The sequence below is a fragment of the Mizuhopecten yessoensis genome, unplaced genomic scaffold, assembly GCF_002113885.1.
Source record: "Mizuhopecten yessoensis strain PY_sf001 unplaced genomic scaffold, ASM211388v2 scaffold11145, whole genome shotgun sequence".
NCBI lineage: Eukaryota > Metazoa > Mollusca > Bivalvia > Pectinida > Pectinidae > Mizuhopecten > Mizuhopecten yessoensis.
In genome coordinates, this window is record NW_018408902.1 from 2,057,574 (window position 1) to 2,129,662 (window position 72,089).

General features: G+C 36.3%; 5 protein-coding genes across 7 annotated transcripts in view; 4 read left to right on the top strand and 1 right to left on the bottom strand.

Moving 5' to 3' along the window:
- Positions 1-7,008: 7,008 nt before the first annotated feature.
- On the top strand, positions 7,009-18,446 carry LOC110466753 (hemagglutinin/amebocyte aggregation factor-like). Of its 2 annotated transcripts, XM_021523478.1 has the most exons (5): positions 7,009-7,291; positions 15,892-16,096; positions 17,354-17,485; positions 17,748-17,874; positions 18,324-18,446. In XM_021523478.1, exons 1-5 carry the CDS (start codon positions 7,268-7,270, stop codon positions 18,382-18,384), a joined length of 549 nt encoding a protein of 182 aa, XP_021379153.1. In that variant the 5' UTR covers positions 7,009-7,267; the 3' UTR covers positions 18,385-18,446. The 2 variants fall into 2 exon arrangements, with proteins under 2 accessions (XP_021379153.1, XP_021379154.1); XM_021523479.1 differs by lacking the exon at positions 17,354-17,485 and having other exon boundaries at positions 7,010-7,291.
- Positions 18,447-27,425: 8,979 nt separating this feature from the next.
- Positions 27,426-33,443, top strand: LOC110466844 (coactosin-like protein). The gene is made up of 4 exons (XM_021523629.1): positions 27,426-27,592; positions 28,165-28,247; positions 31,658-31,815; positions 32,157-33,443. The coding sequence occupies exons 1-4, from the start codon at positions 27,528-27,530 to the stop codon at positions 32,262-32,264; spliced, it is 414 nt and encodes a 137-aa protein (XP_021379304.1). The 5' UTR covers positions 27,426-27,527; the 3' UTR covers positions 32,265-33,443.
- Positions 33,444-35,904: 2,461 nt separating this feature from the next.
- Positions 35,905-42,329, top strand: LOC110466783 (TAR DNA-binding protein 43-like). 2 transcript variants are annotated; one of them, XM_021523539.1, is made up of 4 exons: positions 35,905-36,328; positions 36,714-36,883; positions 38,367-38,516; positions 40,466-42,329. In XM_021523539.1, exons 1-4 carry the CDS (start codon positions 35,941-35,943, stop codon positions 41,240-41,242), a joined length of 1,485 nt encoding a protein of 494 aa, XP_021379214.1. In that variant the 5' UTR covers positions 35,905-35,940; the 3' UTR covers positions 41,243-42,329. The 2 variants fall into 2 exon arrangements, with proteins under 2 accessions (XP_021379214.1, XP_021379215.1); XM_021523540.1 differs by having other exon boundaries at positions 38,367-38,504.
- Positions 42,330-61,596: 19,267 nt separating this feature from the next.
- LOC110466864 (dehydrogenase/reductase SDR family member 1-like) lies at positions 61,597-70,336 on the bottom strand. Its single transcript, XM_021523661.1, has 9 exons — positions 70,316-70,336; positions 70,049-70,182; positions 68,694-68,758; positions 66,613-66,756; positions 66,384-66,463; positions 65,265-65,397; positions 64,668-64,799; positions 63,301-63,377; positions 61,597-61,670 (listed from the first exon to the last, which is right to left on the bottom strand). Exons 2-8 carry the CDS (start codon positions 70,167-70,169, stop codon positions 63,336-63,338), a joined length of 717 nt encoding a protein of 238 aa, XP_021379336.1. The 5' UTR covers positions 70,170-70,182; positions 70,316-70,336; the 3' UTR covers positions 61,597-61,670; positions 63,301-63,335.
- Positions 70,337-71,889: 1,553 nt separating this feature from the next.
- Positions 71,890-72,089, top strand: part of LOC110466870 (kelch-like protein 24) — a 9,023-nt gene continuing 8,823 nt past the window's right edge. The window contains exon 1 of the mRNA XM_021523673.1: positions 71,890-71,919. The gene's annotated coding sequence lies outside the window, so the exon portion shown is untranslated. The remainder of the gene's footprint in view (positions 71,920-72,089) is intronic.

Below are 72,089 nucleotides of genomic sequence, written 5' to 3' on the forward strand. Positions count from 1 at the left end.
ATTCCCAACTAGGAATTCAATCATTTTCACGATTTGATTACACAAGATATCTTATATATATTTGATGAAACATCTCATATCTCACATATTTTTGTTTATAAATATCCCGTATAGTAGAATATTATTTTTAAAATGTTAATTGTTGAAACTAGAACTGTAAGCTTAAGGCTAATTAATACATCCGTTCCCAAGACTAAAGGCTAACTAAGGCAAACTATTGCAAACAATTCTATACTTATGATGCTTTGTTAATATTTCTTATTTCGAGCCTCCATAGGTTAAAGATTAATTTCAACATGAAACGTGCGAAGAGTGTGTTCATATTTCGTAATCACATCCCTTATCTCAATATAAACAATCCAGAAGAACAGCAATCCTAGATCGGCGCCATATTGACAATTATGAAATTTAACCACCTTTTTTTCCCAAATTTTTGGTAATAATTAAGAATATTGCGAAATTTTGAAAGAGTAATGAGCGTACTTTCATACAAATGGTTGCGTCGACCTACAGTTTAGTCCTGGCTGTTCATGTCCTGGAAACAATCGGGAACCGTCGGCACTTTTCGTAGACGAGAAAATACCACTCATCACATCTCGGCAGTTTCTGTACCTACATCATATTGATGAAGGGTACCGGAATCAGCCGAGGTCAGACGAATGGAGAACATACTCGTTTACTAAAAGTGCCGACGATTCCCGATTGATCCTCAAAAATGTGAGTTATATATCATAAAATTGTGATTTGTCGTTGCATACTGTGCGTCGTTTAGAAAACTGTATTTTAAACCAAAGGGGTGACAACTCTTCCAGTTTTCACGGTAATTTGCCAACATTGTGCTCCGAGTTTTACAATATTGGATATGTAGTGCTAATAAATACTAACGACTTCCGATGCTGTGGTTGTTGGATCATGCTGGTATATATTAATTAGTAAAAACAGTTAAATAGTTCAAGAAATTAAAGGTACAGTGTCAAAGGAAATATTTGTAAAAATCGCGGCAGGTATAAATGATATTTTATATTAATCCTTTACTGTCTCTTCTCTCCCTCAGAATATGACGTTATTACCAAATCGTTGACTTTTAAACTTGCGGTTAAATATATATGTTTGAATGCTTTGGAACAATGATTGGGTGACAATAATGCAACATGTAAGGAAATTGAACGGAATATTCTGAACGACCAAATTAATGCCATGAGCAAACATATTTGAAGAATAAATTCAAGTTTGCAGTATCCGTTCCCTCGTGGTTGTCGGACTCTTAGTAAGTCATTTTCATAAAAGGATTTGATGTTCAACAGCTTTGCTGCATTTTCTTGTTAGCTTTGCCTACAGTTCGGTTTATTTCTGGGCCACCTGTACCGTTTGAACCGGGATACGCGGATGCGACTCTAGTGTCGTACTCCTATATCTTCGGAAATTTAAAATCCTTCACCATGCATGCACAATGTTCTATATACACACTGTACACTGTACAAATATGAGTGCAATACAGTTTCACTGTAGTTCAGGTATGTACGTACATATTGACAGTTCTGTGGTCATTTGATTACCCCTTCAGGAGCATTCACAAAGTTAAAGTTATCAGTTCATCAGCATAATGTTCCATTGATAAGACTTATAAAGCTCTGTGGTATTTACTTTAATAAAAGCACGTCATATTTTGTATGTGTGTAAAAAATAAACCGTTGTTTTTGTGAAGTGACTTGAATTATTAGTCGATAGCACTTAACAAATATAAAAGAGCTGTAGGTACTGTATACAATATTGTTATAGAGTAAAATATAAAATAAGGGTTTGGAGTTTAGAATAGATAATCTTTCTAGGTGGGTCTTAAAAATGTTCACCCTACAATATCTCTCAGTTAGTTGGAAGTAACACTCATTGAGAACTGTCATCTCAGCAACTTTAGGGTGGGTGCAGTCAATTATATCGAGACTTATATCAGGGTTATCAGCTATTCGTTTGATAATATCCGGTTTTGATCTAATACACACTCAGCCAGGCAGTCTTGTCGGGTTTCGAGTGCTGTCCCTCAGAGTTTGCAGGTTGGGTCCATTTCATACTGGTTGAACTTGGAACTATTGCTCTGGAATGTATACGTTCCTGTTAGTGCTCTTGCCGTCACTTCAGCTCGGTGAATATCATTTATGTTGTCGGAGAGGTTACTATATACATGGTGAACTTGTCCTACTTTCGGTGCTGCTGCGTTGACATACTTCAGCGATGGTTTAGTTACTATATCCTTACACAAATCCTCTTCTATACTGCTCGCTATAGCGTTGTAAACAAGTTCTTGTCGGAGTTTCCTTTAGTAAGTCATAGGCAGTTGGGAGACTGTATGAGTATAAATTCCTCCTTACACACACCCTGTAACCGGTGTACGGCTGGAATCGATTTTCACCGATGACAGTACTGATTTTTGCCGACAAATTCCGGATTGTAGCCGCTAGGTGTACATATTGGTTATAGATAAAATACCGCTTTCCCAGGATAAATCATAGCCGGTTGTAAAATAAACCATCCTAGTATCATATTATGGGTATTATAGTAAATATAAACTCGGTCAGAAGTGGGAGAATTCATGTAAGAGTGTAGGTCAAGGGTAACCACAGGGATCCAGTGTAAAAATAGATGGCAGAGATGAAACCTGAATTACATCCGAGTGAGTGAAAATTACTGTTTAGGGCAATTTCTTGTTATTGGATCATCTAAAATGCAAACAAATGTTGTTTTTTTTTCTTTTTTTCATAGACAAAAAAGTATACATTTTGTCGTAATACATAGTATTACAGTTACATGTGTACATAAACATAAACACATGCACTCATACTTATCATACATACATACATACATACATACATACATACATACATAACATCGTGAATACATATTTACAACATGCATACATACATACATACATACATACATACATACATACATACATACATACATACATACANATACATAGTTTACATGCATACGCACATACACATCTCAACATGCATGCACAAACAGATGTACGCACATATATATATACATACCCACACACACATGTGCATATGCACACACATACACACACATGCAGATGCGCTTGTATGCTGTAAGCATATTAGTCATTAAAGGTATACACTATACAATTTGACATTGAGATGTAATATTCTTATACAGTAAATAATTTTGCATTGTAAGATGTTTTACTTGTACAGTATATTATTTGGCATTGTGATATGTTATAGGTATAAAATAAACAATTTGGCCTGGTGATATGTTATAGTTATAAATTATACAATTTTGAATTGTGAGATGTTATACTTATACAGTAAATTTGTCATTTTGATACATGATACTTGAACAGTACACAATTTGGCTTTGTGATGTATATGTTATAGTTATCTAGTATACAATTTGGCATTGTAATACATTATAGGTACATGTATACAGTATAAAAACTGGAATTGTGATATATCATAGTTACAGTTCACAATTTGGAATTGTCATATGTTATACTTGTACAAGTTTACAATTTGACTTATAAACAGAGGAAAACATGCACACGTTTGTACACTGCTACACATACACATGTTTATAAACATATACTCGGTATCATATTAGGGGTATTACAGTAAATATAAACTCGGTCAGAAGTGGGAGAATTCATGTAAGAGTGTAGGTCAAGGGTAACCACAGGGATCCAGTGTAAAAATAGATGGCAGAGATGAAACCTGAATTACATCCGAGTGAGTGAAAATTACTGTTTAGGACAATTTCTTGTTATTGGATAATCTAAAATGCAAACAAATGTTAACATATATTATAAAACATCACTTCAGAAATCTATTTAGCATGGTTAAATGGCTTTAAAAATAATGATTGATCATGCATGCTTAGAATGTACGGAATGGCAGAGTGCAATACCGTGATTGGTAACGATCAGAAAACATAGGTGTACAGATTTTATGCCGATTTTTCACTCAACAGCTCGTTCCATGTTGTTTTTTCTATTTTGTTCAGGGAAATGTCATCATATAAGTGTGTGGATATTGTTTGGTAAAGAAGTATAAGTGAACCATTTGCTTGCATAGAGAAAAACTATTAATATACATTACACATCGAGCGGTAGGCATGCGTTAAGTGTATTTTGTGTTACATTGGCAATATTGATACATTTGATTGTTGAAACGATTTACATCAAAATATATGAGAATAAAATATTATGTATTATCAAAACCAGCGGTGTAAATATTTGATAGTCGATCTCCAGATAAATAACTTACCACAAGTACATGAGTACTTTTCATTTTTCTCATGCTTTCCAGACACATGTTATTTAAAGGTCTTCTTTAATGTTAAGGTATTGTCACAAATTTACTCTCACAATCGCTCATGTGGCGATTTAAGTTGGATTTATATGCGAAACCCTTACCACATTTTTGGCACATACATGACCTGATAGCACTGTGGGCGTTCATACGTCCAATGTAATGTGACATGTCTGTAAAGTTACATTTACAAATTTTGCAGTCATATTTGTCTTTCTTCAAGTCATGTACCCCTTTCTTATTAGAAAGGATACCTGTCCTGGACTTGTATTCCTGTCCACAAATTTCACAGAAAAATACTTTACAATGACTTTCTTTGTAGTTAATTAGCGTATCTTTTGATTCCATCTCCTAACCATATATTGTGCATATATGGGATGCCAAGGTTTTATGTTTTGTGTGAACATGTCTCCTAAAATTTGATTTGATTGGAGAACTGTAGCCACATGTATTACAGGTAAACAAGGTTCACCTTATGACCACCTGTGGCGCCTTCAGAGGGGATGATCCTATCTCAGACGGTTCCATAGTTGATAAACCATCGTCATATGGCAGCACGATTGTTTCCATGTTAATCTGGAAAAACAGCAATAGCTTAGGTTAGATTAAATAAATCAATACCTGTCTATGATAGAAAAAAGTATGTAAAGTAATAAGTAATATGAATATGCTCACAATGTAGGGAGGGGCGTATAAGCTGGTAACCGAGGATGAAATGTAGGTATTATGCATAAAAATGTATTTGTATTGACTAGCTGATGTATGTATTGAATAGTTTACTTTAAAAAATACGATTTAAACCGTTATTATTTTGAGAAGATGTATGGATATTGATAGAGGTTCAAATATATTACCGGTATTGTATGTATATGTATTACACATATCTTCATGGTAAATATTAAAATGCTGTATTAAAAAGTTTCAATGGTCATGACTACTAAAGGCATAACTCACAATATTTCCAAATGACTGCATATAGACTTTATTTACAAAGACAGGGTTAAAACTGCTACTGAACAACATTTACATTATAGGTGCTAGTCCGAACTTGATCGGGAAAATCGGTGCCAACCCGTATGGTCTTGCTGCAAAATGTTTTCTTTATTACTCCTTTATTGTTTTAAGACAGATTGTCATTTTTAAGCTCAAAGGTGATAAATGGTTTTAAGTTTCAAAGAAGAGTCTGGTCTCTGGTCAGTTCTCTATGATGCAAGACATCACAAACTAATCATCAGGGTTGGCTTACTTCACACTCATTCCAGGGGCTAACTGCACCTCCTTTGATGTACCAGACCAGCATTTATTGGGGGAAATCTGTACCCTATCTATGGAAAATCTGTACACCTATCGGCAAAAAACTGTAATTTTCAGCCGTATACGGGATGGTTGAATTTATATCTTGTATTGCCAGCTGTCTTATAGCTATCTCCCACTCAATGCAGCCCTCTCTCTGATCATGTTGCTTTGTAATTCTAATTTAGAATTAGGAGATAGTACGTTGCTTTGAGTGGCTATACCGGCGATTAGAAAATGAAATTTGGTTTGAACTCGAGACCAAAGTTTATACGACACATTTGGATTGACATTGACCAATTTCTAACATTTCCATGTCAGTATGCATACAAATCTGTGCTAATCGACAAAATCGGTGATTATTTGTATAGATTTGTGAAGAGTTTTGTGCAAATTCATACGACAAATGTGAAATGTTTCATTTTATTTCGGATCTAACTAGATGCCTTCATACGAATGGAACGAACGTTTCAGTAATAAATGGAGGTAAGAACAAGGAATGTTTACTTTTTAATTCATTCAACAAATGCATTTCATCGGTCGTTTCTGTTCTGTTGCCTGCTAGCCTTATCAGCGGAATTTCGCTAAAATGCGAGCTTGACGCCATATTATTTTGGTTAGAAACGGGGCGTGACTAAAGTGCGATGGGCGGAGCTTAACACGAATGATCATGATTCTATCGCAGATTACAATATGGTCCGTATCCGATTAAAACACGCGTTGCAAACGAATCGTGTTAGTTCGAGGAGTGGTATTCCCAGAAGAGCTAAGGTGATGGCATCTTCTTGGAAGACTTCCCTTCTGAGAAGTGTAATAGAATATATCACTCCTGTGTGATGTAGGCAGAGTTTTTTTTAGGTTTAGCACGAGGCTTTGTCTGTCTACATCACACAGAAGTGATTGATTATTTTTCTCCCACATTTTCATACCGTAAAAAATACCTTTACTGCGAAGTTGTATTTTTGACCCCAATTCACCGAACTATCATCAATTAAATTCATCAACAATTCTTCCCTTTTCACCATTTTTTCTAGGGCAACACAATCGCTTATTTTGAACTGTCGGAATGCTGAGCTTGCCGTGTTTTGTTTACATGTGTAAAACGTGATGATGTAATCGGTTTTGCTAAAAGTACACAGGGTCACAGGTCATGTTGAAAGAAGTGCGTTGTCTGTGACGTAATAGCGCGTGTCTTGATCGAGGTAGATCAAGACAGGTTATCTTTTCCCTACCAAAAACGGGAATGTACCTGTGAAGTGTGGGATAATGGCGCATGTTGTCAGCGACGATGACAAAAAGGAAGGTGCTTCTACGGTATGTATAGCAGTAATTATGCAAAAACAATCAAAATAAATGGACTTTAAAAGTGAATTACAGCGTCACAAGGAACGTCTTTCTCCAGACGTGTTTGGCCTTACATTTCTTCTCATACAGTATCTTGTATGGCCAGTTGTCTTATAGCTATCTCCCGCTCAATGCAGCACTCTCTCTTGTGATGATGATGCTGTGTATTACTGCTCCGAGGAGTGGTATATATCCCAGAAGAGCAAAGGTTGTGGCATGTTCCGGAAAGACTTCCCTTCTGAGAAGAGTGCAAATTGAGTTGGCCGCTGGACTTACATTATAACTGGCCGGGAGAACCAACTGAAATGGGTGCGTTCAGCAATAGAAAGGTAATTAATTCTCTATCAAATGTCATTTATTTATAACATATTGATGTATGTAAATACCCTATATTAATGTGCAAGTCTTTATATCCATACTTCAGACATTTTCTTTTTTCATTAGGAAAACAACTATTCAAATATTTGAAGGCAGGTGCAATTTAATTGAAGATATATGTTCAATTCAATTGAAGATATGTTCAATTCAATTGGAGATAGGTACAATTCAATTGAAGATAGGTACAATTCATTTAAAGATAGGTCCAAATATGACGAAGAAAAGGCGGGAAAATATAATATATGTTAACATTTGTTGGCATTTTAGATTATCCAATAACAACAAATTGCCCTAAAACAGTAATTTTCACTCACTCGGATGTTATTCAGTTTTAATCTCTGCCATCTATTTTTACACTGGACCCATGTGGTTACCATTGACCTAAACTCTTACATGTATTCTCCCACTTCTGACCGAGATTATCTTTACTATAATACCCATAATATGATACTAGGATGGTTTATTTTATATAAGTCTAGTTTTTGTAAGACAGCTCCTAGGCCTAATGTTGCCTTATGCTAACACTAGTTGTATAGCAGCACCAAGTCTGGGCCGGTAGTGAGGTAGAAAGCCGCCAACATTAACACCAGCTCCTAACTATTCTATGAATTTGGCTTGTATATATAATTTCAATGTCCTTCTAAATGTCTTAATAAAGAGACCCTAGTTCTAACGGCCGAAAATTTGGAATAAAGCTTACACTATCCTCTGTGTCGGCGTTTCCGCGCCCACTCTTTTTCGAAAAACTCAGAGGGATCTTTTTCTTCCGAGATTGGACAGTTCTAACACGGGCCAACATTTATAGTCCCATCCGACGGACTGTATGTTATTGGTTAGAGTCATGCATGTGCTGTTTTTGTTGTCCGGTCAATGTAATCCGCTCTTCATCATTCGTCACTGAAAATACAGCTGACTGTACTTTTACCAATGTCATCTTTCTTAAAAACCTCGTCTTGTCTTTCACTAATATCTGTTCATCGTTCCGACATTTATTATTTTTAGTGTATAGTGTGATTTTTANGGGGGGGGGGGGGGGGGGGGGGGGGGGGGGGGGGGGTTAGTGTTATAGTTTGGTTATAACATAGATGGGAGCTGGAGGGGTTGGAGATTTTACTTTGATGTGTATGTGCTCATGTCTAAATGCATTGTGTATATATTATGTTTTATTAGTTATAACATCGCTGTGTTATTTGTTTTATAAAATTGGTTTGAGTATTTTGATTTATTGTATATTATTAAGATTTTCCCTATTAACTGTGTTAGATAAACATATATTGATTATTAGTTCAAGATTCGCTTATCCCGTTATTCCTACCTAACTTAACCCTTTATAAATATATTTGTGTTTTAATTCTCAACTATACTTTGAGGTTTAATCATTTGTTTTTAATAGTTATTGAATTTTTTATTCAAATATTGGAACTACCCCATGTTTTGTGACAAATAATTATATCTCGTTGTATCAACCTAGATTTAATTATTCCTAAAATTCCTTACCTATCGTACTATAAGTCCAGAAGCACAACTGGCCTTCTCCTCATACCCGCGTCAACTTAACTTAAGTCACGCCGATGGGACAAGAGGACTTATTTGTATGTGTATCTTAAACAGTTCATGGAAGCAATATTATATTTGAGGAAAAGGAAAGGGAGAAACCCTTTATTTCCTTAGAAACGACTTGGGATCGCTGTGGGATAGGAGACAGTTCTTGGAACGGAACTCCCCGCCTGAGGTCGGAACAAAGACGTTGCAGCACTCCCTCGTCTATCTAGAGAGTTAAACCCTATATAAATATATTTGTGTTTTAATTCCAAGCTATACTTTGAAGTTTAATTATTTTGTTTTTAATAGTTATTGAATTTTTGATCTACCCCATGTTTTGTGACAAACAATTAAATCTAAATCTAAATCTAATTTAATTATTCCTAAAATTCCTTACCTTTCGTACTATAAGTCCAACTGGACTTATAGTACGATAGGTAAGGAATTGTACATGTATATTTTGACTTTATTTTAATTTCAGCTTTTTGAGCTCAGCTTGAGGCGTTGAGCTGAGTTTTTAGTTTGTGATACGAAATACGGACGCTGAGTTCTTGAGTTCTTGAGTTCGGACTCAAATCTCAGCTTAAGTACGTTTGTGATACCGAAGCCAAAAGCACAACTTGCCTTCTCATCATACCCGCGTCAACTTAAGTCATGCCGATGGGACAAGAGGACTTATCTATCAGTGTAGAGCCCGTGTATCTCCTTTTATACCCCAGCCTCCTGGCCCTATGTAACATGTACCGGATACCCATTCTGATTTGATTAATTTATGAAGTATGCGCAGTGAGCTCGGAACCTCTTCTGGTATCTCCCCAAAATCCCGTCGTCTCAAAAAGTTCATCAATGTAAACAAATAGACTGCACCAGCGATAGCCGCTACATACGCCAATAGATTAGCCGTCCCGTACCTTTAGTTACAAAAGGATGACAATAAAGGGATACTAGTACACATGGAAAACAGTGAAATAAACACTTAGACTAGCTACCTGAGTTCCAACATAAGTGACTATCAGAGTTTTCTGGGCAGTAAGGGTGGGGGGGGGGATATAATATGATTCCTATGCGCTTGAATAATATATACACATGCAGAGTACTTATCCCTTACTACAGTGTCGCATTATTCTTATATTTGATAATAATAGATAAACTCATAATGTAAGTAATACAATCCGTCTTCTAGCCAAGTACATTGAGCTCAACCCTGGCCCCATGCAAAATATGGAAATCACTCATCTCAATTTTAGGTCTGAAAGGAACAACCGTGATATAGTTGATACTGAGCTGCATCTTAATGACATTATTTGCTTGACAGAAACTCATTTAACACCAGATATTCTCAATAATGATATCATGCTAGACCCGTTTCCAAATGAAGCATATAGACAAGATAGACAAAATAGGACGGGTGGTGTTTTGATTTATTATAGAAATACTGTTCAGATTAAAAGAAGTTGAGACCTGGAGCATGATGATGTTGAACTCGTTTGGATACAAGTACATACTGGTATTCATAGAATTTTATTAGGATGTGTATATAGACCGGAAACTAATGTGGAATACTGGACACAACTTGATATTTATATAATTATTGGATAAAGCTGTTGATACTTCACTGGACTTAATCTTAACAGACGACATAAATATGGACATGTTAAATCTTCGTCCCAACTAAGATCTCAGTAGAATTCTTACTCACTAGTCTAATAAATAAACCGACAAGTATCTCTCCTGATAGTTCAACCTCTATAGATATTGTCTTTACTAATGATACTAGAATCATTCAGAATACATGTACAAGTCCTCAGTTCTGTAGTTCACCCTCCTATACATAGTACAGTCTCCTACTTTGTCTTTAAGCATAGGTGTTATAAAAAGACGATATTAATGTATGATAATGTTGATTTTGACAAACGTAATAGACCACTAATATATATTGGCTGGATGATATACTCACAAAATAGTACCCCATAAGAATTTAACCAGATACTTACCGATAATATTAATCAACAAATAAGCAATTTTATTCCGTCAAAAGTAGGTACGATACATCCAGATCATAAACTATGGGTAAATAATGAAATTCGATTAAATCTAAGACAAAAAATAGGATCCATAGAAAAGCGAAATAAACTAATAGTCAATACCACTGGAAGTATAGAAATAAAGAAATAATAGAAATGATACTATTGAAATCATAGAAAAAATGAGAAAGGATTATCTTAAAAAACTACAGAGATCTCTGAGTGATAAATCCTTACCCCCATCTAAGTGGTGGAAAATAGCAAAGTCTTACCAAATTTTAATAACCATTTCTCCTCTCGATCATAATGGTATATCTCTCCAACATCCTATGGATAAAGCTAATAACTAAATGATTACTTTACCTCAATAGCAACATCCTCTTCTAATCTTGACCCACTGCCACCTACTATAAATAATAATCATTTTCAATTATAAAATATTAATATATATCTGAACAAGATGTAATCGACCAACTTAAACTACTAACTGATAAGAAACCAACAGGGCCTAATGATACTCTCATAAAACATTTGATTTCGTTTAATACATACAAATAAATTCCCTGAATTTTGAAAAAAAGTTATTAAAAAACTAACACCCCCAATATTATATCCACTAACATTACTATTTTAAAAAAAAAACGATGGAACTTGGATATATCTCTGCATTATGGAAACTTGCAAATGTAAACGGAATATATAAGGGTAAGGGGTTCCAAAATAATGTCAGTAATTATAGGTCAATCTCAATTACATCCTATTTCCGTAAAGTTACTGAAAAAAATATCTTCAAGTACCTTATAACTACTTTGTAGCAGCTGAAACTATTACTGAGCACCAGTCAGACATCCTGCCTGGTGACTGTGAATCAGTATTATCTATATATCACACTATTATGAATAGTTTAGATAAAGGTTAAGAGGTAAGATTTGTCTTCTGTGATGTTAGTAAAGCTTTTGATAAGGGTTGACATGACGGTTTAATATATAAATTTATGTAATTGAAGGGATAATACTGGCATATTTTAAAGGGGCATCACGGTGAAGTAACTTTATTTTTTGTCTTTTTTTCAAATACTACATAAACATATCAAGTGAGACTCCTTATGGAAAATAACGATCGGATTTGGCTGAAATAGATTCATAAAAATGATTAAATCTAAGAAAATCATCGGTATTTCTACCTGTCTGACCAACGTTTTGTTCAGGGATTTCCCTCTACTAGCGCATGCGCATAGCACACCATTTCTTTGTAAACAAAATGACTGGCCGTGTGAAGTAAGCGAAAGAAAAGTGTTGTACCGTGTCAGCTACGAAACGAAAAGTTGCCAAATGGTCAAAAGATAGCGCAAGGAGTACGTTACGGAATCATTATTGCAGGTGGGCAGTATTCAAAGGAGAAAATAACTGCCGTAGCAGTTAGTACGGTGCATGTATTCTTCCGGATAGCCGGTTAAGCTGAAATGGAATCGACAGAAATGCTAGCGCTGTTTATGTTATGAATAAATATCTAAAACTATTAAGCTCGCTAGTATCTTTGTCTGAGTTTGAACACAGATGAACTTAGTTTAATATGTTAATGGGCATGTATTGGAGAGAGTTTACTTTGTGTTTCTATAATTATACAGTGGTTTATGCGAAAGGAAGGGATAAGTGACTGGTTAGTTTGATTTTTCCATGAGGCCCTCCAAGGGATAACTGTTGTGATGGCCCACGGCGTATTTTCTGGGTCACCGAGATACGTGTTATCGAAGTCCGTGGATTTACATAATTTATAATATTACCGGGTTCAATAAAATGGTATGATTTAATTATATTGCTGAATTAAACGATTATTTTTGTTTTTACATGCAAGATTTAAATTAGTGCTAATATGAATACCCGGCCTCCTCTGCCCCGGCAACATATAAAAAAAATCAGAAAGGTTTGTCCCTTGGTGTAGGGAAGGTGTTTAGACACGTACCATCTGTACCGGCCACATTCCGGTACTAAATTCAATATATATTTAAATATATCTACTTTATGTTTATGCCTATTATCATTGTTGACATTTAATTGTAAATGTATGACGGGAGAAGGCTGTAAAAACTTGTGCCCCATCCCTTGTTTAATTTTATTGGCAACACATTTATGTTTAAAGCTAAATAAATCTAAATTCTGAATATTGGCAAGTGTGCAATTAACTTCTAATGATGAATAATTACTGTTCAATAAGTTTGAATACGGACTTAGAAATCATATAACTTGGTTTCATAGTGCGGTAAGAAGTTGCAGTTGCCTGACGGCCCCTCTCTGGGGGCCTCTTTGGAAATCGTTTCATCTCGCTCGCACCACTTGTGTTTACTGCCTAGTCAGGTGACGTTATCGGCGCTATTTTTAGCAGGGCTTTCCCGAACAATTCAAGTGGTCAAACTGGACATTTGGAACGGACTATGAATATGGGGATAGCGTGGTAACATAAGTGGAAGTGCATACAATACATACATTCATTAAAAAACACGCCTTTTCACGTGATGTCCCTTTAAGAACTACCTTGTCCGAGAGAAAACAACGGGTAATTACAGAAGGACACCAATCAACTTTTAAATGTATCAGTGCATGAGTCCCTCAGAGGTCTGTCCTTGGTCCATTTCTTTTCCTTCTCTATATTGATGACATCAATAATAAAGTTACTAGTCAATAAATTGTTTTGCAGATGAAACCTCCCTCAATATTATTGTTGATGATAAGCATATTCAGGCAGCACACAATATCACTACTGACTTGCAGAATATATGTTCTTGTGCTTAATCTTAGGATATAAATTGTAATGCATCCATAACTACAAGTATGAATTTTCACATGGAGAAAAGAAACTAACCACCCTCCAATCTTCTTCTCTAATCAACCACTAACTGACAGTACTTACCATAAACATTTAGGTCTTACATTTAACGAAGATGGTAAACGGGATCAACATATCCAAAATATTTATGATACAGAATCTAAAGAATTAAGATATTAAAAAGCCTTAAAACCTCATTTGATAGAAGCACACTTAACACTATGTACATATCTTATATTAGACCAATTTTAGAATATGCAAATGCTTCTAGAGTAGTGACAGAGTTTCGTAGAGGTACATCACATCATTTATACAAAGAATTAGGTTCGGGGAAAAAATTAATTAATTTTAATGTATAAAGTATTACATAATACATCACCAAAATACCTAAATGATATAGACGAACCTCTTTTTTTATGATTTAACAAATGTGAGATATCAGCTGAGATTAAATAGAGATTTTAACCCCAAAAAATGTAGAACGGAGAGTTACTTTAATAGTTACTTTCTCTCATCTTTTCAATTTTATCATCAGTTAGACCAAAATATTTTAAATGCTCGATCTCTTTCCCAATTTAAGAAGCTAATTAACAAACTAGTAACGTACCAGCTAATGATACTCAGTCAGTGGTAAAAATAACTGTTTAAAGAAAAATCAAAATGATTCTGTCAAATTAGAAATAATGCAAGCAGCTTAAATTTTGATCTCCGTATTGTAGAATCTGCTGTATCTGAATGTGGTTATATACAAGAAACAAGTCATCATTACTTCTTTGTGTGTGCAAGATACAACACTCTCAGACAATTATTCTCAGCTTCCCTACTCAATGATAATCACTCGTACTGTACTCTACATATACTATACTTCATGGCTGTAAGTAATGTGACAATGAATCTAATAAGAATATCCTAGAAAGTGTTTCAACCTCTATCGCAAACTCAAAAAGGTTTATGTAAATAGAATTACTTATTGATAAACTATAATGTACTAATATTGTAAACATGGATATTCAAGTTGAAAGAACTTCTGACATATAAATGCTTATTTATCTATTACTGGCTGTTATCAATACCATTAAACATTTACAATTGAACACAATTGTGATAAGTAATTGATAAAAAATGTTGTATAATTACATGTTTACCATATTATAATTTGAATGATAATATGCCCATCAAGATTGGCATAGCTTATTCATAATGTCCAATTTATATAAGCTTAATATTTAACTAACTCCGGGTCACTTTGTGTGGATCTCGAATTCCCAGCGAGGATCTAGTGAAGGACAATGGCTAATATTCACTCATTACTCTGGCAAGGGATATCATTTTCGGAGTTTGATGGAACAGAATAAGCCGAAACATACAAATGTACCTTCTGATAGAGGGCGTTGAAGTCGGGTATCGCATGTGCTGGGTGTGTGGTATGTGACTGTCGGATCATTCAGCGATAGTCGCACCGACAGTACACATGGTTTCTGTTATTAAATAAGAAATGTACACCTTATTGTATATTAAAGAACTTTAGAATTTCGTAATGATTTGATGGAATGGTTTGACGTGCATTCATAACGAAGGATCGGAAATGTTAGGAATGTGAGCAAGTTTGATCTGTAAAAACTGCCGGCGAGTATGTTCTTCATACAATAAATTGCAAATTGAATTGTTATTTTGGTATTGTTTTGGTTTCTGTCAGAGAGTGTGGTAGGGAAGATTTCTATAAACAATTTGAGTTATCTCCCTTATACCATTGACTTGCAAATTGATATTTAGTATATAAAATCAAATTTTGTTCATTTCAACATAAATCATAATATATATATATACACTTTCATACAATTGAGAGGACTGATATAGTGCTGTTCGATCCTATTTATATACCATCATGAATAAAATTTGTTGCATTGAAATGAACCTTGAGCCTGGTGAGATAGGTAGCATACTTGACATAAAATTCAGAAAGATGTGATTCATGATTTCTCCTGTAAATCGTTGATATTGAGTGAGACTTAAATTATGACATAATTATTATATTGATCAATCAAATATGTTTACACTGTTTTTAGATGAACCACGAATATCGATAAAGAACCTTTCAATTTGTCGTTTTTGAAATATTTTTCTCTGTCAGGATTTTAATTTTCTAATTGACTGTTATTCAGATGATGGTGTGTATTCTGCTTGCTGGTCTTTCCGTGACGACAGCATTCGTCGTCAATGACTACGACGGCCCAATGAACTTTTCCTGTCAAGGAGATACTACTTTACGCCATCTGTCTAGTAGCCATACCAACTACTACGAAGACAGAGTGTGGTCGGTTGGCTGCTATCCCGCAGTAGCCAGGTTAGAGAACTGCCAGTGGACAGGTGCAAACATATAGGTTTTGCAATGTCTTTCCACAAATATATGTATTGATAACGTAGTTTATATGCAGGTTTGTTGTTCAGGATGAATCCATATCCATGTGTATCAGAGACATGCCCTTTATGTTAAGGATCAGGCCTACTTTACACTGCTACCTTATGCTGCTATTTAAGCACATATTAAAAGGAAGTTGAGATATCGTGTTGGAAAAACAACCAATGGATTCTTTGCCGGAGTTAATTTTTGCATTCATGAACAAATGTATTTTCGAGGATGAATTCTTTCTTATCTTGGATTCAGTCATATCGCTTTAAAACACGAAAAAACAACTTAACTATAATGATAATCGTCCTATCGAAATTATCAATCCCTGGTTTATTTCACGAACATTCCTTAAAAATCAACAAGATAATACCGAAGTGTCAACAAAACAAACATTCCAACACAAAATCGATAAATCTAGAACAAAATATGAACAAAGTGAAATATTTACATGGAGACCATTAGAATAAGGAGAATATGACCAGGTGTTCCGGAAGAGTAAGCGTCCTCTGCTTCATCGACAACATCTGCCGTGTAAATAGTTTGTATATGTCAAATCCAACTAATGCAACATCCTCTTTGCAAGAACCAGGGAAGTGATAACGAATCAACAAGACAAACTAATGAGCAGAATAAAAAAAAAATCGACCTTTATATCACACAAAATATAGCATATTACCTAATGAGATTGTGATGGCGACCATGAGACCTGTCCATAATCTTCACCGATCTGCATCTTTCGAAACACTGTGTTGTAAGTTTGTCCGTCAACAGTCAACACCTAAACAATGGAATTAGTACCGAAAGATCGAGGAAAGCAGCTAAAGTAGAAAAGTCTGTAGAAGTCTTTGATTTCAAGCTTAGAAGGGTATATAAAGTCAACGTGGTCAATGAATTTCTTGTTATTTAAAGACAGTACATCGTTGATATATCTGAATGTGAAATCGTAGGACATTCCTGATAGACTCTTCAACTTAACAGTTTTATTCCATTTTATCGCTTTGCTGAAGGTTTTCGCCTTTAATCCAACGATGCTTTCCAGTGGAACAATATAAGATAAAGAACTTCCTGAAGTCAAAGTTCGTACAACTAGGACCAGTTCCTAAGCCATTTTCATGTACTTACAATATGATCAGCACTGAAGACTTTTGTCATGCAATGATGTCCTTCATTGACTGTAGTTTTAACATTTCGGTTTAATATCATATATCTTGCAGGGTATGTTAACGATTTCGACCAAACGTTTGACTTTGAATGCCCTGGGGATGGGTTCATCAATGGCATAAGAAGTTTCCATAACAATTATTACGAGGATAGAAAGTGGGCCTTTAAGTGTTGTGAAATGCAAGGTAAATATTGACTGATATTATATACAAATGATTTTGACTCATCCTATCAACCGATTGCAACATATAGACAATATTTCTTCCCTCTTATATCTATTGATTGACTAATGGTACAAGCATTGGGAGAAAACATTTCCTTCCGTATATTCATATATTCAAATAGAAATGTAATTGTCGAAGTGGTTGGTATAAACCGACAACTTCGAAAATCATGGTTGTAACAGAATGATAATACTATTAATTTAATGTGGTATTGATTTGTTAGATCGCGTTAGACGCAATTGTCGAAACACTGGATTTGTGAACAGCTATGGCGGTGACCTGAGTTACACAACAGCACACGCTTACCAGAACTTCCACGGCTGGACCAGTATCCATAACAACTACTATGAGTATGTAAAACACTGTTCTAGATATACAATATACATTAAACAAATACGTCATTTCATGCTTGTGATTAAGAAGAATAGTTTCATACCGTTCTTCCTATTAAAAAGGCTGTGAGACAATAAAAAATGAAAAACATGACCCAAATGCTCATGGACTTTTTTAATGATATTTTACATTGTTTGTAAATTTCAAAAAGACAACTTTGCGGAAAAAAATGCATTATTGTTTATATTGGAATAATGTTCATAATCGGATAAATTAACTTCATCCAAGGCATTTAAATGGCAATTTCGTACGAGAGCAGATCTTAAGAACAGTGGCAGCAAAATGTCTGTTATAACTGTTATATGCACAAAACTTCGATGGCTTTTTTATATGTCAAAATTCCAGTATATGATCTAGAATAAATACCACATCTTAATTACTTATGTAACAATCTTCTCTTTTTCAGGGATCGAATATTTGATTTCCAAGTGTGCGATTATGTAGAGCGAGATGCCAGCGGGTTCTAACATATTCATATTACACGGCAATGATTTGTCAGAACTTTGAAAATATAAAAGGATATATCTAATGGATTTGGTTGGGTTATCATTTTAATAAATCTGTATTGAACAGTTTGTATCTTACTGGCCATGCAGATACTTACATGATTTAGAGTCACTGACAATTTTTTGAATACTGAATAAATATAGTCGGTAATATATCCAAACCTTCGACTTGAACCAAGAGGTTTAGAAACTGTTTTGCCGCAAACATTGTTCACAAGGTTACAAAGGACCTAAAGATGTAATACATCCCACCAAATAAACATGAACATTATATTATCTGATTATTCAACTGATTTCTATCTAAGCCAATTTTCATGTTCATAAGATGCTTCACAGCAGTCGAGATTTAGCACGAAAATCATGAAATTCAGAGTGAGCCTTGAATATTGAATTGACTGTAAAACAAAATGCCGTTTATGGGGGAGGGGGTAACTATCAAGAAAAAGAAAGACCGTGATTGGAAAATTGACACCGTGCGATTATTATACAGAAGTAAGTCGTCCCTTCCTTTTTGTCATCATGTAAGTGAACTAGAGTGAGGTGAGCAGCTGATGTAGACGAGTCTGTAAAGTCATTGACTGCAAGTTCAGGAAAGGTTGTATATGTATCAATTTATCTTAAACTATATTTAAGAATTTGGCAAAGTTTTTGATATCAGTCCAGTTAAACTTGTGATACTTTCAACCTCATTTGAGGACAAAACGAACTCTGTCGGGAGTAGGGCAGATTCAATGTCCATTTGAATACCAACAGTCTGCTGAAAAGACCAGATTTCAATCATTTTCACGGTTTCATCATATAAGGTATCTGATTTATATTAGATGAAATATCTCATATCTCACGTATTTGTTTTTATAAATATCCCGTATACTTAAATATTATTCTATAAATGTTAATAGTTAAAACTAGAAGTGTAAGTTAACTTATACTAATACTAACTAATACCGCCGCTCCAACATAATCTAGAACTGTAAGCAAAAACCTAACTTATACCGCCGCTCTCTAATAAACTAGAAATGTAAGCGCAAGGCTAGCTAAGGCAATATATTGCAAAACAATCCATAGCCCCCCACCACTAATGATTTACCTTGCTGTACACCTGTTTTAATTTATAGGTTACAGTGACATGGTAATGGTGATATATAATTGTATAATTGTTATGTTAACTTTGACGAAAGTGGAAAGGGTACAACAGTTACCCCTCCTTTTTGGACATTCCATGCCTAATTGAAATTCATAATATTTTACAAACAAATTGTTTAACCCAAATAAATAAGTATTTTCGTAAGAAGTCACATCTTATCCCAGACATTATTTCAAATCTTAAACTTAAATTCTAAGGTTATAAAAAGCATCCAAATTTTTGGAATAAAATTCTTAGGGAAACAACTTGTTCAAAAATAAACAAGAAACTGCCAATGGCGATATGGCCGGATCGCTACAGTACATTTTCATGTAAAGCATCACATGTGATAAGCATCCTTTAAGATACATAAGCCATATGCTGGTTTAGTTGATGTACAACAATTAGTTACTTAGCAACTGACCTTAACCAAATTTCTAAACTTAGTCACTGGAGCAGAAAATGTACGTCAGAACCAGCATCCGAAAAATCGCATGTGATAAGCAACCTTAGATACATGTCATGCAAGTTTAGTTGATGTAGGACAAGCAGTTACTTAGTAAGTGACCTAAACCAATCTTCTTAACCATAGTGCAGATGGGGCCTGACCTCATCCAAACTTCTTAACCTGGTCACTGTGGCCGAAAATGTAGGTCAGAACCAGCATCTGGAACATCGCATGTGATAAGCATCCTAAGATGCATAAGCCATGCAAGTTTAGTTGATAATTAATAACTTGCAAACAGAGCTTAACCATTCTTCTTAACCTTACTGCAGACAGACAGACGGACAGACGGACGGACGGACGGGGATCGCCAATCTACAAGCCCTGATTGCGTTGCAATTCGGCCAATAAAACCCCCAAATCCGCACAACCTAAACCTGATTCCTATGAAAACAGGACAGTAATAATTAAACTTTCAATTAAACTTTAAACAAGATTCATTTGATTGTCAACAGTAAATATGTTTAAAACAACATCATAATTTAAATCTATATACAACACAAAAATGTAGACATATTTCCACAATTTATAATATTTCTTTTAAAATCTTGACAAGAGACTCATTGGGCCTTTAAAGTCCATTTGATTGAAACCTATCTATAATTTACCTTTGGACAGTTGAATAAATATATAGTTTTTGTTAAATAAAGCTGAATCCACTTCCCTGAGAAAAACATCCTACCAAGTTTGGTTATAACTGATCAATTTGCAGAATAAAACAAAAATGTGAAAAGCTGATGACAAACAGATAGGATAGATTTGTATGGGAAAACTCCATCTTGGACCTTTGATCAAAATGGACAAAATAATACACACTTTTTATATCTTAATATATTCAAGTTAAACCTGGATAAGTTTGCTCCTTTATCATAAAATATAGTTAACAACAAGTAACTTAAATAATTCATAAATCACAAACAAATAATTTTAAAACTTTGTATACATATTTATATATTCACACCATTCCGAAAGGTCTCCAAAAATTGAACAAACTAAAATTTTATGTAATATGTACATCAAAAGGTAAACCAGTTTAATGTTGTGAACACATACTTTATTCATTAATAACACAAAATAGTTTTATGAAAAAAATATCAATCTGTTAGAAAGGGTTATATACATTTATTCAGTTTATCATAATTCTATATATATGGAAAACAAAATCAATATCTCATTCAAGTATCAATTAGAAACATTTGTAAAATGTAAATAGTTAACAACATTTTTGTAATAAAACTAAAGATCACTTTTATAATTTTGGAAGCTAATTTTTTTATCATCACAATCTACATCTACTTACTAAACTAATTCAAAAAATATTTCAAGATAAAAAAAATACTGAAATGATTGTTTTCTTATATACAAAAGGAAACAAAATGTACATGTAACCTGAGGATAACTAAAACATATATATTTTCACATCTGAAATAATAGTAATTTACAAGACAAGCACACACTTTATAAAAGTGTGTATATTACAACAATCTAATCCATTGCAATCTTGTATAAAAAGTATTGTTAAAAATCTGGCAGCTAAACAAACAGAAGCGATGTTATTAGATATGTATAAAAAATACTGGTATTTAGCACACAACTTTGAGATTGATATTCAGAGTTATTACAGTTGATTAGGGAAACGCCAACCTAATTTACTTAATAGATACATCTATGGAAACATCCAATTAAACTACAACATTGTTATTCAAAAGCCTGAAAAATACTTTTCATTCAACTTAAACTGAACATTGATTTGGTTCAGCTAATAAAACCAGAAAATGGACCTCATTTACTGAAAGGTATTCAGTGAAAAAACTGTAGCAGTCACTGAGACCACAGATACGAAAGCCTATCATGATTCACTGACATATTTATTGATCAATTAGTGTCAACTATTCAATACCAGATACAAGTTCAAGTTTTTGTTAACAGCTCATCAGTTGTGCATAGCATATATACAATGTAACATAAAACACAAACAAGTAAAAAAAACTAGAAGTTTAAGAAATAAAGGACATATACATATATTACTGACTAACTCTTCAACACATTTTGCCGTTTTCTATTGCCAAATTAGCTATTTCCTTTTTTATCTTGTTTCCTGTTGAAAACAACTTAATCAATTTATGCATACTAATGTGTCGGATAAAGGAAAGATTGCTCAAGGACCTGCGTAAATCGGCAAAAATGGACATTTTAAAACAGAATGGAATTCGTCTTCTATATCATTTAAGACGCACAAAAAGCAAACTATTTCTGTTTTCTATACTCTGGTTTTTTCCCGTTTCTATACCTATTACAACACTCGAGCGACTTGTCAAAAATAGAAACGTCAATCCAGCCAAGCTTTTTACTTGACAATAAAGCAACAAAAAAAAATGTATTTTGTCAACCATTTATAAACGATCCATGAATACCGACAAATGGCCGATTGATGTTATCGTTCAAGATGTGTTACCAACAAATTTTTTTCCTTTTAATCCTTAAGGAAAACCGATCAAAATGTTTTTTTCGCGGCTAATTATGAACACTCACAATGACGTAACGTCAGAGGTTGACGCACAGTCTTAAAATCGCGGACCAACATTATAATATGATAATATGAAGAAAAATGACATGTACAAATATATATGTTATGATACGCATGTACTACCTTCAGATCATCTACCTAAATATCTGCTCTAAATGTACAGACGTTTTGAATATAATGTGAATCATGTACGAAAACTTCAAAATTTACCTTTTTCTTAATGTAATGTACAAACCATTATTGGATAGTGTGGTAAACAGTTGGATATTTTAAAATAAAGTAAGAGCTTATGTGGAAATTATTCAAACTGATAAAAAAATAAAAGCATGATTTCTTTAACTATATTATGTGCATGTATAAACGTCGAAAGCTTATTTTGAAATTCGCAAAAAGACAGTAAACCCGTATATATACAAAGTTGTTTACTTTTTCAAGTTATTTTCATTTCTAGGCAAGATGAAATCTAGCAGAATAAATTATGTCAAAAACGTAAGAATCGGTCTGGTGTCAATTCTTTGCCAACTCTAACAATCTGAACAAAATCATAGAAATTCGTACAACAGTATTTTTGAAACTCTTAATTATAAGATCTATCCGTTCTGTAAAGGAGCCGTAAAGTGCGCCTTTTTCGAGATAGAAAGGCCTATTTGTCACTTCCTGATGAAATGACAAACATATTTTTACCTTTGAATATAATATCCTACGTCGACAGCTTCTCTTTATTAAGACTTAATGAACGCTTGACTGTACAGTATGACGTTTGCCGGACAGAACTATACAGTGTGACGATTACAGGACGGGACTGTACATTCTGACGATTACATGACGGTACTGTACAGTGTGGCGATTACAGGACGGGACTGTACAATGTGACGATTATAGGGCAGGGCTATAAACTGTGACGATTAAAGGACGGGATTGTACATTGTGACGATTACAGGACGGTACTGTACAGTGTGGCGATTACAGGACGGGACTGTACAATGTGACGATTATAGGGCAGGGCTATAAACTGTGACGATTAAAGGACGGGGTTGTACATTGTGACGATTACAGGACGGGATTGTACATTGTGACGAATACAGAATGGGACTGTACATTGTTACGATTACAGAAAGGGACTGTTCATTGTGACGATTACAGAATGGGACTGTACAGGGTGACTATTACAGAACGGGACTGCACATTGTGACGATTACAGATTGGGACTGTGGAGTGTAACGATTACAGGACGGGACTGTTCATTGTGACGATTACAGAATGGGACTGTACATTGTGACGATTATCGGACGGGACTGTACAATGTGACGTTTACAGGACGGGGCTATACAGTGTGACGATTAAAGGACGGGATTGTACATCGTGACGATTACAGGACGGGACTGTACATTGTTACGATTACAGAAAGGGACTGTTCATTGTGACGATTACAGAATGGGACTGTACGGGGTGACTATTACAGAACGGGACTGTACATTGTGACGATTACAGATTGGGACTGAAGAGTGTGACGATTACAGGACGGGACTGTACATTGTGACGATTACAGATTGGGACTGTAGAGTGTGACGATTACAGAACTCGCTTTGTAATAGACATGTTTGGAGAAATATAAGTTAATCCATTTGCGGTTCTAACTTTCCACTTCCACCGCGATATTTTGTAGACGGTTGAAGTGCGATGCTTCATCAATGAAATAAACTGTGGTCGGAGGCACATGTATCTAAGGCAATGCGTTTGTGTACATGCTAATTAAAACTTATTGTATACGTTCACTACACCGCATGTACATGAACATGTACTTCAAAGTTTCCTCCACGCGGTACAAGGGTGTAACGTTGAGTCAATGTCAACCTTGATGTAGGAAGAAACGTGAAGTTACGCTAGCCTACCGCTCCAAGCTCCCTCCACGTTCGCAGCAAACGTGTATAGCCGGTGGAGAGTGGATGGTATATTCTCCAGGGTGGAGAGGGGAGTTGACTTTTTTATACCTCCCCTCCACGCTATAGAACGTCACCGCGAAACGTGGGGATCGTATGCCTCCACGCGGTGTGTAGTGTATCTCCGATTCCTTGTCAACCTACTTTTCCAACAGCAGGACAAAGACAGCAACCAACACCTCGGGTACCACAACATTGTCGATCAGCCGCTGCTACTCGGGATCCACACGCACCCAAAAAGACCTGCTTGGCAAGACTCCGGAGACTATGATATGTCTACCATATATGTGCCAGAAAAATCCTCAATATAAAGACTATTAAGTGACTTAGTCTCCAGTGTTTGACAGAACAGTTTTAACTACTTTAATTATGTATATTCTAATCAGTCCTTGTTATAGTTACTTCAGTTTATATAGTTACTTCAGTTTACATAGTTACTTCAGTAGAGACATACCAAAGACTTAGAGCAGATGGAGAATAATATAGACATAGGTAATACAACGTGTGCTTTACTGTATTTCAGATTATCCCATCCATTGTGACTTACAAATAAAGCGATCAAAATAAACAATAGTCAATGACGCTAAGTCCATTGGTGCCACAAACAGTAGAATAACGTCACGTCCATCTAATATACGAAGCCCTGTTGCTTTACATAGATTTAATAATCTATTGCCTATTTTTGTTTAACAGTTATCAGGATTAACACGTATAAGCAAACACTCGTCACTTACTTATGTGAGCAAAGGACCTAGTATATTACTCAAACTAGGATGAATAGTATCAGACTGAATATAATCGGCATCAGTACCAGTACGGCTATTTAAATCACCAACAAGCGTTGGGTACCTATCATTAGAATAGTTTGTTAGGACTGATTCTAACTCATAGAATAAGTCACAATTGTAAATTACGTAATACCGTGAACTGACAGGGGGTAAATGAAGAAGTCCATATCTAAGTTTACAATACATATATCAACTCGCAGTACAACCAATGTATCAAAAAGTACCTCACATTTGGAAACATCATACTATTACGAATTAATACAATCACATCACCACCTTGTGTGTGCGGTGTTAACGTTCTTGGTACAACAATGCAATTATAGCAATCTATGTTAACTTCATAATTATTTAACAGATTAACAGATTTTCAGACCTATACATGTTGTGACCAAATTCACGACAGTATCAAGCATTCTGTCAGAAAAACAAAATCATATGTTGCGATATAATACAAAAAAACTGTTATCCTTAAGTTTGTTGAGACTACACTGAGACTGTCCTTTCCTGGTGGAACTGTTATATAATTAACAGCATTCTCCGCACTGTTCACTGGATTTTTTGTACTCATCAAAATGGTCCCTGATGAATTTCTGACTGTTCTCAACTTGAGTCAACCTGTCTTTTAAACCCTTAACTCCATTCTTGACTTCTCGCATTGAAGCTTCAACAAATCAAGTTTACTCAACTTATTTGAGATTTAGCCCATTCCGGCTGAGTTTCGGGTGAAAATGGCGAACCAGTCACAGAGGTGGCTTGCATCATAAGTGGGGACTGAGTTGTGGGAGGAAAATCCAAGGCATACGCGAACGGGCAGTCAAATTACTCCGATAATTCAGTATAACGATGTAGGGTTTTTTTCTTTTCTTTTATAAGTTTCGGTAATTTCCGCAGAGAAAGGAAAACAAAGCCAAGGAACTCCTGATGTTTTGTTCCTCATGATCACTCAATGTTCAGGCCGTGAGGTCAGAATTTGGGGGCATCATCGACTGCTTAAAATGTCCCTTCTATCTTAAAAACCGTCTACACACCAAAAACGCATGGCAACAGCTAAGGTCCACAGATAATAGGCCAAGCAAAGTTTACTTTGAAATATCATCTCGCTGAAATGCCATAACCCGGACACGTAACACATTACATAACCCATCCTCGATATCCAGGGGTTACGCTCACTTTCGCTCTCTGCACCCCTGGAATATGTCATAGCAAAATTGAAGGCTTACTGTGCAGCACCTTGTGGACGACACGAGAAGACTAGTTCGATCCTTTGATGTACATCAAAAGAATCTTGCGGTCACGTAACGGTACAAAATGACAGGCGTTGAAGTCGGCGTCTCTCCTTTGTAATCTTCAAAGGACAGATATCAGCCTAGCGATTGGTCAGTTTTTTCACCTGAGATCAATCAAACAGCTATCTTCAGTTTTGCTATGGGATGCAGAGAGCGAAAGTGAGCCTAACCCCTGGATATCGAGGATGTACGTAACTTGACAATGGTCTGACCAGAGCTTGTCACTCGGAACTCCTCGGCCGATTCGGTCATCAATGCAGAGCATGTAGGATAGAAAAAGAAAAGGGAAGAGAGGTCCCAAGTGTTGCAGATAATTGGTTTAAGAAAAATACCCTGGATTCAAAACAAAATGGGCGGGTTGGGGGTGGAGGGGGTCACATTAGTCGCCTTTTACGACGAACATGTAGAGATACTTAATTTTCTGTAAATGCACACGTGTATTAGTACCACATCGATCGTTGATTGATAGTCGAAGCGATGAAAACATAAACGGACAGTATAATCATATCAAGAATATGGGTCAAAAGGATAAAACCCGTTTAAACGTACATGGAAACGAAGTTATGTAATTGGTATCTTTGTTCCTACAAGTTATACACGATATTGCATCATTTATTTGCACGAATCCTTGTGTGACTATTTCCTCAATTATCTTTCACTTAAATGTAGTCTTTGATATTACATAGAACCACTGCGCCTCATGTGATATCTCTAAATAGCTCCACTAGACTTCACATACTCGACACTGCTATCCTGAAATAAATACTCGACATATGTGCGCAAATCTCATTTACATTTTGAGATGGCCCCTCTAGTAAATTTAATGTCATCATAGTTCGTGTCATCTGCCATTGAGGAACGCCTATCAGACTCGAGTGGAGGTCCTTATACATCGACAAATTGGAAAAAAGGCAAACGATCCTCTAAACTTTAGAATGAACAAAGAAACTGCAAATGTCGCTTACGAGGATGTACGAAGTGACAATAGCGACACAAACTGGTGAGTTACATTTATTTTCCTCTCTAACATTACTTTTTAGCGGTATATTCCACCTTAAATATATAGGGGCGTCTGCTTTGTTTCCAGTTACGAACTCTTCAACGTTAAGTTTCCTTCATTTATCTTTATTTATGTACTTATTTATCATTAAATGACTAGTTTAATAAATCATCGAAAAAATGTAGTTGTCATTAATTAGGGAAAATAGCGAAAAGTGTATGCTTATACAAATATATACAAATTCTTTGTAACAATTTGGACGTTCAAAACATTAACATCTTTCATCATTTACTGGACAGTGGAAACATTTAAAGCAATAGGGGCCGTTTCTCCATTAAATGTATTTGTGTAAGGTTACCGTTTTATTTCTCATTTAATTCAAGTAAATGTAATCTGAGTATCGTACGTGTTTCTATAATGAGATGTATGTATGTAGTAGCTATTTCATAGTTTATGTCAATTAGCTAATACATTATGTTTTTATTATTTTATGATGTTTATGCCAAGTGACTGTTACGTTATGATATGTAAGAGATGTTTCGTTATTAATTTATGACATTGACGCTCCACAGGGTCGTCCTGAAGTATGACGGCAATACAATTGTTATTGATTCAACCGGCGAGGATTATGAAGAATTCACTAATAAATTTTCAGGTAATATTTTATAATTTTGATCTGACCTCTCTTTTGGTGAAGATGGTGACATGTTATGATAAAATGCGATTATACGAAGGCCTCGCATAGTATTGACTAAACTACCGAAATCAGCGCAAGCTAGGATTAATCAACTCCCCACTCCCCTTCCCCCATAAAAAATGAATGAAAGCACGCTCGTATAATTATTACTTAACTTTTTACTATCACACCCTAAAGTAAAATTTGGCCTCTACCTTAAACAGATCTAGCTTCCTTGACTCCTCCCCTTTACCGCGCCCCACCACCACCATCACCACTCATTTAACTACATCCCCATTCATGTGCATTTAAGTTTGAGCTTCATGAAAGCTCGCCAGTAGTTTCGTACATCTGCACTCGCCTCTGCTTAATTTCACACTCGTTAAGCCAATAGCCATGTATCATAAAGTATATATATCACAAACTGATTATCTAATACATGATATAACTACTATATAAAACTGTCGCGTTCGATAAGGAATTGATATCGTTATCATTCTGACATCATACTAACTTGTACTGATGTTATTTCCATGGTAATTATATGCATAGCAAACCTGAATATATGTGAAGCATGGTCTATTTCATGTAAAAATTTAAAAACTTTTTTTTTTATTATTAAATGTCGGAATAATAATTTCATTATATAAAACAGCAAGAAATATGTGACAGTTTGAGGCACATGTTCACAAATGGTTATTATGTAATATTTCTGCAGATTGACAAAAGTTGACGTAAGGGGAAAAACCTACTCGTAATTAAGAGGTCGCTAGTCTGCTATTTTTTTTTTATCGGATAAGATTATACCGACTGTTACACGGCGCTTGTCTAAAGTACCTCACATTGTTGGAATAGGACGGAACCGATTCGGTATTTCCGCATTTTTGTTTATCTAGCAATATCCCATTGTTGATTGAAATATGTCCGTATTTCATATCCATCTCAAAAGAAAACTCTATATAGAATTATGCAAATTGAAGTAAAGCTTCCTCGGTGATATATAACCTTGACCCCGAGTCACAAGACCCGGATAGCATCCTGTGTTATTAAAGTACAGTTTACTATACACGCGTGTATAAATAATGATAGCCTTATTAGGGAATAAAATGAAACAGACAGGAAGACAAACGTTACTGTGACCCCGGGGTCACCAGTCAGGGGTCGTCGAGATGGTAATTTTAAAATTGTATAGGGCTTAGTAATAGCTTACGGTGTTTAATGACGTCAGTGCATGCATTAGTTAACTGCATGGTGTTCCTCCCTTACCTATGCCTTACCTATACATGTCTCTGACGTGTAAAACAGATATACAAAGGTATTATCGTCATGCAGTCTCTCTCGAGACGGCCCATTTTCTTAATCAAATCGCTATCCCACTTAATCTTTGACCTGTGGATGTTGGTACCTTTGAGCTGGTTTGTAAACTTGTACATACACATCTATAAACCACAGGGACCTGAAAACTTGTAAGTTCAATTTTCGGTAAAAATTACACCTCTACGATAATACACATTGGACTAATTGCGGGGAGGGTCATTTTTACTGAAAATTGATCTAAACCCCAAACACATGCTAAATCACGCTGAACATTTCAGTTTGAGTCAAACTATAGGTGAAGCAAATGTTCAAGTCCCTGTTAATATAAACGTGAATCTCTATATCGTTTACTANACGTCCTATTTTAAAATTTACATCCAATTATCTGCTTTCTCCTATTGATAATCACTTCATTGGTAAGGATTGCATATTTGATTTGTCTAGATCTGACACTGCACCAGTACACGAGAGATGTGTTTTAGCCGATTTACAGATAGATTATATCGTGCCTGTACAAATAAATCAGTGTGTCAACCGAAATATGCGGGAGCGTCAATTGTTGATGTACACAGGATGTAAAACATTGTGTCGACTCGTGAGTATTCTAATCCGTACAAAGGTGTGCTTGTCCTGACATAATTAACATATTAAACTGAGCTTTATCATATAATAGATGAAACGAAAAGAAATAATTAACGGATGATGAAAAAACATAAAGAGGGGTTATTTTCATTATTTAGTCATATATATTTGTCGTCAAGAATGCAAGCGCACCGAGTCACACTTTTAAATGAACTTTCAAATGCAAATTGTAAGAAATTTATTGTGTATTTTTTTTAATCTTTATTGAGTAATATCTACAGTCACAATTAAACTTTCGTGATATTGCGCTGAATATTACGATCAGCTTACGTTTACTGCGATTATTTTAACTGTAATTGCACCGAGTCCTTTGAATCGAAGGGTATAGGAGACAAGTCTGAATTTTTATTGCATAAATTCTACTTCACTCTATAGCAGTGTTTCTTGGTCAAAAAAGAGTAGATCTCAAACCTCTAAAAAGCGTGGATTAAGATGTACTACTATAAAGTCGTGTTATTTTTTCGGCTGATCAAAAATCAAATTTTGAAAACCCCTTTTCTTTGAACCGAAATTATAATTGAGCAACAAACTGGAAATTGATAATGATGGTCTACTGCATGGTGGTCCATACAAAAGTTGTTCATACTTTTCGGTTTATCAGAAATCCAATATGGCTGCTGAGGTCGCCATTTTCAAACTCCGCAAGTTCAAACGGACCGACTAAAATGTAACTTGGAAAGGACGATCTAAATAGCAAAGATGACTAAAAACAATCAATTATCACTATCAACCACCCTCGATACTCCAGACGTTACGTTCACTTTTGCTCTCTGCCGAAAAGCGAAAGTGAGCGTAACCCCTGGAGCGACGAGGATGACTATCGCCGTATTTTTGGTTTCTAACAAATGATGGAACTATATTGGTTTTCCTACATTACTATTTCCAGTTCACGTCTCAACGGCACTATTTATAAAGTATAAGTTAGCTGACCATTAAGACGAATGGGCCTCTTGTATATAAATAGATATATTCGTCACTCGCCTAAGTGTGAAGTAGTATCGACTTCCGCACAACATTTTATCTCAACACACAAACAAAATTACTCGCGAAATTCTCGTCGGGCCGGAAGTTCGATCAAGTATAACTCCTTCAGTAGACCGGACATTCGGACGGGTAGCTCTTTAAATTGGGTTTAATAAATATCGTCTGATATTAATGCACAACAAAATGACTAATATATATGAAACAATTGTTGTAACGTAAAATTCCAATAAGTAATCCAATTTCATTAAAGGCGGTGAGATACACGAAGAAATATTACGGAATGCCGCGGTAGACGAGGAACTTCTTTTTAAAAATAATATGTTTAACAGAGACTTTTACGGGGAGTGAATGTAAATATGATAACAGGGATGAAAAAAACTAATTGTATGTTACAAATTGGTGAGAGCTAAGTGTTAACGTTATCTAAACTTTCGTTTCCGTTCCAGATGATGACAGGGGATTTGCCTTCCTTAGGATTGAGACAGGGGACGAGATGAGCAAACGCAAGAAGTTCGCTCTTGTCACCTTTATAGGGACAAATGTCGGGGCCCTTAAAAGGGCAAAGGTCAGCACGGATAAAGCTCAAGTAAAGGACGTATTCAAGGTAAGGGACAAATCGACCCACTTGTGCAACACTGTCTTCTTTGTCATGTTTTCCCTCAGACATAACAAATATAACATCGAATTCCAGGGGTATGTGTCAATGCGGTGCACAGAAAATCGAGAAAGACTACGGTCGACTCGTCTTCCACGTTGATATTCATTAATTTTGGACGACAAAAAGACACGGTCGACTCGTCTTCCGCGCTGATATTCCTTAATATAAGACGACCAATTGCCTAATTTAAATTCATGTTCTCGCAACTGGTGAAACATTTTTGGACGAATATAGGTTCGCTTTACTCTTGCACTGTACTTCAATGCCTCTATTTTTGTATTTTACAGAGTTTCGCAATAGAAATACTTACCAACGAGAAATCAGATCTGAGGGTGGATAGGATAAAAGCGGAAGTAGTCAAGGCAGGTGGCGCTAACTACGGCACCGGATGTTAACGATGCTTAGAAAACATTTCACTGGTTTAAACTATCGTTCCATCGTGAAAAAGCATTCCATAGTATAGACACTTTATTTATATGTTAGATCAAATGCTGAGCTTTGTAGAAAATGGTCTCAAATCTTTTAACATGTTATATTGTTTGAATGTTTGCATATACTGTACGCTACCTTGCTGTGATATTATTTACTTTCTGAAGTATTCACCACAAACAAACATTGAAAAGATTTCCCTAGATTATGATGACTTTTCAGATAATGAGAAAGATTAGCTAAGGGCGATAACTCGTGCACAATTCACGTGTATAATGAATGTGATAATATATGCCCTTAAACAAGCTAAATTGCTAAAGGTACATGTGGAGTAAACACATTTATGTATTTCATATAAGTTATGTGCAGAATCAAAGCCAAAATGTTAAAATCAAAGGCAAGGGTGCAAAAGAAACCCTAAGTTAGCATCCTGATTAGAAAAATCGTAGATTCGCCATTGATTCCTGCTGTTTGAATACTTGTGCAAATATTTTCTGTCTGACAAATATATATTTATTATTTATATGTTAATTGTCTATGGACGAGTGTAATCGTGCTTGTGTTCCCTACGATCTCACTTTATTCAGTCAGTCTCACTTTATTTTCAACTTAAGTGTTTTAGTCATTAAAAAGAACATCTTATGACATGTAAAATTTAGTAATATATAAAAAATATGTTATGTTTCCCTCCCTCCGCCCTCAACCACTCACCCATGGAAGATTTTTAATAAACAAAACATATTTTCCTTTACATTTAACCATTTTTCTTATCTTATTTTAACATTTTATTATCTTCATATAATACGTTATTACTGTCTCATATCCTTGTATTTTAAGGGAATATACAATACACCTTATGCCATGGTATTGTGCAAATCCCCATTTCCACTTAAAATATAGCGTCCCTCCCTTTTGCAGAATCCTAGATCAGCACTAGATGTGGACTGTCCCTCATATATAGGTTGTCGGCTCTTTATAATAATATGCCCCGCCCCGTCCCTCTGTTTAATTTGATAAAGGGTAGAGGTTTATAAAACACACACAAAAAACCACTGTGAACGTCTTTAGGGGTATTACGTGAACAACGAGTGTCTCAAAGTTGGATAACATGTTAAAATAAATGTATATGTTTATGAAAAACCTTACAGATTGCGTTGCGTTCCTTTGTGACAGTTTGCTTGCGTTTTGCTGGAAGAGCCATTTATAAACCGCATCTTCAACGTTTGGAAGGAGTGTTCGTCTGAATTCGTAAACTCTAAAGATGATATCAATTCAAACTAAAGACCCCGACGTTAAACTTACTCCCGGCCTTAATTATATCTGCACCTAAAAGGCTAAATATGGAAAACTGGACTCGAACGACCTGTCTGACCAAACCGTTCTCATGCTCAAGCATGTTTTCGTTTTTTTAGCCTAATTTCTTGTTCCGGTAATAAATCAATCATAAAATCTTATTTTGTCAATTATTTAGAGAAAAGTTGGAAAGACTTGGAGCCGAATACTGTTTTCAATGTTTACATTTGACTTTTTGATAGTTTGACATTCATATTTTAAGTGAGTTACACGAAAGTTGGTTTGAGCCCATAATCCATGCTTGAGCATGAGAAAGGCTTCATGAAAACGGACGGATCGATATCAACTGTGGCTTATGGTCAAATATATGACATTAACCCATTCACCCCTTAAGTCACATTTCAACTTTACCAAATCAAAGACTGGGCGAGTCCACTTGAAAAATGTAGGAGTGGATGAGTTAGTCGGATATCCTGGGCGTCAATGACCTGCCAGAGGACACGATAAAAGTACAAATCGATAAACTCCAAAACTGGTAAAATAAAAGTGTTCGATACTCCACTCGGACAAGTGTATTGTCCGATCAGGCCATACAAATTGTATGTTTCAGGTACCCTGACCGACTTAGTTTTACCTGCGACCCTTAGCATTTTATCTCACTCGAATGCACTTACATTTGTAACCTCCTATTCGAACACGTCGAAAATCGTGAGTCTCTATGAAACCTCTCTATTTCATAGGTAGGTATCAAAGTCAAATTTAAATCCAATATTATTATTTAAAAGACCTTAAAATTTAATGAAAAAATTAACACAATTGGTCTGAAAATTTATGTTGGGTAATTTTTGTAATTTCTTAAAATTAACACTCCCGTGTCTCAAAATAAATGAATAAATACAAATGAAACCCTATGCCGACCTACCCTATTGTTTCGGTCATGTTATATTTTACTTGAAACATACAATTGGTTTTTTTCTGGACGTCAATTTACAGTTTACATCGTAACACCAAACTAATTATAATATGCAACAGATGGGGTTTTTCACAGTGATTTACAACTTCCGACTAAAATCAACTTTAAAAAAATAACAAGTCAAAATCAACTATTTGACCAACTTTGAAGTGTGACCATGTAGCTTGAAGTGTATTGTGTATCGCCGAGTATATTAAGTATTGGGAATTGAAAGAATCGCAAGACCAACTTAAGTATAGGATATCGACTTGTTGAAAAGTTGCATCGGAGCCATCCCGGAAAAAAATATTGAATTATAAACATGTGTAGATGTCAACTCAATAGCAATATTGGATTAAAGCAAATTCACTAAAAAATAAAACGATTTCTACGTAAAACATTTTTTTCTGCATACAAAAAATATCAATCATTAAAGTTGGTTAGCAGGACTGATTTAGAGCTATTTTAGTCCACATTGTCCGTAATTTTACACAACACTAGGCGCTTCATGACACAAGAAATATGCATTTCATAACTCTATCTGTTAAAACTAAATCGGATCATAACTAAAATTTTAGTTTTTCAAGCTCGCCATTAACACCGAAGGTAAGGAATGATGATGAACTTTCTTATTTGAATCAGGTTGAGTTTCAACGAAATTGGTCGACCGGTCATCCTTAATTAAATGCTAATGAAACCGATGTCAGTGAGTGCAAGCATCTAGTACTACAATCAGTGTTAACCTGACGATCAGGAATCTGTACAAAAAAAGTGGTTTTAAGAATTAAATAATTAAAGGTGATCATAAAAGATACATATAATATGGCAAATTAACGAGGCCAGACTAATTATTTACAATACAAAGCAGATTTGATTAGTTATTTAATACGGCAAGCCAATTGGTGCTGAGTCTGTCAGCAAAGTCATTTGAGAAATAGCGAGCATGATGATGATGCAAATACACACATATTATAATCGTATATAGCCGCAGGCTCTCATTTTGCAAACATGATTTCAGTTTATTTCTCCCGTTCGACTAAGGCACATATATTTCACAAAAGTTGCAGTTTGGAATGTAAATGACGTAGGCCGTTCGTGTTTCATGTCATTTTTTAATTATCTGGCGTTAGAACACGAACATATCGCAGCCTCCCAAAATACACACACATACACTACACGCATGCATCTTGCACACAGGGGAGGCCGTCCTTAAATGACCTTAGCTGTTAATAGGACGTTAAACAAAATCAAACAAACAAACAAAAGAATCAAGCGATAACATTATACTACTGATTTTTTTTAATGGCTGATACACTTTTGAGACGACCCCCAAAAACATAGGTGGCGCTGAAAAACATCAAATCCGCGTCATACGTATGTTTCGTATATTAGCATAAATGACTGACGCCATTGTTTCCTTTCCGTGTAGACGCGACTCTTTTGAGGATTTTTCACCTGTAAAAATGGAAGACACTGTAAATATGAGTGATTACATCAGCGTATCTGAAAATGAAAGCGACGAAGCAGTAGAGATACCAAGAGAGGAAGACGGAACACTGCTTCTATCGACACTTTCAGCTCAATACCCAGGAGCATGCGGTCTCAAATTCAGGAACCCAGCCACAGGCAATTTCCGGGGGGTTCGTCTGATTGATGGAAAGCTTCACCCTCCAGACTCAGCATGGGGAAACGACACGTACATTGTTGTCTTCCCGAGACCAAATTCGTCACAGTCAGAAATCCAAGAAACGGAAAACCAAATTCATCATATCCAAAGTTTAGGTGGTAAGTCAGGCGGAAATAGAACTAAAACACCGGAGTTGACGTTTTTGTTGCCATTTGTGAATACATTTTTATCCTATAATGCAATCGTTATCATTTTGTCCAGTTTACTCGAAAAACCTTTCACGAGCATATGGAAGATTTTGCATCATAATTTCAGTTTTAGTGTGTGTAACTAACCAAAATTTCCGATGACAGGATTTGGATGTTAGGGCCAGAGGAAACTCTTGACTGGGTCTGGGGTGAGGGTTGTTTGGCATGCAGCATTACATAGTGTGAGGGTGCCTTGCTCTTAACCCAAGCAAAAAAAGAAAAATCTTGCAATCACATTAATCTAATCCTTGCAATTGTATATGATGAACATGTTTTTTTATTGCCTTTTCTTTAGACAACAAAAGGAAGGGAGATGACATGGAGAATCCTGTTATAAAGACAAAGCGAGTTGAGACCAGAAACGTCTGCAGTGACCTGATTGTCCTTGGCCTGCCTTGGAAAGCAACAGAAGAGGATGTTAAAGCTTACTTCACAGACAATATCGGCGAAGTTGTCCTAGCACAGGTGAGTAATATCTTGCTGCGTGAGACTGGGAACTCCTTTGTGTTTAACTGTCCAATCTGTCAAATATTCAAATATTTTTAAAGTTTTGGAAGAAAGGTGAAAAATAAAAAACTGTTCTACGGAAAGCAGGACATATTAACTATATTTTACTATAAAATACAAAGGAATATGTAACATTTATAACATAAGACATGACTAAGCGATTGTATAGTAGATTTCGCTTATTATCACTTCTGATTTGTCAGATGAAAATGTGATATTAACCGGAACATGACATAAAAAGAAAACATGTTTTTCGGACCTCATTTAAATATGCAGCCAAAATACTTGCTAAATTCCGGCGGTGCTCTTGGATCGTACGTGATCAAATAAACCTAGATCGACATGTAGTTGTCGACTGCTAGTGTATAATTGATTTTTAAAACATCTTTGTAAATAAGGTCCTTCAATCATGCGTTCCAAGTTTGAAATTTTGAAGTCGTTATCTGCGAATGCAGAGAACATGAAAAAGCTACAAAGTGATGAACTGTGATCTTTTGTAACACGTCGTTTCATTGGATGAAATGTCATTGCATATTTTTATCGACCAATCAGATGCCTTGTAACACAGCAAGATAAACCCCCATCGGAAATGGGTCTAAACTGTGCTTACAATATTTTGAGGCTAATATTTTGAAACAAAAAGGATTAGAACAAATATCACCAGCTTATATTAGAACATGGATATTCTGAAATGTATATCTGATCATATGCTCAAATTTCAACATTTAATATGACTTGCAGTGTAAACAGGAATGAATCGTTCGGTTTATTGATACGACATAGCTGCCGACAGCATCATCAGGTCCATTGTATTTTTTTCGGGATCTCGTCCGATTTTGCGATTCAGTCAAATCCTACACATTACGTTGAATGAACTTTGCGTTTGAAAGTAAAATCGTTTATTTTAATTTTCACATTCATAGTAGAGCAATATCCAAACATATTTAGAACATATCCGCTCACGAATCAGATTTACACTTGTCGGTACGGTTTTTGATGTCGTTTGGATAATTTTAAAAACCAAACAAAAGCGATCAAATAACGTGAAACTTGCTAAGGTTTTAAAATTTACATCACTTATTAGATGAAGCATTTAAGTTAAATGCTATTCTATATTGTAACAACATTGAGTCCCTCACATTCACAGAAACCATTTGTAGGCCTACGTAACGGTCACTAATCTGTTAATGTGTACGTTAACTCGATAATTAAGCAGTGTGTTTCAATACATAGTGATTCATTTCTAACACAGATCTATTTATCAGGCTTAAAACTGGTTGCCATACCGACTGGTGGACCTTACATGTAAGTTGTATATGCTCATGTTATTGTCATACCTAACTAGTGTGGTGTGACATTTTAATTGTGATGACTCAGTTTGTTCCATTATGACAATACTAATGTCTTTGAGATTTAATCACATTTAATTGTTTTGTTTTAGGTAAAACGTGATGCCAAAGGGAATTCCAAAGGTTTTGGCTTCATCCGCTTCAGCTCATACAAGGACCAGCTGAAATGTTTACAGCAACGCCACATGATCATGGGTCGATGGTGCGACGTCAACATTCCTAACTCCAACGTCAGTGCCAGTGTAAGATAAGGGGCCATCTGACCCTAGTTTAATATACAAACCTTGGCTCAGGGGAAAGGAAAAATTCCCTGGCTTTAAGATTTTCGACTGTAAGTCATTACTGGAGATACAAAACGTTTCCTTGTACTTTCCAGAAATGCCTTTCAATGGAAAAACTTGAGACAAGAATAATTCATGAGGTAGAGAAAGCTTTGTGAATCTGGGGCTTGGTTTTAAACGCAAGGAAATGCAAAAGGGTTTGCCATGGGTAGGGGGTTAAACTTGGTTTGAATATAAGCAAATATTTTCAACTCTAGATGATGGTCATTGTTAAACTCTAAATTATTAGTCTTAAGTGGTACACTTAAGTTGATCTTGAACATGCTACAAGGTAGTATGAACATCCATTCTCAAGCCATAAATAGTGACCAATCATTCATTTCAGAATCTAAACCTCTATCAATTTATTATTTGAGTATAGATCTCTATTATATTTTACTGAAATGCATGTTTGGGCAGGCGAAGGGAGACAATTTGATCACATATATTGCTTGTATTGGCTGAATTGTCGAAGGATTAAAAGTTAATTGCTGTTATTTCCAACTGGGAACCCTGTAACAGCTGTGTAACTGGTGGTGGAAACTTCCTACATCTGTTAAATAGATATAATTGTGAATTGAGTCACTATCTCACTGATTTAGGCCTGTAATACTTTGAGGCATGTATGTTCTGACAATATCCCCATTGGCAATAGACAACATTAGACCTGTAAATTGGGATAGTCAATAAAAAATGTCACAATGACATAAGCTCACCTGGTCCAAAGGACCATAGTGAGCTTATGCTGTGGCGCCTCGTCTGTCGTCAACTTTTTCTTTAAAACCTATCTCCTCCTAAACGCCAAACAGATTTTCAGGGGGGTTGGGCCCTGAAGGGGAACTTAGCTAAATTTGCTTTAAAACGTATCATGCTTAACGCAGAGAGGATTTCAACCAAATTCAGTCTGAAGCATCACTAGGGGAGGGCAATCATTTCTTAAATAAATGAGATTGGTTCTACCCCAGAGGCCAGGGGGTTGGGCTCTGAAGGGGAACTTAGCTAAATTTGCTTTAAAACGCATCTCCTAAACGTCCAGAGAGGATTTCAACCAAATTCAGTCTGAAGCATCACTAGGGAAGGGCAATCATTTCTTAAATAAATGAGGTTGGTTCGACACCTGAGGCCATGGGGGCGGGCCCTTAAGGGGAACTTAGCTAAATTATCTTTAAAACGCATCTCCTCCTAAACGCCAGAGAAGATTTCAACCAAATTTGCTCGAAAACTTCATCGGGGGATGGCAATCATTTACTAAATAAATGAGACTGGTTCGACACCTGGGGCTAGGAAGACTGGGCCCAAAACAGAAAAATGATCTAATATTTTGCTTTAAGATGCTAATACCCCCTAATTGCCTGAGTGGATTTTACAAAATTTGGTCAAAACATTTTTGAGGAAGTACAAACATTTCTTATTGAATGATTTTGATTTGATTCCTGCAGTCCTAAGAAATGGTACAGCTAGATTATCATATTCTATGGTGTAGTTTTCATAAATTGTTAAAAAGTGGTTTCTAGGTTTATAAAAGCTTATAGTTGTATGAAAATTAAAGTATTGTCTAATTACACCCTGTAATATGATATATTACTTATTTCAAAATCTTTTAACATGGCAACTCTATGGAGGCCCCTGATTAGTTGAAAGTCAGCTTTTGTGGTCCCAGTTTGGTTAGAACATAGATCTTGTCTGGTTTTGAGGAAATTTCATATAAAGATGTACGAATGCATTCAGCTGTAAACCTTTTAGTTTAAGTTCAATGTATACCTTAAATATGTGGATATCTAATTTTAGTATTTACTGGGATGTTTTTTACACTAAATGTCTTAACTTGTTATTGCACTGTAAAACTTTTTAATTCTTAATTCTTTTCACAGGAAACTGCACAGAGAGCTATGAATAGTAAAATATTTGTTGCTCGATGCTCAGAAAAGATTACAGTGGACGACTTGAGGACATATTTTGCAAAATTTGGTGAAGTGACCGATGTATTCATCCCACGACCCTTCCGATCATTTGCCTTCGTGACATTTCAGGATGCATTGGTGGCTCAGAGTCTCTGCGGAGAGGACCACATAATCTGTGGATGTAGTGTCCACTTGAGCAGTGCTGCACCAAAAACCAACAGCAAGATGGGTGGGGACCGTCAGGGAGGGTTCCGGGGCAATGACTTTGGGCGAGGTGGTGGAATGGGTATGGGAATGGGGATGCCTCAGGGAGGTGGAGGAGGAGGAGGAGGACAAGGGCAAGGGTGGGGTGGTCAGAGAGGCAACCGACCCCAAGGAAACCCTGGAGGTGGAGACGGAAACGACAACATGGGCATGAATTTCCTGAATATGATGGCAGCTGCACAGGCTGTGCTTAGTGGACAAGGGGGCTGGGGACCACTGGGGATGGGAGGACAGAACAATAGCAATGCAGAACCATCAATGGGGCAGCCTTTTAACCAGAGTTCACCACGTCCTGACAGTGGAAATAACCAGAGGTCATTCAGTGGCTGGGGTGGGGGGTCCTCGGGAGGAGGATCAGGGTCGGGGGGGACACCGTTTGAAGGTGGTAATAACAACAGTGGCGGCAGTGGTTCAACCGGTAGTGGCAGTGGAAACAGTGGGGGCTACAGCAGTAACTGGAGTGGACAGAACAGGTGGAACTAATAGGGTATTGAAAACTGAGAGGGGTGGGGTGCCCATTTTTTAACGAGTGATAAATTTAGGCTTAGATGGATTTTCAACAATTCTCCCATCATTTTCATTATCGCAAACATATTCCATCTTCATCCAATTCATTCTATCAGCGCATATATTTTCATAGGGTTAACATTGCTGGGGAATGTAGAATTAATGAAGTATAAAATTCATATTATATTATAGATACTAGCTTTAGGAAATATGAAAAGGGTTTTATTCATTCATTGAATTTTTTTTTATTTGAAAACAAATATCTAGTTAAAATCAATTATTGAATTATTGTTATCAAAAACATTAATGTGATCATGGGCATAGAAAAATTGAAGCTGATTTTCTGTGTTGAAAGTGGTCGAGTGTACCAATATCATTTCTAGTTTGAGAGCTCACGGATCATGGTATCATTTTGGGGGCGAGAGTTTGTGGGTAATGATGTTATTTTGGGTTGAGAGGGTATGGGTGGCAAATTTATACAGCAACGTTTGAGCATAGAGCAAAAAAAGAGTGCACAGGATTGATCTGCAGACAGAGAGAGCTGGGCAACAATGAGAGGAGGAAAACTAGTAACCTTGAGAGAGAGACATGGCCGACTGAATGACCGACAACAGGTGGAACATGGCTGAGCAGACCGAGTTGAGTCGTGTTTTATCAATAATTGTCTGCCAAAAAACGTTATCTTTCCTTGTGTGTAAAACAGTATGAGCCAGTTTCAAGAAAGTGTGTAAGACTTTGGCTGACAACTGATTGATTGAACAGTGTCTGAATCATTTTAGATGTGCAAAATTTGTGCATTGGATTTTTGCGTTTTGTGCAGTATGTTTGAAATTACAAATTAACTTCAGACATTGAGGAGATTGAATTTTGGAGTGATGAAAGTGTACCGACATTGTTGATGACTTTCACGTGCAAAGCTGAGACTGAAGAATATTTTTGTGCCGGAAAGGGATAGTTTTTACAAAAGTATACATTTCTTTTTAGTTGTAGTTTTTGTTGTGAGTCTTGTGATGTACATGGATGTTGTATGCATGTGTACATATTATACCATGTTGGCGAGAAATGAGCTGTGTTTTGTTGTGTGTACTTCAGCTACCTTAGAGAGAAGGACATCATCAGTATGCTACTAGTATGTACCTACTCATAGAAAAGGTGTATGATCAACTTGAGAGAAAATGTATCTGACTGCATGTACCTGCCGGAGAGAGAAGGGGTATGCACCAACTCTGGAGAGAAGAAGAATTGTAAGTGCACCGGACTGTATGTACCTACTTGAGATATAGGGTATGGTCATTATGTATCCGACTTGTATATATACGTACAGTGGAGAAAACTGATCTTCCTTGGTATATGCCTGCACCAAATCTGTCACCTGATGTAGACAGAAATTAAATTCTGAGGGTGAGTTTTTTTGAGATTCATTTCAAGGCTTTGTGGTGTGTTGAACATCGAAAATCTCACCCTAAGGGTTGACCGATTTTTCCATCTATATCACACAAGATCGATTTTTTTCTCTCTGACACCATCCTACCTTAATATATTCAAGTTAAATAATGGCACATGGCCTGGGATGTGTTACAAAATTGATAACCTGACCTTATTGTTCATTAATTGATCAGAAATGGTGTGTGAGACATGTGTTACCCTTATGGCTCCAGCAAGCAAAAAGAACAAATCTGCTGAAGTTTTGTGATGAGAAAAAAACCTTGACCAAACTCTTAAATACACCTTCATATTGATCATATAAAACCTGATAAGTTGTTAAATATAGATCAATGAAAGCAAATCCCTCCTAAAAAAGAAATCCACATTGTACGTTAAAAGGTTCTGCTTGCTGGGCAGCAGAATTGAAATCTAATTTTCACATTTAAATATTTAGATAAGTACATCTAAGCATGCCACATTCTTTCTTAATTTTAAGCACATTGTATTGAGCTGAGGCAGATCAAGTATGTTTTAAGGATCAATTTATTATGCAATTGAAAAAAAAACTTTTTAGGGGTGGGGGGCTGCTGATTGGTGATACCAATGTAAAATCCATGGTTCAATTGAAAAAAAAAAATCAATCCTTGATAGATATGAAGGTCTATTATAGAGGAGAAAGTTTGTATGTAACAGCATTATCTGGATGTAGGGATATGCAACGAATGAGGAAATTCCTGTGTATGATCGGAAGTTTGTTTCTCATGCAATAAGAAAATATTGGTGTTCTGTTTAACAGTGATATGATTGTCATCAAAAGAGGAAACAAGTTGAGTTAAGTAGTAAGGAAAATATGAACAAGGGTTTGATGAAGGTGATATAAGTTGTGTGTTGGCGATGTTGGTAGTGTGTAATAGTGTTTATGACTATAACAAAGGGTCTGTTTAAAGAGTATGAATGATGTCTATAGATAGATATATCTCCTGTGCCCACCCAAAATATCTTGTGAAAGGGCCTGAACATTCTTGGGCTAATGTAAGCATAGTTTCTATAAAAGGTAACACATTTATTTACAATTGAGAGTGTAGACATACGAGTATGTTGATGAAGAGACAACCATTTCCCATATGAGATTGCCTGGAAGAAGTGTTCTATTTATTAACAAAATGGGAAGGGCTCATGATAGGGTATTGGTGCTGAAACAGAGCGTGTCAACACTAAAACTGTGAGGGTGTCAACATTGTAACTGACTCGACTTTGCAGCAGAGCGTTGTCTATAAAACTGTCTGGGTGTGGAAATGGAAACTCTAAGGGTGTTGACATTGAAAAGGAGCATGCCTTCATTAAAACCATATGTTTGCACGCTGCGAGAATGTTGCCGTTGAAACTGTGGGCGTAAATTTGTCTCAAAATTGAAACTTTCGACATTGAATTTGTATGTGAACGTTGAAACTTGGGAGTTGCTGGCATTTGAACAGAGGAGACATTGCGGCTGCGGTTGATATATGTTTGTATTGATACTGAATCTAGTTGTTGACAAAAGTTGATGTTCACTTTGGCATTGATGTTTCTAGACAGCACTTATAGAGTACATTGTTGACATTCAAATGGAGGGTTGGTGATGATCAAACCCCAAGAGTGACTTTGACGTTAGGAGAATGTTAGAATTTGAACCTGACGCTGTTGATCGATAAAACTCTGTCAATTTCCAATCTTTTTCGAGGGAGAAAGTTAACGATGATGTCCATTTTGATTTCGAAAGATTTTACTTTGAAACCGAGGTCGATGACTTTTGACATTGTGAAAAATAGATAATGAAACAGATGGATATGACTGAAGCTGGCGTTGTTGACATTACAGCTTAATTTGATATTTGACCTTGACCTCATTAGAATGTTGGAATACTGGAGAGGTATCCTGTGTTGTCTTTTCCTTTCGGTCAGCCCATATTATATTTTGAATTCAGCTCAATTTCTCTGATACCACAAGTCACCATGTCATGAAACTTAATGTACAGAAAAGTCTTTATTCAGTATTCACCATCAGGTGGCAGAAAGGTCACTTGTGACTTTAAGAAATTTTCTTCATTGCTGAATTTGGTTAGGCTTTGGTATCGGCCTCATTTATTTGCTTACTTCGGTATCGGCCTCATTTGTTTGTTTAGACTTTAGTATCGGCCTCATTTGTTTGCTTACTTCGGTATCAGCCTCATTTGTTTTTCTAGACTTTGGTATCAGCCTCATTTGTTTGTTTAGACTTTGGTATCGGCCTCATTTGTTTGTCTAGACTTGGGTATCGGCCTCATTTATTTGTCTGGACTTGGGTATCAGCCTCATTTGTTTGTCTAGACTTGGGTATCGGCCTCATTTGTTTGTCTAGACTTGGGTATTGGCCTCATTTGTTTGGTTTGACTTTGGTATCGGCCTCATTTGTTTGTCTAGACTTTGGTATCGGCCTCATTTGTTTGTCTAGACTTTGGTATCAGCCTCATTTGTTTGTCTAGACTTCGGTATCTGCCTCATTTATTTGGTTTGACTTTGAGACCAGTCTCGTTCGTTTGTTTCGACTTTTGGGGACAACTTCGTTCGTTTGGTTAGAGTAAGGTTTCGCATCGTCATCAAAAAGTTAGGTTCCTTCTTTACGATTGCTACACCTTATATGACATATATAACTTCGACCTATGTTTTCAGCCTCACTGACTTTGGTTAGGCTGCGTTTAACTTGATTTCAGTGAAAAAAGGAATGATAGAAATGATGGGGTAAATATTTTCTAGATGACATTGAAATAGAAGCAGTACTCGGACAGCGGAAGAAGGTTGACTATGAAGTTATACATATGTTAAGACAAAAAGTCTACATTAAACTAAGATAAAACGCATCGTAACGTCTATATTGCACTGTTCACAACGTTCATATTAACCCCATGAAAACGTCTACATTGCACTGTTCACAAAGTTAATACGAACCCCATCAACACGTCCACATTGAATTGTTCACAACGTCCACATTAACCCCATTAAAACGTCTACATAACACTGTTCACAAAGTTCATATTAACCCCATCAACACGTCCACATAGAAGTGTTCACAACGTCCACATTAACCCCATTAAAACGTCTACATTGCACTGTTCACAAAGTTGATACGAACCCCATCAACACGTCCACATTGAAGTGTTCACAACGTTCACATTAACCCCATTAAAACGTCTACATAACACTGTTCACAAAGTTCATATTAACCCCATCAACACGTCCACATTGAAGTGTTCACAACGTCCACATTAACCCCATTAAAACGTCTACATTGCACTGTTCACAACGTTCATATTAACCCCATGAAAACGTCTACATTGCACTGTTCACAAAGTTGATACGAACCCCATCAACACGTCCACATTGAAGTGTTCACAACGTTCATATTAACCCCATTAAAACGTCTACATTGCACTGTTCACAACGTCCAGATTACCTCATTAAAACGTCTACTTTGCACTGTACACAAAGTTCATATTAACCCCATTAAAACGTCTACATTGTACTGTTCACAACGTTCATATTAACCTCACGAAAACGTCCACGTTGCACTGTTCACAAAGTCCACATTAACTCCATCAAAACATCCTCATTGACCGAATCCTAACGTCCACATTTAAGTTTTCACAACGTCCACATTGACCCATCACAACGACTGCATTCAACCCATCAAGCGTACATATTTACCCTTCACAACGTTAGCATTAAACTCGCCACTACGTCCACATCAAACCCCTCACAACGTGCGTCTACATTAAACCCATCATTTCATCTACACTCGACCAATCACCACGTCCATATAAAACCAAAAACATCTACATTTAACCAATCACAACGTCTACATTTGACCAATCACAACGTCTACAATCATCTCATTAAAACATCGACATTTAACCCAGAACATCGTCTACATTGAACCCATCAGTGTCTTCATATAACCCAACACAACGCCTACTTTTAACTAATCACGCATTTACATTTAACCAATCTCAACGTCAACAATTGCCCCATCGCAACGTCTAAATATCACCTGTCAAAACGTCCACATATACCAAGCACAAAATGTGCATTAACCTAATCACTATTTCTACATTTTACTCATCACAACGTCTACCTTTAAACCATAACAACGTCTGCTAACCCATGACAACGTCAACATCTAACGCAAGACAACATTTACATTAAACCCTTGACAGCGTCTAAATTTGACCCATCACAATGTCTACATATCGCACATAAAAACATTCACATTAAACTTAATACAACGTCTACATTAAACCAAACCCAGAGTATACTTTTAACCCATCAAAACGTCCACATCTAGCGCATCACAATGTGGAAATTCAACAATGAACTTTCACATTAAACCCATCACAACGTCCACATTTACCCCATCACAACGTCCACATTTACCCATCACAACGTCCACATTTACCCCATCACAAAGTCCACATTTACCCATCACAACGTCCATATTTATCCCATCACAACGTCCACATTTACCCATCACAACGTCCACATTTACCCCATCACAACGTCCACATTTACCCATCACAACGTCCACATTAAACCCATCAAAACGTCTACATTTAACCCATAACAACGTCACATTTAACCCATCACAACCTCTACATTAAACCCATCAAAACGTCTACATTTAACCCATCACAACGTCCATATTTAACCCATCACAACGTCCGCATTTACCCATCAAAACGACCATATTAACCCATCACAACATCCATATCAAACCTATCCTAGCGTCTGCATTAAAACCATCCTAATTGCTTCATTAAACCCAAAACAACAGCCCCATCACAACATCTAAATTGCAACCGTCAAAACGTCCACACTTACCAAGCACAACGGCTACATTAGCCCAATCACAATTTCTACCTTAACCCATAAGAACGTCCACGTTTAACACAAAACAACATTTACATTAAACCCTTGACGAAGTCTAAATTTGACCCATCACAATGTCTAAATACCACCTGTCAAAACGTCCACACAAACCAAGCACAACGACTACATTAACCTAATTACAATTTCTACATTTTACCCATCACAACATCTACCTATCTACATATCGCACATAAAACGTTCACATTAAACTTAATACAACGTCTACATTAAACCAAACCCAGAGTATACTTTTAACCCATCAAAACGTCCACATCTAGCGCATCACAATGTGGAAATTCAACAATGAACTTTCACATTTAACCAATCACAACTTCTACATTAAACCCATCAAAACGTCTACATTCAACCCATCACAACTTCTACATTAAACCCATCAAAACGTCTACATTCAACCTATCACAACGTCTACATTAAACCCATCAAAACGTCTACATTTAACCCATCACAACGTCTCCATTAAACCCATCAAAACGTCTACATTTAAACCATCACAACGTCTCCATTAAACCCATCAAAACGTCTACATTCAACCCATCACAACGTCTACATTAAACCCATCAAAACGTCTACATTTAACCCATCACAACGTCTCCATCAAACCCATCAAAACGTCTACATTTAAACCATCGCAACGTTCACATTTATCCTTTAAACGTCAACATTTAACCTATTAAAACGTCTACATTCAAACCATCCCAATTTCTACATTCCACCCAAAATAACAATTACATTAAACCCAGGACAATGTTTAAATTTGATACATGACAAAGTCTGCATTTTACATCCATATTGAACTTAAAACAACGTCAACATTAACCCAAAACCAAAAGTCTTACTTTAAATCCTCCAAAACGTCTACATCTAACCAATCACCATGTCGAAATTCAACACTTAACAATGTACGCTCATATAAACCAATCACAACGTCTACATTTACCAAATAAAATGGTCTTCAGTTAATCATTCACAAGGTCTTTATTTGACCCATGACAAGCCCTATATTAAATCCATCACAACGTCCATCTTTATTCGTTCCGACGTCCACATTAAACCAATCAAAACGTCCACATTTGTCATGACGTCCAAATTTAAATTGTCACGATTATCACGACGTCTGCTTTCAACCCTAAGATGTTCATATTTGATCCATCAATACATGCTAATTTAATCTGTCCTTAGTATAACCCATGACGACATCCACATTTAACCCATCAATATGTCCACATGCCACTGTCACAACGTCCTTGTATAACCCATGAAGACATCCACATTTAACCCATCAATATGTCCACATGCCACTGTCACAACGTTCTTGTATAACCCATGCAGACGTCCACATTTAACCCATCAATATATCCACATGCCACTGTCACAACGTTCTTGTATAACCCATGCATGCATCCACATTTAACCAATCACAACGTACGTCTACATTTAACCCTGTACATGTATAATGGTAACTCTATACCTTCCAGGTATCTTGATATACCTATCATGCTATCCCTTTATCTATCAGGTGTCGAAAATGAAACGTTTATGCCGTCAACATTAGATCTACTCGGCATGTTCGTTATTTAACCTGTCCACAACATTATTTCATTTCAATTAATTGTATTGTTAAGAAAACAAATGGACTGGACAACAGGCAAGCCTATTTAAGTCCTCTCCAATAGGTACCACATACATATATATATATATACAAGTCAAAGTGAATAAAGTAAATAATAGATATCATAGACAGTAATGTATATATAAAAAGAGAAATAGATTTTTAACATGAAAGCATTTATGGCAGTATTAAACAATATTCAGAGAGTACCCAAAACGAAGTTTGGGTACTTATTGTTTTTATTCCGATTCTTATCAAGTCCCCCAAACATGGTTTGGGGACTTATTGTTTTTATTCCTTTGTGTTTTTTTACTTCTTCTTCTGCTTCAGCCATGAACTTGTCCAGAGGTTTTCTCAGAATCTATTGAGCGGATCATCATGAAACTTCACACACATACTCATTAGGGTGTCTTGGGTGTGCAAAAGGCTATTTTTATCTCGACCGGAAGTCCAAGATGGCCGCCAAAACCTTACTTTCGTTTTTGGAGTTTTTGCCTCTGATTTCGTAGAAAATTGGTACATAAGGGTTTTCAGGGCTGCCGAAAACAATGGAAACAGTTTCGAACAGCTCAGTTGTCATGGTAACGAAATGGAAGCCTCTGATTGGTCGAAATTTAGTTGTTTTCTGATTCTGCCCAAAATTGGTACAGAAGGGTTTTCAGGAATTCCGAACACAATGGTAACAGTTTCGAAAAGTTCAGTTTCAATGGTAACGAAATGGAGGCCTCTGATTGGTCGAAATTTAGATGTTGTCTGATTCTGCCTGGACTTGGTACATACGGGTTTTGGCGGATGCGAAACACGATGGTAACAGTTACGAAAGATTTAGTTGCATCGTAACGAAATGGAGGTCTCTGATTGGTCGAAATTTAAATGTTGTCTGATTCTGCCCAGATTTGGTACATAGGGGTTTTAAGAGATGCCAAACACAATGGTAACATTTTCGAACAGCTCAGTTGCCATGGTAACAAAATGGAGTCCTCTGATTGGTCGAAATTTAGCTGTTGTCCAACAGGGATCGTGTGAGGGACTAATCGGTAACGGCCATCCGTTACAATTATTACTAGTTATTATTATCCTTCTTTCTTCTTCTTCTTCTTCTTCTTCTTCCGCTTTCCGCCGTAAAGGTTTCCGAAACTTTTCTCAGAAACTGTAAGTCGGATCTTCACCAAACTTTGAGGGATTATTACTGATAGCCTTCAGATGTCCAATCACCTTTTTGTTTTTCCGATTTCAATCCAAGATGGCCGCCACAGTCTCTGATTGGCTAAAACATTTTGAGCCGTAACTTTTGTTATATTTATCGCATCAAAATAACATTTAGAGGAAAGTATCGGTATATAGGACGTGCTCTAAAAAAATGACATTGACAACAAAATGGCCAATACAAATGTTTGGGAATTCAAAATTTCTGAAGGTGTTTGCTAAAGATTGCCAATGTCACCTATCCTATTTTACGTGTTTTATAGATATTTTCCAATGCATTCCAAATTTGGCATGTAGGTGTATGATGGTACTGCGAACTCAACCATGACATTCATGTTCTAATTAGACAAAATGGCTGCCATATACTGGTCACTGATTGGTCGAAACTCCGTTATTGTTCGATTTCGTTCAAATTTAGTATTTTTGTGTAATATGGCATTGCAAATTCAACTGAAACATTTGTTTTCTAATTTGACAAAATGGCCGCCATATATTGGCTTCTGATTGGTCGAAATTTAGAAACTGTTCAATTTTTGTAAAAATTGGTTTACAGGGGTATTAGTGGACTGCGAATTCAACCGCATAGGTTATGTTGCCATATCAACCACAAGGAGGCTTCTGATTGGTAGAAATTTAGAAGTGTTGAATATTGACGACAATCGATATATAGGGGTAATAAAGGACTGCAAATGCAATCGCATACCTTCGTTGCCATAGCAACCACACAGAGGCTTCTAATTGGTCGCAATTTAAAATTGTTCGATTTCACTCAAACTTAGTGTGTACAATGTAGGTGTATAAAGACGTTGCGATCATTTTCTGATGCATCTTTGCGACTATGGGGTAGATAATGTTCGATATTGATAAGAAAATGTTTATAGGGGTATTAGGGGACTGCGAATTCAACAGCATAAGTTTCGTTGCCATAGTAACGATATAGAAACCACACGGAGGCTTCTGATTGGTCGAAATTTTTATATTGTTTGATTTTTATGAAAATTGGTATATATGGGTATTAGGGGACTGCAAATTCAACTGCATAGTTTTTGTTGCCATACCAACAACATGGAGGCTTCAGATTGGTGGAAATTCAGATATTGTTCGATTTCACTCAAATTTAGTATGAAGTTTGTTTTATGCCATTGTGATCCTTTTCTGATGAATCTTTGCGATTGTGGGGGCAGTTTGGGGGACTTCTGTAATGGTCCCCCATTACAATAAGTACTTGTTAAATATGTAAACATCTACTCAAGCTTATACATTCTTGCATACCCACATGCCTACATGTCACACACACCCTCACACACCCTCACAAATACAACATATCTATATAAGAATTAAAGATGTGTATAAAGCCTAAGTAACAAAGTAATTTACATTATCACGAAGTTACTACATATATATGTCATAGTGATATATATAATATCCAGACTGTACAATAATAGAGGTCTTAGTAAATTTCAATCATTCAATTATTATATTATAATCTCTTAAATCATTCAGTACCATTTATATAGTATTGGATATTAGTTAAAATAATTTCATTAACATCCTCCAACAGGGTATTTTCACCTGAAGTTAAGAGTTGAATTGGAATAACCAATACCGTCATGAATTTCACGAATTAAATACCTAGAATTAGAGTAATTAGGACAAGTAAAAATATAATGATCAGTATTTTCAGCAGGTGAACCGCAGGCACTAACTGGATCTGGGATAAGAAGATCTATACATTTATGATGATTCAAGTCACTTGCATCATTTCTTAATTGGCAAAAAATAATATTTAATTTTTGTGGGCTACAATTTTTAAAAGTATCAGAAATAGCTTCAATAGGATTAGCTATAGTATTTTTAAGATTCTTTTTGAAGGAACTTAGGCTAACTGACCTGGTCAGCGAAGGATCAAGACTATTCCATGCCTGTATGGTACTAGGAAAGAAGCTTGTCTTATAAATATTAGTTCTTGACCTTTGGATATTGAAAAATCTGTGGTGACGCAAGTAATGAATATTTTTCTGCTGATTAATGAATGGTTAAATGATATTAAACAAATAATCAGGGGTTAAATTATTTATAATTTGATACATTAAAATTAATTTGTGCTTATTACGCCTAGATTCTAACTTTTCCATGCCAGTTTCCTGATATAGTTTATAATGTGAAGTACCACTTCTTAAACCAGTTATAATCTTCATTGCATCAATCTGTACAGATTCTAATAAATTTGATTCGCCAATAGTGCAATTGTCCCAAATGGGAAATCAGAATATTCCAAAACTGGTCTAACAAATGAATAGTATAATGTTTCAAGAGTTTTCCTCTCCTCTTTATGTTTCAACATAGGTAACAAATTCAGCCGTTTGCATGCGTTATTGTATATATCATTAAAATGATCCCCCCATGTGCCTTTTGAATTAAATATGAGTCATAAGTGTTTATGGAATTCATTTTTTTGAATTACTTGATTATCAAATATCAACGGAGGGTGGAACCTATTTTTCTTACTTACGGTTATTGCAACTGTTTTATTAGGATTAACATTCATTTTCCTTTTTTTAGCCAGAGTATTAATAGATTCAAGGTCGTCATTTACTCAGCAGTTGGTGTTATTTTCATTTCAGTAAATTTTATTGAAAAATCAAAAGGATTGGACAACAGGCTATGCCTATATAAGTCCTCTCCTAGCCAGAATTACAAACAAATATAAACTATATATAGAAAGAAAGAGAGAGAAAGGTTACATGAAGTAGTTACAGAAATAGTGATGCAAGGGGAGAAACTCCCACAGAAGTTCTAATTAAATAAATAAATAAATAAGCCTCATCTATTGAGACCAAGGGTCCCCCAGTGTTAGACAGCAAAAGATCCACAGGCTTCTAGGGATTCTGACCATACACAGTCCTTAGCCATACACTGGCTTAGGTCATTCACCCCAGCAGACCTTGGATTCTCGCCATGCAAAACTAGGAGATTTTTTGTAATAAATGTATATAGTTAAAATATTTTCAGCAGAAGCCATAATTTTTTTCATCATCATCCAACCACCTACATTCATCAATTTATTTTATAAATTTATAAAGTAAGAATTATTTTTTGATAGAAAGACTTGTTAGCAAGATGAATTTTGTTGATGTTACAATATCATCATCAACAATAACATAGAGAGAGATATCATCAGCAAATAATTTTATACTGGTATTAATTTCATGAGTTAAATCATGAATAAAAAGTAAGAATAAAAAGGATTCAAGTACAGAGCCTTGTGGTACACCAGCAGTTATATGTTTAAATGTAGAATTATAACCATTAAAGATATCTCTTTGTTTTCTGTCAGTAAGATAACATTAAATCTACTCGGCATTTTCATTATTTAACCTGTCAACAACATTAAACCTGACAGGATGGCCTAAATTTTAAACTTTGCATGTCGCCATTGACTCACCAATGTGTATACCTATTAAACTTGTTATCTGGGTGTTCATATTAATGCGTCAACAATATATCCACTTGATTGGCAACAATAAACCCGACAATTGACCTATCATTAAATCCGTTTGGGTGTCCGCATCGAGGACATTAGGGGGTCCACAATAAATCCTCAAGGTAATAGACATTGAACCGTCCTCAGTTCTGTTTGTGTGTGCACATTAAGGTTGTTGTAGTAGACGCTTTAAATATGAAAGGTTTAACAATGAATCCACCATGGTATCGCCAAGGACTTCCTTTCAACATACTCTTTAGATGTTCCTATTAAACAAATTACGACTGAGACTTTCAAGCTACTCCGCCATGCTAAACAACTCTTGTCCTCAGTCTTAACGATACAACTCTTGTCCTCGGTCTTATCTATACAACTCCTGCCCTCAGTCTTCACTATACAACTCTTGTCCTCAGTCTTAACTGTACAACTCTTGCCCTCAGTCTTAACTGTACAACTCTTGTTCTCAGTCTTAACTATACAACTCTTGTCCTCAGTCTTAACTGTAAAACTCTTGCCCTCAGTCTTAACTATACACCTCTTGTCCTCAGTCTTTACTGTACAACTCTTGCCCTCAGTCGTAACTGTACAACTCTTGTTCTCAGTCTTAACTATACAACTCTTGTCCTCAGTCTTAACTTTACAACTCTTGTCCTCAGTCTATACAACTCTTGTCCTCAGACTTAACTTATACGACTCTTGTCCTCAGTCTTACCTATACACCTCTTGTCCTCAGTCTGTACTGTCCAACTCTTGCCCTCAGTCGTAACTGTACAACTCTTGGTCGCAGTCTTAACTATACAACTCTTGTACTCAGTCTTAACTATACAACTCCTGCCCTCAGTCTTCACTATACAACTCTTGTCCTCGGTCTTAACTATACAGCTCTTGTGCTCAGTCTTAACTATACAACTCTTGTACTCAGTCTACACTATATACCTCTTTCCGTCAGTCTTTACTGTACAACTCTTGTCCTCAGTTTTCACCATACACCTCGTGTCGTCAGTCTTCACTATACAACTCTTGTCCTCGGTCTTAACTATACAACTCTTGTACTCAGTCTTAACTATACACTACAACTCTTGCCCTCAGTCGTAACTGTACAACTCTTGGTCGCAGTCTTAACTATACAACTCTTATCCTCAGTCTTCACTATACAACTCTTATCCTCAGTCTTAACTATACGACTCTTGTCCTGAGTCTTCACTATACAACTCTTGTCCTCGGTCTTAACTATACAACTCTTGTACTCAGTCTTAACTATACACCTTTTGTCCTCAGGCTTAACTGTACAACTCTTGTCCTCAGTTTTCACCATACACCTCGTGTCGTCAGTCTTCACTATACAACTCTTGTCCTCGGTCTTAACTGTAAAACTCTTGCCCTCTGTCTTAACTATACACCTCTTGCCCTCAGTCTTAACTATACACCACTTGTCCTCAGTCTTAACTATGGAGGTCTTGTCCGCAGTCTTAACTATACACCTTTTGGGCTCAGTCTTAACTGTACAACTCTTGCCCTCAGTCTTGACTATACAACTCTTGTCCTCAGACTTAACCATACACCTCTTGTCCTCAGTCTGTACTGTCCAACTCTTGCCCTCAGTCGTAACTGTACAACTCTTGTCCTCAGTCTATACAACTCTTGTCCTCAGACTTAACTTATACGACTCTTGCCCTCAGTCTTAACTGTACAACTCTTGTGCTCAGTCTTAACTATACAACTCCTGCCCTCAGTCTTCACTATACAGCTTTTGTCCACAGTCTTCACTATACACCTCTCGTCCTCAGTCTTAACTGTAAACCTCTTGCCCTCAGTCTTAACTATACACCTCCTGTCCTCAGTCTTAACTATACAGCTCTTGTCCTCAGTCTTAACTATACACCTTTTGTCCTCAGTCTTAACTGTACAACTCTTGTCCTCAGTTTTCACCATACACCTCTTGTCCTCAGTCTTCACTATACAACTCTTGTCCTTAGTCTTAACTATACAGCTCTTTTCCTCCGTCTTCACTATACAAATCTTGTCCTCAGTCTTAACTGTAAAACTCTTGCCCTCAGTCTTCACTATCCAACTCTTGTCCTCAGTTTTCACCATACACCTCTTGTTTGTCCTCGGTCTTAACTATACAGCTCTTGTGCTCAGTCTTAACTATACTCCTCTTGTCCTCAGTCTACACTATATACCTCTTATCCTCAGTCTTCACTAAACACCTCTTGTCCTCAGTCTTAACTATACAACTCTTGTCCTCAGTCTACACTATATACCTCTTTCCGTCAGTCTTTACTGTACAACTCTTGCCCTCAGTCTTAACTATACACCTCTTTCCCTCAGTCTTTACTATACAACTCTTGCCCTCAGTCTTCACTATACACCTCTTGTCCTCAGTCTTTACTGTACAACTCTTGTCCTCAGTCTTAACTATACAACTCTTGTCCTCAGTCTTAACTGTAAAAATCTTGCCCTAAGTCTTAACTATACAAATCTTGTCCTCAGTCTCAACTATACAACTCTTATCCTCAGTCTTAACTGTACAAATCTTGCCCTCAGTCTTTACTATACATCTCTTGTCCTCAGTCTTCACTATTCAACTCTTGTCCTCAGACTTAACTTATACGACTGTTGTCCTCAGTCTTACCTATACAACTCTTGTCGTCAGTCTTCACTATATACCTCTTGTCCTCAGCCTTCAATATACAACTCTTGTACTCAGTCTTCACTATTCAGCTTTTGTCCACAGTCTTCACTATACTCCTCTTGTCCTCACTCTTTACTGTACAACTCTTGTCCTCAGTCTTAACTATACAACTCTTGTCCTCAGCCTTCACTATACAACTCTTGTACTCAGTCTTCACTATACAACTCTTGTCCTCAGTCTTCACTATACAACTCTTGCCCTCAGTCTTGACTATACAGCTCTTGTCCTCAGTCTTCACTATACAACTCTTGTCCTCAGTCTTCACTATACAACTCTTGCCCTCAGTCTTGACTATACAGCTCTTGTCCTCAGTCTTAACTATACACCTCTTGTCCTCAGTCTTAACTGTACAACTCTTGTCCTCAGTTTTCACTAAACAACTCTTGTCCTCAGCCTTCACTATACAACTCTTGTCCTCAGTCTTAACTGTACAACTCTTGTCCTCAGTCTTAACTATACAACTCTTGTCCTCAGTCTTAACTATACAACTCTTGTCCTCAGTCTTAACTAAACAACTCTTGTCCTCAGTCTTAACTATACAACTCTTGTCCTCAGTCTTCACTATACAACTCTTGTCCTCAGTCTTCACTATACAACTCTTGTCCTCAGTCTTCACTATACACCTCTTTCCCTCAGTCTTAACTGTACAACTCTTGCCCTCAGTCTTGACTGTACAACTCCTGCCCTCAGTCTTTATTGTAAAACTCTTGCCCTCAGTCTTCACTTTACGAATCTTGCCCTCAGATTTAACTATTCATCTCTGTCTTCAGTCCAGCAAAGACACTTCTTTCCATCCACTATACATTGCTCTTAACCATAGTACTTCTTCTCCCCGACCTAGTGTACACCATGCCTAAGAACTATATACAGCCATCAAATCAGCCTTCTACCTATTTATCTTAATATATTAAAAGAACGTTGCAATTTGAAAATTTCAGCAATAAAGAATGGTGGCAAAAAAAAAAAATCTGTCTGTAGCGACAAGTTGAACCTGGCACAAGTAACCAACATGGGAGAAGACTTCAAATTATAAGGCTGAAGCCTATTGTCTAATCCTTTTGTTTTTGAAACAATAAAATATCTTGAACTGAAAGTAACCATCAAGTCAGCTCAAAAATAAGTATCCCCTGAGGTTAAATCACACACTACATTGGTACCTCATTGTACGTAGCTTCTTGTATTCAACTCACTCTATAAAACATAAATTTTACAATTTATCTACACCTGATCTGTGAAGATTTATGTTAGAACTCCAGACACAAGTCAGCTAGGCACACTTGACACACCTAATCTAAATCTATTCCGTACTATTTTTAACATCAAATGTCATACTTAAGGATCCCTGTCCCACTGCACTGTGGTTTTTGTCTCGCCGCCATGATGTAGTGAAAGTGAAATTAAGGTGTTGCTTTTTCGGCAACGGCGGCGGCATCAACATTAAGTTTTTGTGTTTAAGTTAGTTTCAAGTATAAGTGCTAGACAAACCAAACTTGGACCATAAATGCATCTTAGGTAGTACATCTCAACCCATGCATCAAATGATAGATGCTCCCTACCTTTCATGGTCCATTGACTTTGTCAGCATCTCCATCAACATTAAGTTTTTGCGTTTAAGTTAGTTTCTCTGATACTCTAAGTGCTTACAACTTAACTTGACATGTGCATTGATGGTCAAAGCGGGGCAAAGGCAAGACATATCAATCCAAATGGCTTGTTCCTATACAGTAACCTCCCCTTAAATTTCGTTATAATTTACCTATAGCACAGCTGGTCCAGGGCACTACCATTGCGCTAGTTTAACGATCTGAAGTCCAGTGTTAAAACCCCAGTCAAGCCCCCCGGGGATTTTTTTTCAACGGAGAGCACTATTGTTAATTTAATTTTTCCACATAGAAGTCCTGCAAGGTATGGTTTTCTTATCAGAAATGATTTATTAAAGCTATAGTGAGATCTGTATATTTTGGCAGTGGTACGGGGATCCTTAATGAGGTAACTTCTGATAATCATTATCCAAACTAAATACCACATGTACAATGTACCTATAACTAATGTATACTACCAGGTAGAAACATGACTGTTGTACCTTCACAACCTTAAGAAAAAATGAGATCTATTTTTTGATATTGAATATGCCAACATTCTCTTCCAATATCATGCACTGTTTACAAGAAAAGACATTGCTTTAAAATAAATATTTAATGTGTTATTATTGATACAACTAGAAATTTGTTTTGGTGAACAAAAACTGTGAGTGAGTATGTATCCTCTAATTAGCCAATAACTGTGCATCTAAAATTTGCCTAAATATCTTTGATTATTAAAAGATCTGCCTACCAATGAATCATAAAATGCTATAAAAAAGTTATGATGTGAAAAGTCTATTACCTTAAAAGCTTTTTGGCACTTACTAGACCTTTGACCTTGAGTTCAAGGTCACAGTGTACTAATGAGTGCACTGCACATTGCTTGTGGGTGATGCAGATATGCTGCAAGATTTGTCAAGATATTTTTAATGTTTTTAAAGCTACATTCCATCCCAGACAAGATATGTTCCTGGGAATTTTGCAGTAATTTTACCTTTGACCTTGAGATCAAGGTTAAAGTGACCAATTGACAGTGCACTGCACATGATATGTGGATCACACAGGAATACTACAAGTTTCATCTAGATACCATTACTGGTTTTAAATTTATTGCCCTGACAAGAAAGAAAATATTACAAGAAGCAGAAGAAGAACCAGTACTATAACAGTATGTCTCCCTTCATTCAAATTAAGGCAACGACTTAATTAAAATATAAATACACCTGATCAAAACAACAGATTTATAAATAGATTAACACAACAGAAAATTACAACAGAATGAAGCAACTGACAAAAATGACAAATAAATACAAAACAAAAATTCAACAGATAAACAACAGATTAAAAACAAACAAAATATTAAGTCAACAGATAAATAATACAATCTATCAAGATGCAAAATATCAGGTAAATTGAAGGCCCCAATGAAACTGGCGATCATGACATGGACAATACAAAATAGCTATTTTGTATCAAATTGGCTTTCATATCACAACCATATAGATTAAAGAAACAAAACAAATTTAAAACCAGAACAAATACAAAAGTATACAAAACAAAGCGAGAAATGTATGAAATCAGATCAAAGGGAGAAGTGTACAAAAAACAAAGTAAATAAAAGGTGACAAGGGTACAATACTGAATAGCTATACAATGTATTACTCTGTAAATGAAGAAAATGTGTTAAACATTTACATACTGGGTACTTACAACTAAATCTTTGCATAGATTGTCTGACATATTGTTAATGAATGTTTAGACCATTAATTAAGGCAACAAAACAATTGTCTGTTTATAACAAAAAATGTATAGATGAGTACTTGTTAAAGAATTAAAACTGAAAGTTTTTCTCCCATTAATTACAACAGGTTTATCACTCCCAGCCAATGGTTTAATCATTTTTACAACAGTAAAATTATCCCAGTTGAAATTGCCATTTCACAATTAGTATAAACAAGTATAACTTTGGTTTAATAATGCTGTTTTACATGACCTACGTACAGGATTAACTCAGAATTTGTTTCCTGTCATAGCCAATAACCACTTAGGTATGTATATAAACCCAGGTGTTAGCCTCCCTATCCACTGTGTCTTTGGTGAGAGCATCATGGCTTGCTTCAGGTTCCTCATTGAGACCTTCTGCCGACCTGAAATATATTAATACAATAAGCAAATAGTGGTCTACCTAATGAGCTGAAACCTACAGCCCTTATGCCAGGAGCTCTATTTATTCAAAAGTTTTTCAAAAGGTGATTAGCTTAAGCATTGTTTAATGACAATTTTCAACCTCTAAAATTTGGTAAAATTTAAAAAAAAAAAAAAAAAGAGGTAAAAACTTGTAATTTTGCAGGTATTTACTCTTCTGTTATATTTGCTATCTGGAAAATTTTAACTAATAAATGAGTGTGTTCTTAATTAGAGTCTACCTGATGAGCTGAAACCTACAGCCAGGAGCTCTATTTTTTCAAGCAGGGCCCAGTTTTTCAAAAGGTGATTAGCTTAATCATTGTTTAATGACAATTTTCAACCTCTAAAATTTGGTCAATGTACAAGGTAAAAACTTATCTGGAAAGTTTTAACTAATAAATCATTGTGTTCTAAAGATTGATACACAAAAAGTAGAATTTGTGCTAATCACTGACTAAACTTATCATCTTTTGAACAACTGGACCCAGGTTAGTGACATGTAGCAAAATGGACGGTTACAAATATTAGGATGTAACAAGAAACAGGAAAATTACAACCAGGTTAAGTATTGTGAACAAATCATATTCGCACTGAGCAAAGGGTCATAACTCAATATTTATTTGGCCTCAAGACGTGATTTAAGTAAGAAAATTCCCCATTTCCAATAGGTACTCACATACAATAACTGGCAATTAAATGATAGGGGACAGAGTATATGAGATTTGCCCAAGACATAATTATTTCACCATCCAAAGAGTTACAAAAAGGTATTGCATACACAAATTTGCGATTGTATATATTATGACAATGTCATATATGCTTTGAACAAAGGGACATTATACCATAGAGTTGGACAGGAGAACTGTTTGCACTTTCTTACACTCCAATACCACAACAGGTACTTACATAAAAAAAATGGCAAATGAAGTGACAGATTATATGAGACATGCTACAGACAAAGTATTGCATGACATGGACAGATAGATCAAGTCAGATAGCAAACCTACTGTTCACTCTGGTAGTCAACGTTGTGGAATTCATTATCAGCATAGTTACAAATAAAAGAAGGCAAATAGCAACATTATAATAACAAGAAACATGATAATGAGCAAGCAATTTTATAGGATATGACTTTCAGCTGAATTACACATAAAATGTTTAACATATAGTACATACCATCAATGTCCTTGAAGCCATACTCATATCCAAGGTCAGCTGACATCTGGATCTTACCTGTCTTCTTCATGATATTGGGATCTATCACACACAAAGTCATCAGTAGGTACATTATGATGTATAATGTAACAATGGGATCTATTACACACACAGTCATCAGTAGGTACATTATGATGTATAGTGTAACAATGGGATCTATTACACACAAAGTCATCAGTAGGTACAGTATGATGTATAATGTAACAATGGGATCTATTACACACAAAGTCATCAGTAGGTACATTATGATGTAAAATGTAACAATGGGATCTATTACACACAAAGTCCTCAGTAGGTACATTATGATGTATAATGTAACAATGGGATCTATCACACACAAAGTCATCAGTAGGTACATTATGATGTGTAATGTAACAATGGAGTCTATTACACACAAAGTCATCAGTAGTTACATTATGATTTATAATGTAACAATGGGATCTATTACACACAAAGTCCTCAGTAGGTACATTATGATGTATAATGTAACAATGGGATCTATCACACACAAAGTCATCAGTAGGTACATTATGATGTATAATATAACAATGGGATCTATTACACACACAGTCATCAGTAGGTACATTATGATGTATAATGTAGCAATGGAGTCTATTACACACAAAGTCATCAGTAGGTACATTATGATTTTAGCACACTGACTTCTTTGGGCCCCGCCCTACAGCCCTTAGGGGTAGGGCTGACTCAAAGTATCAAACTGTCAACTCAGGGTTATAATTCCAATCAAGTTATCAACATGTAATATCCAAAGTATCATTTGCCAATNCCCCCCCCCCCCCTTCCCCAGGGGTAAACGTGAGACCCTAGGGTCATGAAATTCACAATTTTGGTAAAGCACCTTAAGACTCTTAAAGAGTATTTGATTCTATCATATCTGGGTCTTGAGAAGAAGATTTTGAAATTTCAGTCAATTTGACCCTTTTTGGACCCACCCATCAGCCCCTGGGGGTCAGTCAGGGTCATGAAATTCACAATTTTGGTAAAGCACCTTAAGACCCTTCCATCTATGAAGAGTATTTGATTCTACCATATCTTGGTCTTGAGTAGAAGATTTTTGAGATTTCAGTCAATTTGACCCTTTTTGGCCCCACCCATCAGCCCCCGGGGGTCAGTCAGGGCTGATATGTGCATACCATCAAACTGCTATCCAATACTGATAACCCAAATTGAAATTTTAGTCAATTTGACCCTTTTTGGCCCCGCCACTCAGGCACCTGGGGGCTGGGGACCATATAATTCTCAATTTTGGTTGTCCTTTGGCCATGGAAGGTTTCTGCAAAATTTCATTGAAATTGGTTCAGGGGTTTTGGAGAAGAAGTCGAAAATGTAAATTGTTTAGGGACACCCGACACGACGAACGACGCCAGACAAAAGGAGATCACAACAGGTCACTTGAGACTTTGTCTCAGGTGACCTAAAAACCAAAATCTTCTAGAATCAAGGCTTTATCACTGCATAAAATATGAGATGTTTTATGCATATTATCTGAGAGAACCACTTTGAAACTCGGGATAGTCATATTTTGTTACTAGTTTTAATAATCATGAAAATTTCACTGAATTCAGATCTAATTTAATGTATTTTTAAGCTCATTAAATCATGAAATTGAGTACAGCAATTTTATCAATATTTGGTGGATAATTATAAGTACCTGATGCCAGACAAACCACAGCTTTGCCAGAATATTCAATGGACTCTCACAAACATCTTCTTCACATCAAAATCTCCCTAAAGAAACAAATGTGTATTGTACAACATATCTTATGAATAATCTCCAAACAAACACACAGGAACACAGCATGTCTTCATAGACAACCAGCATTCCTCTACAGAAACATAGGTAAACAGCATGTCTTAATGAACAGTAAACATCTCAATACAGAAACATAGGTATTCAACATGTCTTAATGAACAGTAAACATCTCTTTACAGAAACATAGGTATTCAACATGTCTTAATGAACAGTGAACATCTCAATACAGAAACATAGGTATTCAACATGTCTTAATGAACAGTGAACATCTCAATACAGAAACATAGGCATTCAACATGTCTTAATGAACAGTAAACATCTCAATACAGAAACATAGGCATTCAACATGTCTTAATGAACAGTAAACATCTCTTTACAAAAACATAGGTATTCAACATGTCTTAATGAACAGTAAACATCTCTATACAGAAACATAGGTATTCAACATATCTTAATGAACAGTAAACATCTCTATACAGAAACATAGGTAAACAGCATGTCTTAATGAACAGTGAACATCTCAATACAGAAACATAGGTAAACACATGTCTTAATGAACAGTGAACATCTCAAAGAATCCTAGGTAAACAGCATTTCTTAATGAACAGTCAAAATCTCCATACAGAAACTTAGGTAAACACAATGTCTTAATGAACAGTAAACATCTCTATAGAGACACATAGGAACACAGCATGTCTAATAAACAGTCAACTTATCCATAGAGACACACAGGAACACAGCATGTCTTAATGAACAGTGAACATATCAATAGACACACAGGAACACAGCATGTCTTAATTAACAGTGAACATCTCCATTCAGACAAACAGGAACACAGCATGTTTTAATGAACAGTGAACATATCCATAGACACAAAGGAACACAGCATGTCTGAATGAACATTGAACATCTCAATTCAGACAAACAGAAACACAGCATGTCTGAAAGAACAGTGAACATATCAATAGACACACAGGAACACAGCATCTCTGAATGAACAGTCAACTTATCCATAGACACACAAGAACACACACAACATGTCTTAATACACAGTAAACTTATCCATACAAACACACAGGAAACAGCATGTCTGAATGAACAGTGAACATATCCATACAGACACACAAGTGTTCAAGTCATCTTTTAATGAACTATTCAAATTTCTCTACAGAAGCATAGTTATACAACAGGTCTTATTGAAAAATCATTGCCTCTGTACTGAAAACCAAGTGATACATCTGGCAGTATTGATGTCAGTGACTCACCATGTTATCAAAGCCACCTTGACTGAGTATGACACTGGACTGTTCCGTCCTGACTGTCCCTGGCCACAGACTGACCATGGCTATGTTGTGTTTCTTCAACTCTATTGCACAATCTGCCACCATTCTGTCACACTGTCAGGTACAGAAGATAACAAACTTAATTTCAAGAGAATATTTCTAAAATATTTCTCAAACATTTTACAGATAAAAGAAACTATTTCTCATACATTTTATCTCTTTTATCTATAAAATATATGAGAAATAGTTTCTTTTATCTGTAAAATGTTCTTTTAACTATAAAATATATAAGTCCACCACATTCTTTTTAACAAATTTCTCACGAGTAATTGTATTGACAGAGGTGTACAAAGATTCCCTGATTGATGCATTTGTAAAATTGAAACTTAGCTTGAGATTCACCATTATGTGTGAGAATAATGAATTATTAAAATTGGACTATTTTATTGTCATTGAACGGTAACTAAAGCGTGATAAAAGAACAGAGGAACACACAAATGGCGGGACGAAAACACCCATATAATATCCCCCATTTACTCCAAAGACGGAATACAAATATCTCGGGTATTTAAAACTCACAGCCTCCTTGCCAACACCACATGGCACATTCATGAGGTAGGTTAATCCACCAATAGATGATATGGTGACAATAAGTCCCCTGTTCCTGGGTACCATCATCTTGGCAGCATAAACAGTACACAGGTAGTGGTTCCTGAAACGACACTCTTAAATATAAATTCATATAGCCAATTACCTGCATAATTTTGAACTGCTTGTAAAAGTGAACATAGTTGAATAGATTTTACAGGACAAATATTTCGAACACTTGTAACGAACTTATTAAAAATCATATTATCTGCTAAACAACTAGTGCCTACTTAAAAAGTTTCACCTCTGGACTTGGACCCTTTTATCTCAGCAAGAATTTGTTTAAGGATGTTAGCTAATACAGTTTTCTACTCTCCTTTAACTCTCATTTTGTTATGATGTCACATATCTCGAAGAACTTAACACAACATTTATGTAAAAATACTAACATACTAAATAAAACATACAAAACAAGAGTATCAGGGAGGCAGAACAATACACAACCCTTCAAACATGCCTGGTTCATGTAGTATCCTTATTGACTCATTGTATATATATTGATCAGTGATTGAAGAGCATAATTCTTTAAACGTTTTTTATCATGTTTAAATGAACCAAAGAGATTTTGTGGAAAATGTTCTGACAAAATTCCATCTAAAGACAATAAAGAGCCGTAAATTTATATATACTGGTTTGTGAGACGCTAAGTAAAGACTGACCCTCCTCCTTCCCAAGATGCAGAAAGTTTATAAATGTGAAAAAGACACTCCCTTTCCAAAAGTACAATCAAGTCTACATTAAGTATGTTTTGGTAAATGTATGTGAGATAACAAGGAAGTTATAATAAAATTTGCTCTGTACAATCCACAGTGTCAAAACTGCATAGCTCTGCACACAGCTGGCACAAGACCCTAATTAATTAAACGCGCTTTGCCTTTTCAAGATCAGAAGTATAGCAAGGATGTTATGTTCCCGATATATCAAAACTAAACAAAGGGCAATAAGTCTTACCATATAAAGCATGGCATGACACCTGCCAATAGTATGTGACACTCCATCTTCCCCATATACATGATTATTTAATGTCTGGTGAACATTAGTACATATTACCTGAGCCCCACATTGTTAACAGTGTCCCACATATCCATTGGTTGTTCCCAAAATGGTACCTTCATCTGGTCAAAAATGGCCTGTTAAATAAAATAAAATAGGTGTTTCATGAACCATAAATGACAAGAATAACTCTTAAGTTATTATTCAAAGTCATTGGGTCAAATATTATAATAGCACAATTATGATAATCAAAATAAGATATGATGGGAATAATCTTTCCACTTACCTTGGCTGCATTGAAGGCATTATTGACGAGGATGTCCAACTGGCCTTCCTGTTCTCTCTTCACTTTGTCAAACAGCTGCTGTATCTCTTCATCCTTGGTGTGGTCACATTGTACAGGTATACACTTCCCTCCCCTCTCTTCTATCTGTAATGTTTACATACTGGTCACATTGTACAGGTATACACTTCCCTCCTCTCTCCTCTATCTGTAATGTTTACATACTGGTCACAATGTACAGGTATACACCTCCCTCCCCTCTCTTCTATCTGTAATGTTTACATAGTGGTAACATTGTACAAGTATACACTTCCCTCTTTCTGTAATGTTTACATACTGGTTATATTGTACAGGTATACCCCTCACTCTATCTGTAATGTTAACATACTGGTCACCTTTTACAGGTATACACTTCCCTCCTCTCTCCTCTATCTGTAATGTTTTCATACTGGTCACATTGTACAGGTATATACTTCCCTCCTCTCTCTTCGATCTTTAATGTTTACATACTGGTCACATTGTACAGGTATACACCTCCCTCTATCTGTAATGTTAACATACTGGTCACATTTTACAGGTATACACTTCCCTCCTCTCTCTTCTATCTGTAATGTTTACATACTGGTTATATTGTACAGGTATACACTTTCCTCCTCTCTCTTCTATCTGTAATGATTACATAGTGGTAACATTGTACAAGTATACACTTCCCTCTTTCTGTAATGTTTACATACTGGTCACATTGTACAGGTATACACTTCCCTCCCCTCTCTTCTTTCTGTAATGATTACATACTGGTTATATTGTACAGGTATACACTTTCCTCCTCTCTCTTCTATCTGTAATGATTACATAGTGGTAACATTGTACAAGTATACACTTCCCTCTTTCTGTAATGTTTACATAGTGGTAACATTGTACAAGTATACACTTCCCTCTTTCTGTAATGTTTACATACTGGTCACATTGTACAGGTATACACTTTTCTCCTCTCTCTTCTATCTGTAATGATTACATAGTGGTCTCATTTTACAGGTATACACTTCCCTCCCCTCTCCTCTATCTGTAATGTTTACATAGTGGTAACATTGTACAAGTATACCCCTCCCTCTATCTGTAATGTTTACATAGTGGTCACCTTGTACAAGTATACACTTCCCTCTTTCTGTAATGTTTACATACTGGACACATTGTACAGGTATACACTTTTCTCCCCTCTCTTCTATCTGTAATGATTACATAGTGGTAACATTGTACAAGCATACACTTCCCTCTATCTGTAATGTTAACATACTTGTCACATTGTACAGGTATACACTTTTCTCCTCTCTCTTCTATCTGTAATGATTACATAGTGGTAACATTGTACAGGCATACACTTCCCTCCTCACTCCTCTATCTGTAATGTTTACATAGTGGTCACATTGTACAAGTATACACTTCCCTTCTCTCTCCTCTATCTGTAATGTTTACATAGTGGTAACATTGTACAAGTATACACTTCCCTCTATCTGTAATGTTAACATACTGGTCACATTGTACAGGTTTACACTTTCCTCCCCTCTCTTTTATCTGTAATGTTTACATACTGGTCACATTGTACAGGTATACACTTTCCTCCCCTCTCTGCTATCTGTAAAGTTTATATAGTGGTCACATTTTACAGGTAAAAATTCCCTCTATATATATTTGTTTACACAATGGTCACATTGTACAGGTTTTATTACCTCCCTTTATCTGTTATGTTACATAGTGGTCACATTATACAGGTATACACTCCCCTCTATCTGTAATGTTTACATAGTCGTCGTCACATTGTACAGGTTTTATTACCTCCCTTTATCTGTTATGTAACATAGTGGTCACATTATACAGGTATACACTCCCCTCTATCTGTAATGTTTACATAGTCGTCGTCACATTGTACAGGTTTTATTACTTCCCTTTATCTGTTATGTTAACAGATTATAGTATAAACTTCACTATCTTTTATCTTCACATGTGCACTACATTTAATACATAAAATCACATTTGGGCATGATAAACAACCTTTGAATTAGTATAATCAGGTTAAAACTTCGTACCTCTCTGGCTGTGTCAGTCAGTGATCCTCCTACTTTACTGTCTTTGGCTGCAACTAATGTCCTACCTACAAAATATTTATTATTACAATTCCTATACAACTCATATAAAAGGAAAAGATTAATCAAATCCTGTTTCTTGAATTTAGTTAAATTCTTAGTTTTTTAAATTGATATCTTTCAAATATTGTGTCTGAAAACCTCTTGTATGTCAACCAGATATTACATTATAACTTATCAAGGTACAAAAGGTCACCAAACACACACCACACCTGTATGCAAGACGTATCTGTGATATATACCTGTATACAGCAGCCGCTGTCTCACCTAACTACAGAGCTATGACTTTCCCTACCCCTGGGGACTAGGGTCACACATCTGTATGCCAGACTTACCTTATTTTATACATAGAGCCCCAACCTCACACAGCTGCAGAGCTGTGACTATCCCTACCCCTGGGGACTAGGGTCACACCCCTGTATGTCAGACTTACCGGTGATATACACAGTAGCCCCAGCCTCGCCCAGCTGTAGAGCTGTGACTTTCCTACCCCTGGGAACAAGGGGCACACACCTGTATGTCAGACTTAACGGTGATATACACAGTAGCCCCAGCCTCACCCAGCTGTAGAGCTGTGACTTCCCTACCCCTGGGGACTAGGGTTACACATCAGTCTGTGCCAGACTTACCGGTGATATATACCGTAGCCCCAGCCTCACCCAGCTGTAGAGCTGTGACTTTCCTCCCCCTGGGGACTAGGGTCACACCCCTGTATGTCAGACTTACCGGTGATATATACAGTCGCCCCAGCCTCACCTAGCTGTAGAGCTTTGACTTTCCTACCGCTGGGGACTAGGGTCACACACCTGTATGTCAGACTTAACGGTGATATACACAGTAGCCCCAGCCTCACCCAGCTGTAGAGCTGTGACTTTCCTACCCCTGGGGACTAGGGTTACACATCAGTGTGTGCCAGACTTACCGGTGATATATACAGTAGCCCCAGCCTCACCCAGCTGTAGAGCTGTGACTTTCCTAGCTCTGGGGACTAGGGTCACACTCCTGTATGTCAGACTTTCCGTTGATATATACAGTACCCCCAGCCTCACCCAGCTGTAGAGCTGTGACTTTCCTACCTCTGGGGACTAGGGTCACACACCTGTATGTCAGACTTACCAGTAGCCCCAGCCTCACACCATGCAGCTGTAGAGCTGTGACTTCCCTACCCCTGGGGACTAGGGTTACACATCAGTGTATGTCAGACTTACCGGTGATATATACAGTAGCCCCAGCCTCACCAAGCTGTGAATATCCCTACCCCTGGGTACTAGGGTCACACACCTGTATGTCAGACTTACCTGTGATATATACAGTAGCTCCAGCCTCACCCAGCTGTAGAGCTATTCCCTTCCCTATCCCTCGAGTTGCCCCAGTCACTATACACACTTTGCCAGCAAGCTTCCTTCCAGAAGAGGCCATTTCCAGAATATGTCTGCAATTACAGTTGAGCAAAATGAATTTAATTAATTTATTGTCACAAAAAGTTAACACTGTAAATTGTCACTTGAATTATATGTTGTCAACCTGATTTTACACATCCTGGATTATCCGTTTGTTACACTCACCTAACAAAACACTCTCTGCACCCCCTGGATATGGCACGCTGTTAGCAATTTCATTGGTTTCAGGCAGAAATAATGTGCACTAGGCTGCATGATACCTGTCCTTCAAAGATTACAGCTAGAGGAGCAACTTCAAAGACAGTCAATGTTCCCTTTAGGCTACCACACAGTTCTTTTGATGTACATCAAAGGATCAAACTAGTGTAACTTTATGTATTATCAATAAAGACAACTTCAATTTCATCTTGACATATTCTGGGGTGCATTTTACAAAGGCAGCCAATTGTTTATGGATGAAAATAGTTGTGTCAGTGTTTACACATGTAATATAGACGACTCCTAGAGAGAACTGTCTGATTATTCAATACACATTGTCTATTTCTGATAAGTTATTACTACCAGTATTGTTTTGCTACTTATCATAGGTACCTGGGGCTACTTATCAATAAGAATGTATATGAACTTAATTTAATGTGCAACTCAGGATGTAAAAAAATCACCAGTTATGAAACACTATCTAGACAATGACAAAAGCTAGAATCTTATATAATTGTAACCTGCAATGAAAGATACAGTGCAATTAAGACACTGTGCCGTTATATGTCAGCTTGTTTTAGTGAAAATCTGTGTAGCTGCAAAGACGTATGAAACCAATACATATAGGTCTGTGGTACAACAATCATTGCTTTGTTTTTAATGACCAATTACATTAATTGGGTTTTGCTTTAAATATAAGGAGTTGTCCGGTATTGTACTGTGTTTTTTTCCTTTATACAATAACCTCCCCTTAACAATTGTATAACAATCTGAAGTCTATCCTGCTCTAGCCCTGCTTATTTCTACATTCAGAACTTCATCTTTATTATTGCTTCATAAAAGTCCCGAAGGATGGTTTTCAGAAATGATTTATTAAAACTATAGTAATGCCGGAAAAACGGTTTCCAATACACATAGTTACAGTTTTTTGGCAGCGGTACAGGGATCCTTAAATCTTCAAGCACACATCACCTACCCAACCTTCATATAAAACGTTTCAAACACAAACACTTCGGTCAGACACAGGTGCGCAACACACTTATACACATCATAGTGTGTCGAGCAACTGAGCATTCAGACAGGTAAACTGCCATCCGTAATCTGTAACGTAGGCCTAACGAAACCATTTAACAAACCAAACAAATGTCAAAATGTAGAACAGCCTAAATCAATCGTGTAGATTTACGTTTCAAACAGATACCCTGCATTTACCTGTATTTGTTTTCTACTACACATACAAAGAACGGTTTTATATATATATTATGCAACAGTAACATACCGGTAATATACACATATTCTGTCATGTACTTACAATCTAATTCCGTAATTCTATTCACCGGTCACACAAGAAGAAATGTATCAAGGCACCAAACTAATGTTTACATGACCCCGCCAAGCTAAATTGTAAACTTTGACCTCTGACCCTTTATCTGTGCCGAGGCACATCCCCCACCTAGCCTAATATGTGTTCAGTGCCACCTAAAAGCTTTGCGTGCTATCGTATATTTCCATGTCGTTTGGGGATAGATGCGTATCACTGTGGTGAAAATGGAACAAGGATACTTCATTAGGTAAGTAAATATCGTTGGCGTACATCCCCCCCCCCCCCCCCCCGAGTTTTCTGACATTTATAGTTGGCATTGTGTACGCGGAAATGTCGGTAAAAACCACGGACTTAGATAATTCCGTGGTAAAAGCAAAACTATTTGATGGAAATATGCTGGTAAACACAAGATATGAA

Excerpts from the sequence above, each read along its gene's own strand:
- LOC110466753 (XM_021523478.1), top strand. The coding sequence starts at position 7,268 with ATGGGTGCGTTCAGCAATAGAAAG. Across the intron at positions 7,292-15,891 it reads GTGCGTTCAGCAATAGAAAG|ATGATGGTGTGTATTCTGCT; the intron begins GTAATTAATTCT and ends ACTGTTATTCAG. Across the intron at positions 17,875-18,323 it reads ATCCATAACAACTACTATGA|GGATCGAATATTTGATTTCC; the intron begins GTATGTAAAACA and ends TCTCTTTTTCAG.
- LOC110466844 (XM_021523629.1), top strand. The coding sequence starts at position 27,528 with ATGAACAAAGAAACTGCAAATGTCGCTTACGAGGATGTACGAAGTGAC. Across the intron at positions 27,593-28,164 it reads GACAATAGCGACACAAACTG|GGTCGTCCTGAAGTATGACG; the intron begins GTGAGTTACATT and ends GACGCTCCACAG. Across the intron at positions 31,816-32,156 it reads AAGTAAAGGACGTATTCAAG|AGTTTCGCAATAGAAATACT; the intron begins GTAAGGGACAAA and ends TGTATTTTACAG.
- LOC110466783 (XM_021523539.1), top strand. The coding sequence starts at position 35,941 with ATGACTGACGCCATTGTTTCCTTTCCGTGTAGACGCGACTCTTTTGAG. Across the intron at positions 36,884-38,366 it reads GCGAAGTTGTCCTAGCACAG|GTAAAACGTGATGCCAAAGG; the intron begins GTGAGTAATATC and ends GTTTTGTTTTAG. Across the intron at positions 38,517-40,465 it reads ACTCCAACGTCAGTGCCAGT|GAAACTGCACAGAGAGCTAT; the intron begins GTAAGATAAGGG and ends TTCTTTTCACAG.
- LOC110466864 (XM_021523661.1), bottom strand. The coding sequence starts at position 70,169 with ATGGCCTCTTCTGGAAGGAAGCTTGCTGGCAAAGTGTGTATAGTGACT. Across the intron at positions 66,464-66,612 it reads ATGCCTTCAATGCAGCCAAG|GCCATTTTTGACCAGATGAA; the intron begins GTAAGTGGAAAG and ends TTTATTTAACAG. Across the intron at positions 65,398-66,383 it reads GTTAACAATGTGGGGCTCAG|GAACCACTACCTGTGTACTG; the intron begins GTAATATGTACT and ends GTGTCGTTTCAG.